This window comes from Stylophora pistillata, chromosome 11 (assembly GCF_964205215.1).
Source record: "Stylophora pistillata chromosome 11, jaStyPist1.2, whole genome shotgun sequence".
NCBI lineage: Eukaryota > Metazoa > Cnidaria > Anthozoa > Scleractinia > Pocilloporidae > Stylophora > Stylophora pistillata.
This window is the reverse complement of record NC_142529.1, coordinates 13,508,434-13,580,522: the sequence shown is the minus strand read 5'-3', so window position 1 is coordinate 13,580,522 and position 72,089 is coordinate 13,508,434.

Below are 72,089 nucleotides of genomic sequence, written 5' to 3'. Positions count from 1 at the left end.
ACAGGCATTAAGTACGGAAGCTGTTCCATTGTATGTGTAAGTATTAGGTGAATGGATAGAAACGCTTAAGATTTATGGCGTGTAAAAGAAGACGAAAAAGTGTGGAAAAATCAATCCTTTTTAAATTTAATCAAAAATACTTTTAATTGTAATGACATCGGTGTAAGTTTAATGAAAAACCGATAAAAAGTGAGTTTTTTATGAATTTTTAAAAGATAAAAACATAGGTCCGCACAGCGTACATATGAGACTCCGTGTTACAAGAAAATTCATAAAAAAATCTCAAATCAATCCTTTTCTAAACCAATTACAGCACACCCTTGTTAAGGAAATGGACAATCATTTGTATACCATTTTGTGTCAATTTCTTTTGATTTTTAAGCTCTCTTAGCCCTGCAAAAACAGACTCAAAAAACCCTTTTTTCGAGCTTTTTTGGTCTCCAGTGCACGCGCAGTAATTATTTCAATACTTTTGAATACATCAAGTTGTAGTCCTTAACACGAACACTCCAATAGGTTCGTTAACACCCGGTATTTAACACCCGGTGTTTCCTGCAAAACTTGGCCAGACAGTGAAATAAGACTTGCTCATCTCACGCCGAAAACACAGTTTTGCAAAAAGTATCTGCAAAGAAGCCAAAACAATTTTTTTGACTAGATTGCATCGAAATCTGAAAGAGAACGCTAACATTTGGATGATACTTGATCTCTCCAGCAACATTTAGACAGAGAGTAAAAATTTGTTTAGTCTTTCTCAACTCAAGCTGAAAAGACAGTTTTCCACAATGTATCCACGAACAAGCCAAATCCAATTGTTTTGACCAGATTGTAATGAAATCTATAAGAAAAAACTAGAATTTAGTTTAAACACGATATTTCCTGCGAAATCTGGCCACAGTGAGAAATGGGGCAAGTCTTGTTCAACTCAGGCTAAGAACTCGGATTTGCGAAAGGTATCTGCAAACTTGCCAAAACCAATTGTTTTCAATAGATCATTACAAAATATGTAAGATAACACTAACATTAGGGTTTAGAGTTAGGGTCAGGGTTAGGGTTAGGGTAAGGAATAAATAACGGTTAAGGGTAGGGTAAAGTAGAGGTCGAGAATAATTAGGGTTAGGAATATGGGTAGCATTCTCCTACATACTACCTTCAGAGTCTAAGAGGGTTCTGTGGGGGCAGCATTTTGCTAGTCAATCTTCAAACTCACGTAACTCCATTGTCTCTAGAAGAAATGTATTCATATTTGGTAAGTGACTAGTTCTATAACTCATGTAGTACTCTCTTAAATTGCAAGTCAAGAACATCACATGTTAAGGAATTACAGCAGTTCCCATGAGGGCATCCCATTTGATGTCCGCCATCTTGGATTTTTTGGCAAAGGGCCAAAAAATGGCCATTTTGGTCAAAATTTTGAATTTCTTTGAAACTCCTGCTATACGCTCAATGATCCCCAACAACAACTTGTAGCGCTTTCTGAGTGGTCTCCAGACCTTAAGCCTGAGTTTTTCTCACTTTTACCCCTTAGTCCATTTTCGATGTTTTGCTAGTCAATCTTCAAACTAACGTAACGCCATCCTCTTGAAGAAATATATTTATATTGGGTGTGTGACTAGTTCTATACCTCTTGTAGCACTCTCATAAATTGCAAGTGAAAAGCATCACAGGTTGAGGAGTTAGAGCAGTACCCATGAGGGCATCCCATTTGATGTCCGCCATCTTGGATTTTTTGGCCAAGGGTAGCATTCATTCATTCTACTGTAACTCAATAACCTTATTGTTGAACAACTTCAAACCTACATGCATAAGAGATGAGACATTTGATTTTCTTATGGTGCTCTTAATCTAGGCAAATTAGGTTGATTGCTACCTGTCAATTAAGGTTGACCTCTGTCAATCACAGCAAATATTTAATTTTAAAATTTTAAACAAAATTTAACATGGTAGATAACGTCGTTTTATGTTCTATCTTATGCTGGTCAAATAAGGTACAGTTAATGTTTTGTTAATTTTTTAGAATTTTTCAAACCTCAAAAGCCCTCATTGTTCCGGCCTTCAAACTTAGCAGGCATTAAGTACGGAAACTGTTCCATTGTATGTGTAAGTATTAGGTGAATGGATAGAAACGCTTAAGATTTATGGCGTGTAAAAGAAGACGAAAAAGTGTGGAAAAATCAATCCTTTTTTAATTTTAATCAAAAATAATTTTAATTGTAATGACAACGGTGTAAATTTAATGAAAAACAGATACAAAGTGAGTTTTTCACGAATTTTTAAAAGATAAAAACATAGGTCCGCACAGCGTACATATGGGATTCATGTTACAAGAAAATTCATAAAAAAATCTCAAATCAATCCTTTTCTAAACCAATTACAGAAAACCATTGTTAAGGAAATGGAAAATCATGTGTATATCATTTTGTGTCAATTTCGTTTAATTTTTAAGCTTTCTTAACCCTGCAAAAACAGACTCAAAAAACCCTTTTTTTCGAGCTTTTTTGGTCTCCAGCGCATGCGCAGTAATTATTTCAATACTTTTGAATACATCAAGTTGTAGTCCTTAACACGAACCCTCCAACGATGTATAACTTGTCTACATTCAATGAGATGGTGCTTAAAAAAAACGCGAAAAGTCCTTAAGCCCTAACACTCACTTTTCTCAAAATATGCAAATTTGACGAAAATGGGTTAAAAAATCCAAAATATTGATTGAAATGACTTGACACTTGGTGCACGTGATAGAAAGTATGCCATAAGCATCCTCTGACAATTTCAGCTCTCTACTCCCAAGAATAAAGGTTTTAGCAGTTTTGCGATCTAGCCCTAGTTTCAAGGTTGAGTTTTGTGTCAAGCCTTGTGTAGGGTATATACCTATACCAAGGTTTTTTTGCTTTCGGTCAGATTTTTAAAACTAGAGGGAATGGACGTTAGTTAAAATCACTGAATGGGGAATGGTGCAAACTATGTACACACCAAATTTGGGCTTCTTTGAGATATTTCTAGCCTGATTCTCCAGAGATGTTAAGGTGTTTACCCAAAATTTAGCCCTAACTGCGATAATTTCTACACTTTTTAATCAAATGATATGAAACCTTGTATAAATATAGTAAGTAAACATGTCTGCACATACGTGAAAGTGCGGCTTCTTTACTTAAAACCTAATTTTTTTATGAATTTGTTTTGGCATCATTTTTAACGTTGTTACCTTAAATTTAACTCTAACTGCGATAACTTCTAAAATTTTATATCAAATGATACGAAACCTTGTACAAATATAGTAAGTAATCAGGTCTATACATACGCGAAAGAGCGGCTTCTTTACTTAAAACCTAACTTTTTGAGTTTTTTTTTGGCATCAGGGCTAGTGGGTAACTACCTAAACCTTTCAATCTGTTAGCGTCTCCAGCTCATGTGGATTCGCACCTTTAGAGAATATAAATACACCAATGTATGGTATATAAGTTGTTGTAGTTTGATAAAATGTTGGCAAAATAATTGGACATTTGTCATGATCTTCACGTCTCATTTTCTGAAAGTTGAAAGATAAATATTAATAAAATAAAAAAGATTTAATAAAATCACAAGAAATTCAAGCGGCGTAAACCATATGAAATTGGCTATATTGTGTATAAATTTTATGTCTTAATCTTCTATTTTGGGGAAGTTATAAGCTTCAGAAAAAAAGGTAACCATTTTGTTAATGAGGATTTGGGGATGGAAGGAAGGTTGCATATGTAATGATGAAAGTGGGGGAAAACATATAAATCGTTGTATTGTAAAGCCTTGTATTGTTATTTCTTGTCACTACCTCCCTAAGTCAGGATTGGGTAATTTGCGCGCCTGCCGCCTTCCTTGGATGTGGTAGCCGTTTCTCAGGCTCCCTCTCCGGAGTCGAACCCTAATTCTTTGTCACCCGTTGCAACCATGGTAAGCCACTACCTTACCATCGACAGTTGATGGGGTAGATATTTCAATGAAACATCGCCAGCGCAAAGGCCGTGCGATTCCATTAGTTACTATGATTCACCACAACACCGGGCAAAATCTGCATTGGTTTTTACTCTAATAAATACATCCCTTCCGAAGACAGTCGGGACTTTTCGCAACTGTAACCTCTAGAATTACCACTGTTATCCAAGTAGTAAGGGTACAATCAAATAAACGATAAGTGATTAAATGAGCCATTCGAAGTTTCACAGTACTAGTGCTTATACTTAGACATGCATGACTTAATCTTTGAGACAAGCATATGACTACTGGCAGGATACACAAGGTAGCTATCCCATATCGGAGTCAGTCGCCACTAAAACAACTCAAACTCCGGCCACAAGCCTCTCTCACCAACGGACGATGCCGCACCCTCCGTTCTTTCGAACGCTCAGACAGCGAAAGGCCACCAAAAGATCCCGTCTTGGCTCGTTGCTGCCCCGTCAAGGCGTCCCCATCAAAGCTCGCTGAGCCATCGGGCCTTCTCTCTTATTTTGCCCAGCGCAGACAAAACTCTATGTAGCCACGTCTTTTCCGCGTACAACTACCCCGTGCCATTTCCTGGCATGCTGCCCCAACAGAACCCGGTTAGACTCTGAAGGTAGCATGTAGGAAAATGCCCATCCATATTCCTAACCCTAAACCCTGACCCTAACGCTAAACCCTAATGTTAGTGTTTTCTTAGTTTGCAGATACCTTTTGCAAATCCGAGTTCTTAGCCTGAGTTGAACAAGACTTAACCCATTTCTCACTGTGGCCACATTTCGCAGGAAACATCGTGTTTAAACTAAATTCTAGTTTTTTCTTATAGATTTCATTACAATGTGGTCAAAAAAATTGGATTTGGCTTGTTCGTAGATACATTGTGGAAAACTGTCTTTTCAGCTTGAGTTGAGCAAGACTTGGCAAATTTTTATTCTCTGTTCAAATGTTGCTGGAAAGATCGAGTATCATCCAAATTTTAGCGTTGTCTTTCAGATTTCGATGCAATCTAGTCAAAAAATTTGTTTTGGCTTTACAGATAATTCTTGCAAAACCGCGTTTTCGGCGTGAGATGAGCAAGTCTTGACTTATTTCACTGTCTGGCCAAGTTTTGCAGGAAACACCGGGTGTTAAGCAAATTTTTGTGTTTTGTTACAGATTTCAATGCAATCTAGTAAAAAAAAGTGCTTCTGGGTTGTTTGCAAATACTTTTTGCAAAAGCGTGTTTACAGAGTGAGTTGAGCAAGACTTCACCCATTTTACTCTCTGGCCAAGTTTTGCAGGAAACACCAGGTATGAAGGAAATTTTAGTGGTTTCTTACAGAGTTCAATGCAATCTAGTCAAAGAAATTACTTTTTGGTTGTTTGCAGATACTTTTTGCAAACGCCTGTTGTCAGAGTGAGTTCAGCAAGACTTGACCCATTTCACTCTCTGGCTAAATATCCCAGGAAACATAAAGTATCAACCACATTTTGTTTTTTTAGAAATTTGAACACAATCTCTCCAAAAAAAATTGGTTTTGACGTGTTTGCAGATACTTTTTTGCAAAAGCCAGTTCTCAGTGAGATTTGAAAAAGACGACCTTTTCCACTCTGTGGCCACATTTCGCAGGAAACATCGTGTTTCATCCAAATTTTAGTGTTTTCTTGTAGATTTTAATACAATCTGATGAAAACAGTTGGATTTAGCTTGTTCGTAGATACTTTATTATAAAATCGTGGTTTGAGCCACAGCTGAGCAAAATTTGGCACATATCACTCTCTGGCCAAATTTTGCAGGAAAGATCGGGTCCCACCAAATTTTGGCGTTTTCTCTTAGATTTCGCATCAATGCAGTCAAAAAGATTTCTTTTGGCTTCTTTGCAGATAAATTTTGCAAAACCGTGCTTTCAGCGTGAGTTGAGCAATAATTGACCCTTTTCACCCTCTAACCAAGTTTTGCAGGAAAACCGGGTATTAAGCAAAGTTTAGTATTTTCTTATAGATTTCAATGCAATCTAGTAAAATAAACTGCTTTTAGGTTGTTTGCGGATACCTTTTGCATAACCGTGTTTTCAGCGTGAACTGAGCAAGACTTGACCAATTTCACTCTCTGGCCAAATTTCCAAGGAAACATCAAGTATCAACAACATTTCATTGTTTCCTTAGAGACTGCCTGACCGGCTGGTTGACTGTTTTTTGCTAAGTTGTTTTCCGACAGGTAAATGGCTAGCAAACCAAAGGTGACTGACTGGCTGACTGACTGGTTGACATACTAGCTGGTATCACACTGGCTGACTACCTACCGGTTGCTGAGTGTCAAGTGACTTTGACTGATTGGTTGAATCAGTGTGTTGAAGCTGACTGGCTGTGAATCGTTACCTAAACTTCGTGACAGATTCGTGAATGAGTGTCTAATTGCCTTGTTGACTGCCTAGATGACTGAAACGTTGACTGCTCAATGGTACTCGACTGGCCATCTGACTGGGTAACTGACCGGGCTACCGACAGGTGCCTGAAGGTAATTGACTGGTGACTGGCTTGTTGACAGACCGGCTAAAGAAAAGGTTGACTGAGCTATTGGCACTTGACAGGCTAACTTAATTGCTGACCGACTGGTAACTGAGTGGCTAATTGACTAGTGACTGACTGGCTGGTTGACTGGGCGACTTACTAAGAAGTTGTCTGACCAAGTGGTACTTGGCTGGCTATCTGACTGGGTGTCTGACCTGCGAATCGACTGGTGAGGGAATGGCTCATTGAATGCTGACTAAATGGCTGACTGCCTGATTGACTGACTGGCCGACTGAAATCATGACTGATTTATTGGTATTGGACTGGATATTTGACTGGTTGACTGACTTGCTGAACAACTGGTGACTGATCGGCTAGTTAACTAATGGTTAACTGACTCATTGACTGAGTGGCTGATTAAAAGACTGATTTACTCAATGGTACTTGACTGGCTATCTGTCTGGTTAGTCGACTTCCCGCCCAATTGGTCGCGAATAATAGACTGCTGGCTGACTGGCCGACTGGCTGGTTGACTGACTCGGTTAATGAATGGTTGACTCGCTCAGTGGAACTTGACTTGCTATCTGACTTGTTAACTAACTTGGTGACCGACTTGTGACTAAATGCCTCGTTGAATGGTGATTGAGATGCTGACTGGCTGGTTGATTCAGTGAATAACTGAATGCTTGAATGACTCAATGGTATTTGCTTGGCTATCTAACCGGTTAACTAACTTGCTGACCAACTGCTGACTGAGTGACTAACCGACTAACCTAGTGACTAACTGGCTGTGTCTTGTGGACTGACTGCATGACTCAATGGTATTTAACTGGCTGTCTGACTAGTTACCTGAGTTGCTGATCGACTGGCGACCAAGTGCTTAGCTGAATGGTGATTGAGATGGTGACTGGCAGATTGACTGAGTGAGTGACTGAATGGTCGGCTGACTCAGTGGCACTTGACTGGCTATCGGACCAGTTACCTGACTTGCTGATCGACTGGTGACTAACTGGCTGAGTGCCTGGTGGACTGAGTGGATGACTGGCTGGTGGTACTTGACTGCCTTTCGTACAGGTTAACTGACTTGCTGCCAGAGTGCGATGTTAACCGAGTGGTAACTGACTGGTTATTGACTGATGGTTAACTGGCTGATTGTTAACTTGCTTACTTACTTGTACCCCAACGGCTGACTAACAGGTTAACTGATTGTTTATCTAACTGCTTGAGTGACTGGCTAAGCGAGTGGTTGTACGACTGATTGAGTTAATGGTTACTAACTGATTGACGGGTAAACTTACTAACTGATACCCAACCGGCTGATTGACTGGTTGAGTGACTCGCTTGTGCCTCACTACTCCTCCGATTGTAGATCGACATGGTGACCGACTACCGTCGAACTAAATTAACTGGTTACGGACATGTGAACTATCTGGTTGGTACCTGAGCGGGATACTGTATGTGTAACTGACTGACTGAGTTAAAGGTTCCCGAGCCTTTAACTGGTGACTGACTGATTGAATAAATCACTGGTAGCCGACTGGCGATCTGACTTGTTGACGGTCGCACTGACTGGGAAACGATTGGGTAATTAACTGGTAACTGACTGGTTAATTGGTTGGATGACCCACTACTAGCTGACCAGCCTATTAACTGTTTGCCTATGTGGTTGGCTGACTGGTTAACTAAACTTCTGACGAATTATTGACTCAACTGTGTATCTTAATGGTCGAGGGGGCTGCCGACCTATTTATGAATGCACGGCTAAATGACTATCCAACTTAATGACAAGTGACCAGCTAACTAATTGGTTTACCACCTCGCTAATTGACTGGTGACTGACTTAATAAACAAATAAAAAATATAAACAAAGTGGTGACTGGCTTACTGGCTGACTGACTGGTCGACTTCGTCGGTGTTACCTGACCAGCAGACTGACTAATTGACTGACACATTGGCTCCTGAGGCCTCTTTGATTGGTGGACTGATGGGGTGACTGCCCTTCATACCGACTGACGACTCAAAGGCTGGGTGAGTGGCTGGTGGACTGACGGGATGACTAAATGATTGAACGACTAAGTGGTACTTGACGGGTTACCGGACTGGTCAACGGCCTTGCCAAGCGACTGGCGACTTCGTCGTATTTTGAGTCGTGACTGACCAGCTCACTGGCTGGTCTACTGACACGCTGTCTGAATGTTTGAGTAACCCAGTCCTACTTAAATGGTTATCTGACTAGTTAACTGATTTGCTGGCCGACTTGTGATTGAATGGCTAATTGGCGGGTGACTGATGGCCTGACTGGCCGTTTGACTAATTGGCCTTCTGAATCGGTGACTGTTTGAGTGATAATTCTCTGGTTAACTGACCTGCTGAGCGTTTCGTTACTGTGTGGCTAATCGAATGGTGACTGACTGGCTCACTCCGTGGTTCTCTGAAAGGCTGAGTACCCCAATGGTATCTGACTGGCTATTTGACTGGTTAACTGACTTTGTTACCGACTAGTGACTACCAGGCTAATCGAGTACTGAGTGACTGGCACTAGACTGGCTATCTAGCCAGTTAACTGAGGTTCTCATCTTGTGGTGACTTGGAGGCTATTTTAGTGTTGACTGTCTCGCTTGTTGACTGACTAGGTGACTATTTGACTGACGTAAAAGTACTTCGTATGCTATTTACTTGGTTAACTGGTTTGCACAGCTAATGGTTCACTGATTCACCGCTACTTGACTGGGTATCTGATTGGTAAACTGACATGCTGACCGATCAGTGACTAACTCACCCACTGACTAGTGACTGACTGGCTGGTTTATCGACTGGATGACTAAATAGGTGACTGACTCACTGGTACTTCACTGGCTATCTGACCTGTTAGCTGAGTTGCTTACGGACTGGTGACTGATTGGCCTATCTACTGGTCACTTACTGCCTGGTTGACGTATTGTATGACTGAGTCAGTACTTATCGGAGTCTGTACTTATCGGAGTAGTCAAGTGACTTCCTCACCGATTGATGAATCGGTAATTAATGGGCTGGTGACTGACATGCTGACTGACAAACGACGGGCTAATTGATGGTCAGCAAGTCACTTAACTACTCCGATAGTTAGTGTGGTGCAACTGAGTCAGTCAAGCATTCAGTCATTCAGCCAGTGAGTGACTAGTAGGTAGGCCAACCAGTCACTAGTGAGTCAGCAACTCAGTTAAAAGGTCAGTTAGCCAGTCAAGTACCACTGAGTCAGTCAACCATTTAGTCATCCAGTCAGTCAACCAGCCAGTCAGTCACCAAACAATGGAAGAGGCAGTCACCGGTCGGTCAGCAAGTCAGTTAACCAATCACATACCCAGTTAGGTACCAGTGAATCAGTAAACCATTAGCTGAGCAAATAACTGATCCAAGTAAATAATCACTCAAGTACCACTAAGTCAGTGACCCAGTCAATCTCCCAGTCAGTCGACAAGCGAGACAGTCAATATTAAAATAGCCTCCATGTCACCACTCGGTGAGCAACTTAGTTAACTAGTTCAGCTTGTCAACCTCTCAGTCAGCCAGTTAATCAGCACTCAATTAGCCACGCAGTCACCAGTCGGTAACTTAGTCAGTTAACTAGTCACATAGCCAGTCAGATACGATTAGGGTAGTCAACCCTTTATTTAGCCAGTCAGACAACCAAGCAGTCAGCCAGTCAGTAACCATTCAATTAACCACTCAGTAACAAGTCGCTCAGCAGGTCAATTAACCAGACAAATATCACTTTAACAGTCACCCATTCAGAGAGTAAACTGGTCAATCGGCCAGTCAGGCCGTCAATCACCTGTCAATTGGCCACTCAATCACAAGTCGGCCAGCAAATCAGTTGACCAGTCAGTTAACCACTAAAGGTGGACTGGGTCACTCAAACATTCAGACAACGAGTGAGTAAACCAGCCAGTCATCTGGTAAGTTACGGCGCAAAAGGCGACGCAGTCGCGAGTCGTTCTGTAAGTTGGTTAACCAGTCCGATAACCAGTCAAGTACCACTTAGTCATTCAACCATTTAGTCATCCAGTCAGTCCACCAGCCATTCACCCAGCCACTCAGTCACAAGTCGGTAAGCAAGTCAGTCAACCCATAAGTCAACCAATGACATAAGCGTCAGGAACCAATGAGTCAGTCAACTAGTCAGTCATTTGGTAAGGTACTACTGACGAGGTCGACCAGTCAGTCAGCCAGTCAGCCAGTCACAACTTTGTTAGCTAGTCAGTCACAAGTCGCTTATTAAGTCAGTCACCAGTCAATTAGCAAGGTGGTAAACCAATCAGTAAGCTGGTCACTTGTCAGTAAGTCAGATAGTAACTAAGCCGTGCATGCATTAATGGGTCCGCAACCTAGTCAACCATTGAAATACACAGTTGGATACCAGTAATTCACTCAACCAATTGGTGAACTAGTCAATAAGCCAGGCAATCACCTATGGGTCAGCCAGGTAGCGTAACAGTAAGTCAGCCCATCAAGTACTAGCAAGTCTGTCACTCAGTCTGTCTCTCAGCCACTCAGTAAGCAGTTTGCTAACCACTCAGTTAGTCAAACCATTACTAGTCGTTCAGTAAGGTAGTCAACAAGTCAGTCGGTCAGGTACCAGTGATTAGTTCAAACCATGAGACGGTCAGGCAGTGAACACACACCAATAAGTCTGTAAGCAAGTCAACCACGCAGCCAATCACCAATCACTCAGTCATTTAATTAGTCAGTCAATCAGTCGCTCAACCAGGAAGTCAGTAGTGAACAGTCAACCAGTAAACCATCAGTCGCTAACCTGTCGCTTGCCACTCGGCTAAAATTGCACTTAGGGAGCAAGTCAATTAACCAGTCTGATAACCAGTCAAGTACCACTAAGAAAGTCAACCATTCAGTCATCCAGTCAGTCCGCCAGGCACTTAGCCAGCTATTCACCAGTCGGTCAGCAAGTCAGGTAACTGTCAAGTGCCACTGAGTAGGCCCACCATTCAGTCACTTACTCAGTCAACCTGCCAGTCAGCATCTCAATCACCATTCAGTTAGGCACTTAATTGCAAGTCGGTCAGCAACTCAGCTAACTAGTCAGACAGCCAGTCAAGTACCATTGATTCATCCGGTCAGTCCACAAGACACTCAGCCAGTTAGTCAGCAGGCACTTAGTCACTCAGTCAGCAGTCGGTCAGCAAGTTAGTTAACCGGTTAGATAGCCAAGCAAGGACCAGAGTCAGCCAACCGTTCAGTCAGTTACTCAGTTAACCAGCCAGTCAGCATCTCAAATACCATTCAACTAGGCACTTAATCAAAAGTCAGTCACGAACTTAGTTTACCAGTCAGATGGCAAGTCAAGTGCCTCTGAGCCAGTCAACCATTCATTAATCGGGTCAGTCAACCAACCAGTCGACCAGTCAGTCAGTAGTAATTTTTTAGTGACGTAGGGTTCATTTAATCAGCACGTCGACTAACCAAACACATAGCCAGTTAACTACTATTGACTTACTCAGTCTTTCAATCAGCCGCTTGGTCAGTGAGTCGCTTAGTCAACAGTGAATTAGCCGACCAGTCACCAGTTGTACACCAAGTAGGTTAGCCAGGCAGATATACAGTCCAGTACCATTAAGACAGTTTACCTTTTTTTCCGCCGGTAAGTCAATCAAGCAGTGAGCCAGTCAGTCAGTGCGATGTTAGCCGAGTGGCAACTGACTCGTTAGTGACTGATGGTTTAATGGCTGATTGTTAACTACTTCAACGGCTGACTAACTGGCTAACTAATTGGTTATTTAGGTACTTGAGTAACTGGTTGAGTGAGAGGTTGTCCGACCGACTGAGTTACTGACCAAATGACGTGTAAACTAACTCACTAATACCTGACTGGCTGACTGACTGGTTGAGTAACTCGCTCGTGCCTCACTAGCCCTCTGACTTGTTGACTGACATGGTGACCGACTACGCACAAACTAATTGGCTGGAGACGGAATTCTGATTTAACTAGTTGGTAACTCAGCGAGTTACTGAATGTTTAACTGACTGAATGAGTTAAAGGTTCCTGAGCCATTTAATGATTAATTGACTGACTCAATGGTAGCTGACTGGCCACTTGACCTGTTGACAGACGCACCGACTGAGAAGTGATTGGCTAGGGTCACTCAACCATTCAGACAGAGAGTCGGTAAACCAGCCAATCAGCTGGTCAGTCACGACTCAAAAAGCGACGCAGTCGCCAGTCAGTCGTCAAGTCGGTTAACCAGTCCGATAACCAGTCAAGTACCACTGAGTCAGTCAACCATTCAGTCATCCAGTCAGTCCACCAGCCACTTACCCAGCCAATCAGTCACCAGTCGGTAAGCAAGTCAGTCAACCCATCAGTCAACTAGTCAGATAGGCGTCAGGAACCAATGAGTCAGTCAACTAGTCCGTCAGCTTGTCAGGTACCACTGACGAGGTCGACCAGTCAGTCAGCCAGTCAGCCAGTCACCACTTTGTTAGCTAGTCTGTCACTAGTCGGTTATTCAGTCAGTCACCAGTCCGTTAGCAAGGTGGTAAACCAATCGGTAGACTGGTCACTTTCAGTAAGTCGGATAGTCACTTAGCCGTGCATTTATTAATGGTCCGCAACCCAGTCAACCATTGAGATACACAGAAGGATACCAGTATTTTACTCAACCACTCAGTAAACCATTACTCAATCGTGAGTTAGACAGTCCGTCAGTAGTCGGCCACGAGTGACTTAATTAACAAGTCAGACAGTCACTGAATCAGTCAGTCGCCAGTCAGTAATCTTTAGGTCTTTCAGTCAGTCAACCAGTTAGGGACCCAGTTGGTCAGCCGTTCATGAACCAGTGTGTCAGTCAACCAGTTAGCCAGCGGATCAGGTACCAGTGAATAGTAAACCAAGTAGAACCAGTAAATAGAGTGATCAGCTAGTAGTGAGTCAGTCAACCACTTAACCAGTCAGTTACCAGTCAATTAGCCAATCGTTTCTCAGTCAGTGCGTCAGTCCACAAGTCACATTGCCAGTCAGCTACCAGTGAGTCAGTCAATCAGTCAGCCACTCGGCTCAGGAACCTTTAACTCAGTCAGTCAGTTAAACATTCAGTAACCCGCTCAGGTACCAACCAGTTAGTTCACATGTCCGTCACCAGTCAAGTAGCCCGTCGGTAGTCGGTCAGCATGTCGGTCAACAAGTCGGAGGGCTAGTGAGGCACCAGCGAGTCACTCAACCAGTCAGTCAGCCGGTCAGATACCAGTGTGTTAGTTTACCCGTCAATCAGTCAGTAACCATTAACTCAAACAGTCGGAAAACCACTCACTCAACCAGTCACTCAAGCAGTTAGATAATCAATCATTTAGCCAGTTAGTAACCCATTGAGGTACAAGTCAGTCAGCAAGTTAACAATCAGCCAGTTAACCATCAGTCAGTAACCAGTCAGTTCCCACTCGGTTAACATCGCACTCAGGCAGCAAGTCAGTTAACCAGTCCGATAACCAGTCAAGTACCACTAAGAAAGTCAACCATTCAGTCATCCAGTCAGTCCACCAGGCACTCAGCCAGTTAGTCACCAGTGGATCAGCAAGTCAGGTAAATGGTCAGATAGCCAGTCAAGTGCCACTGAGTCAGCCGACCATTCAGTCACTCACTCAGTCAACCTGCCAGTCACCATCTCATTTAGTCGCCAGTCGGTCAGCAACTAAAGTAACTAGTCAGACAGCCAGTCAAGTACCATTGAGTCATGCGGTAAGTCCACAAGACACTCAGCCAGTTAGTCACCAGGCAGTTAGTCACTCAGTGAGCAGTCGGTCAGCAAGTTAGCTAACTGGTTAGATAGCCAAGCAAGTACCACTAAGTCAGCAAACCATTCAGTCAGTGATTCAATCAACCAGCCAGTCAGCATCTCAATCACCATTCAACTAGGCACAAGTCCACTAATCAGACAGACAGGCAGTCAAGTACCATTGAGTCACTCGCTCTTTCAATCAGCCCCTCAGTCAACGAGTGACTTAGTCACCAATCAATTAGCTCCCAGTCACCAGTTGTACACCAAGTCAGTTAACCAGTCAGATATCCACTCCAGTAATATTAAGTCAGTCAACCTTTCGGTCGACAAGTCAAACAATCGGGCAGTCAGCCAGTCCGTCAGCAATCAATGACCCACTCGCTTACCAGTCGGTTCGCAAGTCAGACAGCCAATCAGATAGCCACTGAAGTACCACTGGGTCAGACAACTTTTCAGTCAGTCGGTCAGTCAACAAGCCAGGCAGCCAGTCAGTCACCAGTCAATTAGCCACTCAGTCACCAGTCGGTAAGCAATTCAGTTAACCTCTCAAGTCCCAATAGTTCACTCAACCTTTCTGTTAGCCGGTCTGTCAACAAGACAGTTAGTCACCAGTCGATAAGCAAGTCAGGTAAATGGTCAGATAGTCAAGTGCCACTGAGTCAGCCAACCATTCAGTCACTTACTCAGTCAACCTGCCAGTCACCATCTCCATCACCATTCAGCTAAGCACTTGGTCGCCAGTCGATCAGCAACTCAGGTAACTAGTCAGACAGCCAATTAAGTACCACTGAGTCATCCAGTCAGTCCACAAGACACAGCCAGTTAGTCACCAGGTTAGTCGGTTAGATACTCAGTCAGCAGTTGGTCAGCAAGTTAGTTAACCGGTTAGATAGCCAAGCAAATACCATTGAGTCATTCAACCATTCAGTCATTCACTTAGTCAACCAGACAGTCAGAATCTCAATCAGCATTCAACTGGGCACTTAGTCACAAGTCAGTAACCAAGTTAGTTAACCAGTCAGATAGCAAGTCAAGTGCCACTCAGCGAGTCAACCATTCACAAACCGAGTCAGTCACCCAGCCAGTCGGACAGTCAGTCAGCAGTCTATTATTCGCGACCAATTGGGCAGCAAGTCGACCAACCAGACAGATAGCTAGTGAAGTACCATTGAGGAACTCAGTCTTTCAATCAGCCACTCAGTCAATGATTCACTTACTCATTAGTCAACTAAGCCGATCAGTCACCAGTTGTTCAGCAAGTCAGTTAACCAGTTAAATATCCAGTCCAACACCATTAAGTTCGTCAACCTTTCAGTCGGCCAGTCAGTCAATCAGGCAGTCAGCTAGTTATCCAGCATTCAATGGGCCATTCGCTCACCATTCGATTCGCAGGTCAGACAACCAGTCAGATAGCCAGTCAAGTACCACTGGGTCAGACAACTTTTTATTCAGTCGGCTAGTCAACCAGCCAGTCAGCCAGTCAGTCACCAGTCAATTAGCCACTCAGTCACCAGTCGTTCAGCAATTAAGTTAGCCTGTGAAGTGCCAATGGTTCAGTCAAGCTTTTCGTTAGCCGGTCACTCAACAAGCCAGTGACCAGTCAATTATCCTCAGGCACCAGTCGATAAACCGGTCACTTACCCAGTCAGATGGCCAGTCAATTACCATTGAGCAGTCAACGTTTCAGTCATCTAGGCAGCCAACAAGGCAATTAGACACCCATTCACGAATCTGTCACGAAGTTAGGTAACGAGTCACAGCCAGTCAGCTTCAACACACTGATTCAACAAATCAGGCAGAGTCACTCGTCACTCAGCAACCGGTAGGTGGTCAGCCAGTCTAATACCAGCTACTATGTCAACCAGTCAGTCAGCCACTCAGTCACCTTTGTTTTGCCAGTCACTCACCTGTCGGCCAACAACTTAGTAAAAAACAGTCAACCAGTCGGTCAGGCAGTCTCTAAGGAAACAATAAAATGTGGTTGATACTTGATGTTTCCTTGGGAATTTGGGCAGAGAGTGAAATGGGTCAAGTCTTGCTCAGTTCACGTTGAAAACACGGTTATGCAAAAGGTATCCGCAGACAACCCAAAAGCAGTTTATTTTACTAGATTGCATTGAAATCTATAAGAAAATACTAAACTTTGCTTAACACCCGGTTTTCCTGCAAAACTTGGTCAGAGAGTGAAAAGGGTCAAGTCTTGTTCAACTCACCCTAAAAGCACGGTTTTGCAAAATTTCTTTCCAAAGAAGCCAAAAGCAATCTTCTTGACTACATTGCATCGAAATCTGAGAGAAAACGCCAAAATTTGGTTGAGACCCGGTCTTTCCTGCAAAATTTGGCCAGAGAGTGATATGTGCCAAATTTTGCTCAGCTGTGGCTCAAACCACGGTTTTACAATAAAGTATCTACGAAAAAGCTAAATCCAACTGTTTTCATCAGATTGTATTAAAATCTATAAGAAAACACTAAAATTTGGATGAAACACGATGTTTCCTGCGAAATGTGGCCACAGAGTGGAAAAGGTCGTCTTTTTCAAATCTCACTGAGAACTCGCTTTTGCACAAAAGTATCTGGAAACACGTCAAAACCAATTTTTTTGGAGAGATTGTGTTCAAATTTCTAAAAAAACAAAATGTGGTTGATAATTTAGGTTTTCTGGGATATTTAGCCAGAGAGTGAAATGGGTCAAGTCTTGCTGAACTCACTCTGACAACAGGCGTTTGCAAAAAGTATCTGCAAACAACCAAAAAGTAATTTCTTTGACTAGATTGCATTGAACTCTGTAAGAAACCACTAAAATTTCCTTCATACCTGGTGTTTCCTGCAAAACTTGGCCAGAGAGTAAAATGGGTGAAGTCTCGCTCAACTCACTCTGAAAACACGCTTTTGCAAAAAGTATTTGCAAACAACCCAGAAGCACTTTTTTTACTAGATTGCATTGAAACCTGTAACAAAACACAAAAATTTGCTTAACACCCGGTGTTTCCTGCAAAACTTGGCCAGACAGTGAAATAAGTCAAGACTTGCTCATCTCACGCCGAAAACGCGGTTTTGCAAGAATTATCTGTAAAGCCAAAACAAATTTTTTGACTAGATTGCATCGAAATCTGAAAGACAACGCTAAAATTTGGATGATACTCGATCTTTCCAGCAACATTTGAACAGAGAGTAAAATTTGCCAAGTCTTGCTCAACTCAAGCTGAAAAGACAGTTTTCCACAATGTATCTACGAACAAGCCAAATCCAATTTTTTTGACCACATTGTAATGAAATCTATAAGAAAAAACTAGAATTTAGTTTAAACACGATGTTTCCTGCGAAATGTGGCCACAGTGAGAAATGGGTTAAGTCTTGTTCAACTCAGGCTAAGAACTCGGATTTGCAAAAGGTATCTGCAAACTTGCCAAAACCAATTGTTTTCAATAGATCATTACAAAACATGTAAGAAAACACTAACCTTAGGGTTTAGCGTTAGGGTCAGGGTTTAGGGTTAGGAATATGGATGGCATTTTCCTACATGCTACCTTCAGAGTCTAACCGGGTTCTGTTGGGGCAGCATGCCAGGAAATGGCACGGGGTAGTTGTACGCGGAAAAGACGTGGCTACATAGAGTTTTGTCTGCGTTGGGTAAAACAAGAGAGAAGGCCCGATGGCTCAGCGAGCTTTGATGGGGACGCCTTGACGGGGCAGCAACGAGCCAAGACGGGATCTTTTGGTGGCCTTTCGCTGTCTGAGCGTTCGAAAGAACGGAGGGTGCGGCATCGTCCGTTGGTGAGAGAGGCTTGTGGCCGGAGTTTGAGTTGTTTTAGTGGCGACTGACTCCGATATGGGATAGCTACCTTGTGTATCCTGCCAGTAGTCATATGCTTGTCTCAAAGATTAAGCCATGCATGTCTAAGTATAAGCACTAGTACTGTGAAACTTCGAATGGCTCATTTAATCACTTATCGTTTATTTGATTGTACCCTTACTACTTGGATAACAGTGGTAATTCTAGAGGTTACAGTTGCGAAAAGTCCCGACTGTCTTCGGAAGGGATGTATTTATTAGAGTAAAAACCAATGCAGATTTTGCCCGGTGTTGTGGTGAATCATAGTAACTAATGGAATCGCACGGCCTTTGCGCTGGCGATGTTTCATTGAAATATCTACCCCATCAACTGTCGATGGTAAGGTAGTGGCTCACCATGGTTGCAACGGGTGACAAAGAATTAGGGTTCGACTCCGGAGAGGGAGCCTGAGAAACGGCTACCACATCCAAGGAAGGCAGCAGGCGCGCAAATTACCCAATCCTGACTTAGGGAGGTAGTGACAAGAAATAACAATACAAGGCTTTACAATACAACGATTTATATGTTTTCCCCCACTTTCATCATTACATATGCAACCTTCCTTCCATCCCCAAATCCTCATTAACAAAATGGTTACCTTTTTTTCTGAAGCTTATAACTTCCCCAAAATAGAAGATTAAGACATAAACTTTATACACAATATAGCCAATTTCATATGGTTTACGCCGCTTGAATTTCTTGTGATTTTATTAAATCTTTTTTATTTTATTAATATTTATCTTTCAACTTTCAGAAAATGAGACGTGAAGATCATGACAAATGTCCAATTATTTTGCCAACATTTTATCAAACTACAACAAGTTATATGCGATAATAAATATCTAAGTAAGGGGAATACATTGGTATTCCCCTTACTTAGTTGGATTTACTTTAGAATTTTTCAAACGTCAGGAGTTAGGCGAAAATAGCGTAATCGTGAAATGGACAGGCACTCATTAAATCTACTGTTACTCAAAAGCCCTCATTGTTCCGGCCTTCAAACTTAACAGGCATTAAGTACGGAAGCTGTTCCATTGTATGTGTAAGTATTAGGTGAATGGATAGAAACGCTTAAGATTTATGGCGTGTAAAAGAAGACGAAAAAGTGTGGAAAAATCAATCCTTTTTAAATTTAATCAAAAATACTTTTAATTGTAATGACATCGGTGTAAGTTTAATGAAAAACCGATAAAAAGTGAGTTTTTTATGAATTTTTAAAAGATAAAAACATAGGTCCGCACAGCGTACATATGAGACTCCGTGTTACAAGAAAATTCATAAAAAAATCTCAAATCAATCCTTTTCTAAACCAATTACAGCACACCCTTGTTAAGGAAATGGACAATCATTTGTATACCATTTTGTGTCAATTTCTTTTGATTTTTAAGCTCTCTTAGCCCTGCAAAAACAGACTCAAAAAACCCTTTTTTCGAGCTTTTTTGGTCTCCAGTGCACGCGCAGTAATTATTTCAATACTTTTGAATACATCAAGTTGTAGTCCTTAACACGAACACTCCAATAGGTTCGTTAACACCCGGTATTTAACACCCGGTGTTTCCTGCAAAACTTGGCCAGACAGTGAAATAAGACTTGCTCATCTCACGCCGAAAACACAGTTTTGCAAAAAGTATCTGCAAAGAAGCCAAAACAATTTTTTTGACTAGATTGCATCGAAATCTGAAAGAGAACGCTAACATTTGGATGATACTTGATCTCTCCAGCAACATTTAGACAGAGAGTAAAAATTTGTTTAGTCTTTCTCAACTCAAGCTGAAAAGACAGTTTTCCACAATGTATCCACGAACAAGCCAAATCCAATTGTTTTGACCAGATTGTAATGAAATCTATAAGAAAAAACTAGAATTTAGTTTAAACACGATATTTCCTGCGAAATCTGGCCACAGTGAGAAATGGGGCAAGTCTTGTTCAACTCAGGCTAAGAACTCGGATTTGCGAAAGGTATCTGCAAACTTGCCAAAACCAATTGTTTTCAATAGATCATTACAAAATATGTAAGATAACACTAACATTAGGGTTTAGAGTTAGGGTCAGGGTTAGGGTTAGGGTAAGGAATAAATAACGGTTAAGGGTAGGGTAAAGTAGAGGTCGAGAATAATTAGGGTTAGGAATATGGGTAGCATTCTCCTACATACTACCTTCAGAGTCTAAGAGGGTTCTGTGGGGGCAGCATTTTGCTAGTCAATCTTCAAACTCACGTAACTCCATTGTCTCTAGAAGAAATGTATTCATATTTAGTAAGTGACTAGTTCTATAACTCATGTAGTACTCTCTTAAATTGCAAGTCAAGAACATCACATGTTAAGGAATTACAGCAGTTCCCATGAGGGCATCCCATTTGATGTCCGCCATCTTGGATTTTTTGGCAAAGGGCCAAAAAATGGCCATTTTGGTCAAAATTTTGAATTTCTTTGAAACTCCTGCTATACGCTCAATGATCCCCAACAACAACTTGTAGCGCTTTCTGAGTGGTCTCCAGACCTTAAGCCTGAGTTTTTCTCACTTTTACCCCTTAGTCCATTTTCGATGTTTTGCTAGTCAATCTTCAAACTAACGTAACGCCATCCTCTTGAAGAAATATATTTATATTGGGTGTGTGACTAGTTCTATACCTCTTGTAGCACTCTCATAAATTGCAAGTGAAAAGCATCACAGGTTGAGGAGTTAGAGCAGTACCCATGAGGGCATCCCATTTGATGTCCGCCATCTTGGATTTTTTGGCCAAGGGTAGCATTCATTCATTCTACTGTAACTCAATAACCTTATTGTTGAACAACTTCAAACCTACATGCATAAGAGATGAGACATTTGATTTTCTTATGGTGCTCTTAATCTAGGCAAATTAGGTTGATTGCTACCTGTCAATTAAGGTTGACCTCTGTCAATCACAGCAAATATTTAATTTTAAAATTTTAAACAAAATTTAACATGGTAGATAACGTCGTTTTATGTTCTATCTTATGCTGGTCAAATAAGGTACAGTTAATGTTTTGTTAATTTTTTAGAATTTTTCAAACCTCAAAAGCCCTCATTGTTCCGGCCTTCAAACTTAGCAGGCATTAAGTACGGAAACTGTTCCATTGTATGTGTAAGTATTAGGTGAATGGATAGAAACGCTTAAGATTTATGGCGTGTAAAAGAAGACGAAAAAGTGTGGAAAAATCAATCCTTTTTTAATTTTAATCAAAAATAATTTTAATTGTAATGACAACGGTGTAAATTTAATGAAAAACAGATACAAAGTGAGTTTTTCACGAATTTTTAAAAGATAAAAACATAGGTCCGCACAGCGTACATATGGGATTCATGTTACAAGAAAATTCATAAAAAAATCTCAAATCAATCCTTTTCTAAACCAATTACAGAAAACCATTGTTAAGGAAATGGAAAATCATGTGTATATCATTTTGTGTCAATTTCGTTTAATTTTTAAGCTTTCTTAACCCTGCAAAAACAGACTCAAAAAACCCTTTTTTTCGAGCTTTTTTGGTCTCCAGCGCATGCGCAGTAATTATTTCAATACTTTTGAATACATCAAGTTGTAGTCCTTAACACGAACCCTCCAACGATGTATAACTTGTCTACATTCAATGAGATGGTGCTTAAAAAAAACGCGAAAAGTCCTTAAGCCCTAACACTCACTTTTCTCAAAATATGCAAATTTGACGAAAATGGGTTAAAAAATCCAAAATATTGATTGAAATGACTTGACACTTGGTGCACGTGATAGAAAGTATGCCATAAGCATCCTCTGACAATTTCAGCTCTCTACTCCCAAGAATAAAGGTTTTAGCAGTTTTGCGATCTAGCCCTAGTTTCAAGGTTGAGTTTTGTGTCAAGCCTTGTGTAGGGTATATACCTATACCAAGGTTTTTTTGCTTTCGGTCAGATTTTTAAAACTAGAGGGAATGGACGTTAGTTAAAATCACTGAATGGGGAATGGTGCAAACTATGTACACACCAAATTTGGGCTTCTTTGAGATATTTCTAGCCTGATTCTCCAGAGATGTTAAGGTGTTTACCCAAAATTTAGCCCTAACTGCGATAATTTCTACACTTTTTAATCAAATGATATGAAACCTTGTATAAATATAGTAAGTAAACATGTCTGCACATACGTGAAAGTGCGGCTTCTTTACTTAAAACCTAATTTTTTTATGAATTTGTTTTGGCATCATTTTTAACGTTGTTACCTTAAATTTAACTCTAACTGCGATAACTTCTAAAATTTTATATCAAATGATACGAAACCTTGTACAAATATAGTAAGTAATCAGGTCTATACATACGCGAAAGAGCGGCTTCTTTACTTAAAACCTAACTTTTTGAGTTTTTTTTTGGCATCAGGGCTAGTGGGTAACTACCTAAACCTTTCAATCTGTTAGCGTCTCCAGCTCATGTGGATTCGCACCTTTAGAGAATATAAATACACCAATGTATGGTATATAAGTTGTTGTAGTTTGATAAAATGTTGGCAAAATAATTGGACATTTGTCATGATCTTCACGTCTCATTTTCTGAAAGTTGAAAGATAAATATTAATAAAATAAAAAAGATTTAATAAAATCACAAGAAATTCAAGCGGCGTAAACCATATGAAATTGGCTATATTGTGTATAAATTTTATGTCTTAATCTTCTATTTTGGGGAAGTTATAAGCTTCAGAAAAAAAGGTAACCATTTTGTTAATGAGGATTTGGGGATGGAAGGAAGGTTGCATATGTAATGATGAAAGTGGGGGAAAACATATAAATCGTTGTATTGTAAAGCCTTGTATTGTTATTTCTTGTCACTACCTCCCTAAGTCAGGATTGGGTAATTTGCGCGCCTGCCGCCTTCCTTGGATGTGGTAGCCGTTTCTCAGGCTCCCTCTCCGGAGTCGAACCCTAATTCTTTGTCACCCGTTGCAACCATGGTAAGCCACTACCTTACCATCGACAGTTGATGGGGTAGATATTTCAATGAAACATCGCCAGCGCAAAGGCCGTGCGATTCCATTAGTTACTATGATTCACCACAACACCGGGCAAAATCTGCATTGGTTTTTACTCTAATAAATACATCCCTTCCGAAGACAGTCGGGACTTTTCGCAACTGTAACCTCTAGAATTACCACTGTTATCCAAGTAGTAAGGGTACAATCAAATAAACGATAAGTGATTAAATGAGCCATTCGAAGTTTCACAGTACTAGTGCTTATACTTAGACATGCATGACTTAATCTTTGAGACAAGCATATGACTACTGGCAGGATACACAAGGTAGCTATCCCATATCGGAGTCAGTCGCCACTAAAACAACTCAAACTCCGGCCACAAGCCTCTCTCACCAACGGACGATGCCGCACCCTCCGTTCTTTCGAACGCTCAGACAGCGAAAGGCCACCAAAAGATCCCGTCTTGGCTCGTTGCTGCCCCGTCAAGGCGTCCCCATCAAAGCTCGCTGAGCCATCGGGCCTTCTCTCTTATTTTGCCCAGCGCAGACAAAACTCTATGTAGCCACGTCTTTTCCGCGTACAACTACCCCGTGCCATTTCCTGGCATGCTGCCCCAACAGAACCCGGTTAGACTCTGAAGGTAGCATGTAGGAAAATGCCCATCCATATTCCTAACCCTAAACCCTGACCCTAACGCTAAACCCTAATGTTAGTGTTTTCTTAGTTTGCAGATACCTTTTGCAAATCCGAGTTCTTAGCCTGAGTTGAACAAGACTTAACCCATTTCTCACTGTGGCCACATTTCGCAGGAAACATCGTGTTTAAACTAAATTCTAGTTTTTTCTTATAGATTTCATTACAATGTGGTCAAAAAAATTGGATTTGGCTTGTTCGTAGATACATTGTGGAAAACTGTCTTTTCAGCTTGAGTTGAGCAAGACTTGGCAAATTTTTATTCTCTGTTCAAATGTTGCTGGAAAGATCGAGTATCATCCAAATTTTAGCGTTGTCTTTCAGATTTCGATGCAATCTAGTCAAAAAATTTGTTTTGGCTTTACAGATAATTCTTGCAAAACCGCGTTTTCGGCGTGAGATGAGCAAGTCTTGACTTATTTCACTGTCTGGCCAAGTTTTGCAGGAAACACCGGGTGTTAAGCAAATTTTTGTGTTTTGTTACAGATTTCAATGCAATCTAGTAAAAAAAAGTGCTTCTGGGTTGTTTGCAAATACTTTTTGCAAAAGCGTGTTTACAGAGTGAGTTGAGCAAGACTTCACCCATTTTACTCTCTGGCCAAGTTTTGCAGGAAACACCAGGTATGAAGGAAATTTTAGTGGTTTCTTACAGAGTTCAATGCAATCTAGTCAAAGAAATTACTTTTTGGTTGTTTGCAGATACTTTTTGCAAACGCCTGTTGTCAGAGTGAGTTCAGCAAGACTTGACCCATTTCACTCTCTGGCTAAATATCCCAGGAAACATAAAGTATCAACCACATTTTGTTTTTTTAGAAATTTGAACACAATCTCTCCAAAAAAAATTGGTTTTGACGTGTTTGCAGATACTTTTTTGCAAAAGCCAGTTCTCAGTGAGATTTGAAAAAGACGACCTTTTCCACTCTGTGGCCACATTTCGCAGGAAACATCGTGTTTCATCCAAATTTTAGTGTTTTCTTGTAGATTTTAATACAATCTGATGAAAACAGTTGGATTTAGCTTGTTCGTAGATACTTTATTATAAAATCGTGGTTTGAGCCACAGCTGAGCAAAATTTGGCACATATCACTCTCTGGCCAAATTTTGCAGGAAAGATCGGGTCCCACCAAATTTTGGCGTTTTCTCTTAGATTTCGCATCAATGCAGTCAAAAAGATTTCTTTTGGCTTCTTTGCAGATAAATTTTGCAAAACCGTGCTTTCAGCGTGAGTTGAGCAATAATTGACCCTTTTCACCCTCTAACCAAGTTTTGCAGGAAAACCGGGTATTAAGCAAAGTTTAGTATTTTCTTATAGATTTCAATGCAATCTAGTAAAATAAACTGCTTTTAGGTTGTTTGCGGATACCTTTTGCATAACCGTGTTTTCAGCGTGAACTGAGCAAGACTTGACCAATTTCACTCTCTGGCCAAATTTCCAAGGAAACATCAAGTATCAACAACATTTCATTGTTTCCTTAGAGACTGCCTGACCGGCTGGTTGACTGTTTTTTGCTAAGTTGTTTTCCGACAGGTAAATGGCTAGCAAACCAAAGGTGACTGACTGGCTGACTGACTGGTTGACATACTAGCTGGTATCACACTGGCTGACTACCTACCGGTTGCTGAGTGTCAAGTGACTCTGACTGATTGGTTGAATCAGTGTGTTGAAGCTGACTGGCTGTGAATCGTTACCTAAACTTCGTGACAGATTCGTGAATGAGTGTCTAATTGCCTTGTTGACTGCCTAGATGACTGAAACGTTGACTGCTCAATGGTACTCGACTGGCCATCTGACTGGGTAACTGACCGGGCTACCGACAGGTGCCTGAAGGTAATTGACTGGTGACTGGCTTGTTGACAGACCGGCTAAAGAAAAGGTTGACTGAGCTATTGGCACTTGACAGGCTAACTTAATTGCTGACCGACTGGTAACTGAGTGGCTAATTGACTAGTGACTGACTGGCTGGTTGACTGGGCGACTTACTAAGAAGTTGTCTGACCAAGTGGTACTTGGCTGGCTATCTGACTGGGTGTCTGACCTGCGAATCGACTGGTGAGGGAATGGCTCATTGAATGCTGACTAAATGGCTGACTGCCTGATTGACTGACTGGCCGACTGAAATCATGACTGATTTATTGGTATTGGACTGGATATTTGACTGGTTGACTGACTTGCTGAACAACTGGTGACTGATCGGCTAGTTAACTAATGGTTAACTGACTCATTGACTGAGTGGCTGATTAAAAGACTGATTTACTCAATGGTACTTGACTGGCTATCTGTCTGGTTAGTCGACTTCCCGCCCAATTGGTCGCGAATAATAGACTGCTGGCTGACTGGCCGACTGGCTGGTTGACTGACTCGGTTAATGAATGGTTGACTCGCTCAGTGGAACTTGACTTGCTATCTGACTTGTTAACTAACTTGGTGACCGACTTGTGACTAAATGCCTCGTTGAATGGTGATTGAGATGCTGACTGGCTGGTTGATTCAGTGAATAACTGAATGCTTGAATGACTCAATGGTATTTGCTTGGCTATCTAACCGGTTAACTAACTTGCTGACCAACTGCTGACTGAGTGACTAACCGACTAACCTAGTGACTAACTGGCTGTGTCTTGTGGACTGACTGCATGACTCAATGGTATTTAACTGGCTGTCTGACTAGTTACCTGAGTTGCTGATCGACTGGCGACCAAGTGCTTAGCTGAATGGTGATTGAGATGGTGACTGGCAGATTGACTGAGTGAGTGACTGAATGGTCGGCTGACTCAGTGGCACTTGACTGGCTATCGGACCAGTTACCTGACTTGCTGATCGACTGGTGACTAACTGGCTGAGTGCCTGGTGGACTGAGTGGATGACTGGCTGGTGGTACTTGACTGCCTTTCGTACAGGTTAACTGACTTGCTGCCAGAGTGCGATGTTAACCGAGTGGTAACTGACTGGTTATTGACTGATGGTTAACTGGCTGATTGTTAACTTGCTTACTTACTTGTACCCCAACGGCTGACTAACAGGTTAACTGATTGTTTATCTAACTGCTTGAGTGACTGGTTAAGCGAGTGGTTGTACGACTGATTGAGTTAATGGTTACTAACTGATTGACGGGTAAACTTACTAACTGATACCCAACCGGCTGATTGACTGGTTGAGTGACTCGCTTGTGCCTCACTACTCCTCCGATTGTAGATCGACATGGTGACCGACTACCGTCGAACTAAATTAACTGGTTACGGACATGTGAACTATCTGGTTGGTACCTGAGCGGGATACTGTATGTGTAACTGACTGACTGAGTTAAAGGTTCCCGAGCCTTTAACTGGTGACTGACTGATTGAATAAATCACTGGTAGCCGACTGGCGATCTGACTTGTTGACGGTCGCACTGACTGGGAAACGATTGGGTAATTAACTGGTAACTGACTGGTTAATTGGTTGGATGACCCACTACTAGCTGACCAGCCTATTAACTGTTTGCCTATGTGGTTGGCTGACTGGTTAACTAAACTTCTGACGAATTATTGACTCAACTGTGTATCTTAATGGTCGAGGGGGCTGCCGACCTATTTATGAATGCACGGCTAAATGACTATCCAACTTAATGACAAGTGACCAGCTAACTAATTGGTTTACCACCTCGCTAATTGACTGGTGACTGACTTAATAAACAAATAAAAAATATAAACAAAGTGGTGACTGGCTTACTGGCTGACTGACTGGTCGACTTCGTCGGTGTTACCTGACCAGCAGACTGACTAATTGACTGACACATTGGCTCCTGAGGCCTCTTTGATTGGTGGACTGATGGGGTGACTGCCCTTCATACCGACTGACGACTCAAAGGCTGGGTGAGTGGCTGGTGGACTGACGGGATGACTAAATGATTGAACGACTAAGTGGTACTTGACGGGTTACCGGACTGGTCAACGGCCTTGCCAAGCGACTGGCGACTTCGTCGTATTTTGAGTCGTGACTGACCAGCTCACTGGCTGGTCTACTGACACGCTGTCTGAATGTTTGAGTAACCCAGTCCTACTTAAATGGTTATCTGACTAGTTAACTGATTTGCTGGCCGACTTGTGATTGAATGGCTAATTGGCGGGTGACTGATGGCCTGACTGGCCGTTTGACTAATTGGCCTTCTGAATCGGTGACTGTTTGAGTGATAATTCTCTGGTTAACTGACCTGCTGAGCGTTTCGTTACTGTGTGGCTAATCGAATGGTGACTGACTGGCTCACTCCGTGGTTCTCTGAAAGGCTGAGTACCCCAATGGTATCTGACTGGCTATTTGACTGGTTAACTGACTTTGTTACCGACTAGTGACTACCAGGCTAATCGAGTACTGAGTGACTGGCACTAGACTGGCTATCTAGCCAGTTAACTGAGGTTCTCATCTTGTGGTGACTTGGAGGCTATTTTAGTGTTGACTGTCTCGCTTGTTGACTGACTAGGTGACTATTTGACTGACGTAAAAGTACTTCGTATGCTATTTACTTGGTTAACTGGTTTGCACAGCTAATGGTTCACTGATTCACCGCTACTTGACTGGGTATCTGATTGGTAAACTGACATGCTGACCGATCAGTGACTAACTCACCCACTGACTAGTGACTGACTGGCTGGTTTATCGACTGGATGACTAAATAGGTGACTGACTCACTGGTACTTCACTGGCTATCTGACCTGTTAGCTGAGTTGCTTACGGACTGGTGACTGATTGGCCTATCTACTGGTCACTTACTGCCTGGTTGACGTATTGTATGACTGAGTCAGTACTTATCGGAGTCTGTACTTATCGGAGTAGTCAAGTGACTTCCTCACCGATTGATGAATCGGTAATTAATGGGCTGGTGACTGACATGCTGACTGACAAACGACGGGCTAATTGATGGTCAGCAAGTCACTTAACTACTCCGATAGTTAGTGTGGTGCAACTGAGTCAGTCAAGCATTCAGTCATTCAGCCAGTGAGTGACTAGTAGGTAGGCCAACCAGTCACTAGTGAGTCAGCAACTCAGTTAAAAGGTCAGTTAGCCAGTCAAGTACCACTGAGTCAGTCAACCATTTAGTCATCCAGTCAGTCAACCAGCCAGTCAGTCACCAAACAATGGAAGAGGCAGTCACCGGTCGGTCAGCAAGTCAGTTAACCAATCACATACCCAGTTAGGTACCAGTGAATCAGTAAACCATTAGCTGAGCAAATAACTGATCCAAGTAAATAATCACTCAAGTACCACTAAGTCAGTGACCCAGTCAATCTCCCAGTCAGTCGACAAGCGAGACAGTCAATATTAAAATAGCCTCCATGTCACCACTCGGTGAGCAACTTAGTTAACTAGTTCAGCTTGTCAACCTCTCAGTCAGCCAGTTAATCAGCACTCAATTAGCCACGCAGTCACCAGTCGGTAACTTAGTCAGTTAACTAGTCACATAGCCAGTCAGATACGATTAGGGTAGTCAACCCTTTATTTAGCCAGTCAGACAACCAAGCAGTCAGCCAGTCAGTAACCATTCAATTAACCACTCAGTAACAAGTCGCTCAGCAGGTCAATTAACCAGACAAATATCACTTTAACAGTCACCCATTCAGAGAGTAAACTGGTCAATCGGCCAGTCAGGCCGTCAATCACCTGTCAATTGGCCACTCAATCACAAGTCGGCCAGCAAATCAGTTGACCAGTCAGTTAACCACTAAAGGTGGACTGGGTCACTCAAACATTCAGACAACGAGTGAGTAAACCAGCCAGTCATCTGGTAAGTTACGGCGCAAAAGGCGACGCAGTCGCGAGTCGTTCTGTAAGTTGGTTAACCAGTCCGATAACCAGTCAAGTACCACTTAGTCATTCAACCATTTAGTCATCCAGTCAGTCCACCAGCCATTCACCCAGCCACTCAGTCACAAGTCGGTAAGCAAGTCAGTCAACCCATAAGTCAACCAATGACATAAGCGTCAGGAACCAATGAGTCAGTCAACTAGTCAGTCATTTGGTAAGGTACTACTGACGAGGTCGACCAGTCAGTCAGCCAGTCAGCCAGTCACAACTTTGTTAGCTAGTCAGTCACAAGTCGCTTATTAAGTCAGTCACCAGTCAATTAGCAAGGTGGTAAACCAATCAGTAAGCTGGTCACTTGTCAGTAAGTCAGATAGTAACTAAGCCGTGCATGCATTAATGGGTCCGCAACCTAGTCAACCATTGAAATACACAGTTGGATACCAGTAATTCACTCAACCAATTGGTGAACTAGTCAATAAGCCAGGCAATCACCTATGGGTCAGCCAGGTAGCGTAACAGTAAGTCAGCCCATCAAGTACTAGCAAGTCTGTCACTCAGTCTGTCTCTCAGCCACTCAGTAAGCAGTTTGCTAACCACTCAGTTAGTCAAACCATTACTAGTCGTTCAGTAAGGTAGTCAACAAGTCAGTCGGTCAGGTACCAGTGATTAGTTCAAACCATGAGACGGTCAGGCAGTGAACACACACCAATAAGTCTGTAAGCAAGTCAACCACGCAGCCAATCACCAATCACTCAGTCATTTAATTAGTCAGTCAATCAGTCGCTCAACCAGGAAGTCAGTAGTGAACAGTCAACCAGTAAACCATCAGTCGCTAACCTGTCGCTTGCCACTCGGCTAAAATTGCACTTAGGGAGCAAGTCAATTAACCAGTCTGATAACCAGTCAAGTACCACTAAGAAAGTCAACCATTCAGTCATCCAGTCAGTCCGCCAGGCACTTAGCCAGCTATTCACCAGTCGGTCAGCAAGTCAGGTAACTGTCAAGTGCCACTGAGTAGGCCCACCATTCAGTCACTTACTCAGTCAACCTGCCAGTCAGCATCTCAATCACCATTCAGTTAGGCACTTAATTGCAAGTCGGTCAGCAACTCAGCTAACTAGTCAGACAGCCAGTCAAGTACCATTGATTCATCCGGTCAGTCCACAAGACACTCAGCCAGTTAGTCAGCAGGCACTTAGTCACTCAGTCAGCAGTCGGTCAGCAAGTTAGTTAACCGGTTAGATAGCCAAGCAAGGACCAGAGTCAGCCAACCGTTCAGTCAGTTACTCAGTTAACCAGCCAGTCAGCATCTCAAATACCATTCAACTAGGCACTTAATCAAAAGTCAGTCACGAACTTAGTTTACCAGTCAGATGGCAAGTCAAGTGCCTCTGAGCCAGTCAACCATTCATTAATCGGGTCAGTCAACCAACCAGTCGACCAGTCAGTCAGTAGTAATTTTTTAGTGACGTAGGGTTCATTTAATCAGCACGTCGACTAACCAAACACATAGCCAGTTAACTACTATTGACTTACTCAGTCTTTCAATCAGCCGCTTGGTCAGTGAGTCGCTTAGTCAACAGTGAATTAGCCGACCAGTCACCAGTTGTACACCAAGTAGGTTAGCCAGGCAGATATACAGTCCAGTACCATTAAGACAGTTTACCTTTTTTTCCGCCGGTAAGTCAATCAAGCAGTGAGCCAGTCAGTCAGTGCGATGTTAGCCGAGTGGCAACTGACTAGTTAGTGACTGATGGTTTAATGGCTGATTGTTAACTACTTCAACGGCTGACTAACTGGCTAACTAATTGGTTATTTAGGTACTTGAGTAACTGGTTGAGTGAGAGGTTGTCCGACCGACTGAGTTACTGACCAAATGACGTGTAAACTAACTCACTAATACCTGACTGGCTGACTGACTGGTTGAGTAACTCGCTCGTGCCTCACTAGCCCTCTGACTTGTTGACTGACATGGTGACCGACTACGCACAAACTAATTGGCTGGAGACGGAATTCTGATTTAACTAGTTGGTAACTCAGCGAGTTACTGAATGTTTAACTGACTGAATGAGTTAAAGGTTCCTGAGCCATTTAATGATTAATTGACTGACTCAATGGTAGCTGACTGGCCACTTGACCTGTTGACAGACGCACCGACTGAGAAGTGATTGGCTAGGGTCACTCAACCATTCAGACAGAGAGTCGGTAAACCAGCCAATCAGCTGGTCAGTCACGACTCAAAAAGCGACGCAGTCGCCAGTCAGTCGTCAAGTCGGTTAACCAGTCCGATAACCAGTCAAGTACCACTGAGTCAGTCAACCATTCAGTCATCCAGTCAGTCCACCAGCCACTTACCCAGCCAATCAGTCACCAGTCGGTAAGCAAGTCAGTCAACCCATCAGTCAACTAGTCAGATAGGCGTCAGGAACCAATGAGTCAGTCAACTAGTCCGTCAGCTTGTCAGGTACCACTGACGAGGTCGACCAGTCAGTCAGCCAGTCAGCCAGTCACCACTTTGTTAGCTAGTCTGTCACTAGTCGGTTATTCAGTCAGTCACCAGTCCGTTAGCAAGGTGGTAAACCAATCGGTAGACTGGTCACTTTCAGTAAGTCGGATAGTCACTTAGCCGTGCATTTATTAATGGTCCGCAACCCAGTCAACCATTGAGATACACAGAAGGATACCAGTATTTTACTCAACCACTCAGTAAACCATTACTCAATCGTGAGTTAGACAGTCCGTCAGTAGTCGGCCACGAGTGACTTAATTAACAAGTCAGACAGTCACTGAATCAGTCAGTCGCCAGTCAGTAATCTTTAGGTCTTTCAGTCAGTCAACCAGTTAGGGACCCAGTTGGTCAGCCGTTCATGAACCAGTGTGTCAGTCAACCAGTTAGCCAGCGGATCAGGTACCAGTGAATAGTAAACCAAGTAGAACCAGTAAATAGAGTGATCAGCTAGTAGTGAGTCAGTCAACCACTTAACCAGTCAGTTACCAGTCAATTAGCCAATCGTTTCTCAGTCAGTGCGTCAGTCCACAAGTCACATTGCCAGTCAGCTACCAGTGAGTCAGTCAATCAGTCAGCCACTCGGCTCAGGAACCTTTAACTCAGTCAGTCAGTTAAACATTCAGTAACCCGCTCAGGTACCAACCAGTTAGTTCACATGTCCGTCACCAGTCAAGTAGCCCGTCGGTAGTCGGTCAGCATGTCGGTCAACAAGTCGGAGGGCTAGTGAGGCACCAGCGAGTCACTCAACCAGTCAGTCAGCCGGTCAGATACCAGTGTGTTAGTTTACCCGTCAATCAGTCAGTAACCATTAACTCAAACAGTCGGAAAACCACTCACTCAACCAGTCACTCAAGCAGTTAGATAATCAATCATTTAGCCAGTTAGTAACCCATTGAGGTACAAGTCAGTCAGCAAGTTAACAATCAGCCAGTTAACCATCAGTCAGTAACCAGTCAGTTCCCACTCGGTTAACATCGCACTCAGGCAGCAAGTCAGTTAACCAGTCCGATAACCAGTCAAGTACCACTAAGAAAGTCAACCATTCAGTCATCCAGTCAGTCCACCAGGCACTCAGCCAGTTAGTCACCAGTGGATCAGCAAGTCAGGTAAATGGTCAGATAGCCAGTCAAGTGCCACTGAGTCAGCCGACCATTCAGTCACTCACTCAGTCAACCTGCCAGTCACCATCTCATTTAGTCGCCAGTCGGTCAGCAACTAAAGTAACTAGTCAGACAGCCAGTCAAGTACCATTGAGTCATGCGGTAAGTCCACAAGACACTCAGCCAGTTAGTCACCAGGCAGTTAGTCACTCAGTGAGCAGTCGGTCAGCAAGTTAGCTAACTGGTTAGATAGCCAAGCAAGTACCACTAAGTCAGCAAACCATTCAGTCAGTGATTCAATCAACCAGCCAGTCAGCATCTCAATCACCATTCAACTAGGCACAAGTCCACTAATCAGACAGACAGGCAGTCAAGTACCATTGAGTCACTCGCTCTTTCAATCAGCCCCTCAGTCAACGAGTGACTTAGTCACCAATCAATTAGCTCCCAGTCACCAGTTGTACACCAAGTCAGTTAACCAGTCAGATATCCACTCCAGTAATATTAAGTCAGTCAACCTTTCGGTCGACAAGTCAAACAATCGGGCAGTCAGCCAGTCCGTCAGCAATCAATGACCCACTCGCTTACCAGTCGGTTCGCAAGTCAGACAGCCAATCAGATAGCCACTGAAGTACCACTGGGTCAGACAACTTTTCAGTCAGTCGGTCAGTCAACAAGCCAGGCAGCCAGTCAGTCACCAGTCAATTAGCCACTCAGTCACCAGTCGGTAAGCAATTCAGTTAACCTCTCAAGTCCCAATAGTTCACTCAACCTTTCTGTTAGCCGGTCTGTCAACAAGACAGTTAGTCACCAGTCGATAAGCAAGTCAGGTAAATGGTCAGATAGTCAAGTGCCACTGAGTCAGCCAACCATTCAGTCACTTACTCAGTCAACCTGCCAGTCACCATCTCCATCACCATTCAGCTAAGCACTTGGTCGCCAGTCGATCAGCAACTCAGGTAACTAGTCAGACAGCCAATTAAGTACCACTGAGTCATCCAGTCAGTCCACAAGACACAGCCAGTTAGTCACCAGGTTAGTCGGTTAGATACTCAGTCAGCAGTTGGTCAGCAAGTTAGTTAACCGGTTAGATAGCCAAGCAAATACCATTGAGTCATTCAACCATTCAGTCATTCACTTAGTCAACCAGACAGTCAGAATCTCAATCAGCATTCAACTGGGCACTTAGTCACAAGTCAGTAACCAAGTTAGTTAACCAGTCAGATAGCAAGTCAAGTGCCACTCAGCGAGTCAACCATTCACAAACCGAGTCAGTCACCCAGCCAGTCGGACAGTCAGTCAGCAGTCTATTATTCGCGACCAATTGGGCAGCAAGTCGACCAACCAGACAGATAGCTAGTGAAGTACCATTGAGGAACTCAGTCTTTCAATCAGCCACTCAGTCAATGATTCACTTACTCATTAGTCAACTAAGCCGATCAGTCACCAGTTGTTCAGCAAGTCAGTTAACCAGTTAAATATCCAGTCCAACACCATTAAGTTCGTCAACCTTTCAGTCGGCCAGTCAGTCAATCAGGCAGTCAGCTAGTTATCCAGCATTCAATGGGCCATTCGCTCACCATTCGATTCGCAGGTCAGACAACCAGTCAGATAGCCAGTCAAGTACCACTGGGTCAGACAACTTTTTATTCAGTCGGCTAGTCAACCAGCCAGTCAGCCAGTCAGTCACCAGTCAATTAGCCACTCAGTCACCAGTCGTTCAGCAATTAAGTTAGCCTGTGAAGTGCCAATGGTTCAGTCAAGCTTTTCGTTAGCCGGTCACTCAACAAGCCAGTGACCAGTCAATTATCCTCAGGCACCAGTCGATAAACCGGTCACTTACCCAGTCAGATGGCCAGTCAATTACCATTGAGCAGTCAACGTTTCAGTCATCTAGGCAGCCAACAAGGCAATTAGACACCCATTCACGAATCTGTCACGAAGTTAGGTAACGAGTCACAGCCAGTCAGCTTCAACACACTGATTCAACAAATCAGGCAGAGTCACTCGTCACTCAGCAACCGGTAGGTGGTCAGCCAGTCTAATACCAGCTACTATGTCAACCAGTCAGTCAGCCACTCAGTCACCTTTGTTTTGCCAGTCACTCACCTGTCGGCCAACAACTTAGTAAAAAACAGTCAACCAGTCGGTCAGGCAGTCTCTAAGGAAACAATAAAATGTGGTTGATACTTGATGTTTCCTTGGGAATTTGGGCAGAGAGTGAAATGGGTCAAGTCTTGCTCAGTTCACGTTGAAAACACGGTTATGCAAAAGGTATCCGCAGACAACCCAAAAGCAGTTTATTTTACTAGATTGCATTGAAATCTATAAGAAAATACTAAACTTTGCTTAACACCCGGTTTTCCTGCAAAACTTGGTCAGAGAGTGAAAAGGGTCAAGTCTTGTTCAACTCACCCTAAAAGCACGGTTTTGCAAAATTTCTTTCCAAAGAAGCCAAAAGCAATCTTCTTGACTACATTGCATCGAAATCTGAGAGAAAACGCCAAAATTTGGTTGAGACCCGGTCTTTCCTGCAAAATTTGGCCAGAGAGTGATATGTGCCAAATTTTGCTCAGCTGTGGCTCAAACCACGGTTTTACAATAAAGTATCTACGAAAAAGCTAAATCCAACTGTTTTCATCAGATTGTATTAAAATCTATAAGAAAACACTAAAATTTGGATGAAACACGATGTTTCCTGCGAAATGTGGCCACAGAGTGGAAAAGGTCGTCTTTTTCAAATCTCACTGAGAACTCGCTTTTGCACAAAAGTATCTGGAAACACGTCAAAACCAATTTTTTTGGAGAGATTGTGTTCAAATTTCTAAAAAAACAAAATGTGGTTGATAATTTAGGTTTTCTGGGATATTTAGCCAGAGAGTGAAATGGGTCAAGTCTTGCTGAACTCACTCTGACAACAGGCGTTTGCAAAAAGTATCTGCAAACAACCAAAAAGTAATTTCTTTGACTAGATTGCATTGAACTCTGTAAGAAACCACTAAAATTTCCTTCATACCTGGTGTTTCCTGCAAAACTTGGCCAGAGAGTAAAATGGGTGAAGTCTCGCTCAACTCACTCTGAAAACACGCTTTTGCAAAAAGTATTTGCAAACAACCCAGAAGCACTTTTTTTACTAGATTGCATTGAAACCTGTAACAAAACACAAAAATTTGCTTAACACCCGGTGTTTCCTGCAAAACTTGGCCAGACAGTGAAATAAGTCAAGACTTGCTCATCTCACGCCGAAAACGCGGTTTTGCAAGAATTATCTGTAAAGCCAAAACAAATTTTTTGACTAGATTGCATCGAAATCTGAAAGACAACGCTAAAATTTGGATGATACTCGATCTTTCCAGCAACATTTGAACAGAGAGTAAAATTTGCCAAGTCTTGCTCAACTCAAGCTGAAAAGACAGTTTTCCACAATGTATCTACGAACAAGCCAAATCCAATTTTTTTGACCACATTGTAATGAAATCTATAAGAAAAAACTAGAATTTAGTTTAAACACGATGTTTCCTGCGAAATGTGGCCACAGTGAGAAATGGGTTAAGTCTTGTTCAACTCAGGCTAAGAACTCGGATTTGCAAAAGGTATCTGCAAACTTGCCAAAACCAATTGTTTTCAATAGATCATTACAAAACATGTAAGAAAACACTAACCTTAGGGTTTAGCGTTAGGGTCAGGGTTTAGGGTTAGGAATATGGATGGCATTTTCCTACATGCTACCTTCAGAGTCTAACCGGGTTCTGTTGGGGCAGCATGCCAGGAAATGGCACGGGGTAGTTGTACGCGGAAAAGACGTGGCTACATAGAGTTTTGTCTGCGTTGGGTAAAACAAGAGAGAAGGCCCGATGGCTCAGCGAGCTTTGATGGGGACGCCTTGACGGGGCAGCAACGAGCCAAGACGGGATCTTTTGGTGGCCTTTCGCTGTCTGAGCGTTCGAAAGAACGGAGGGTGCGGCATCGTCCGTTGGTGAGAGAGGCTTGTGGCCGGAGTTTGAGTTGTTTTAGTGGCGACTGACTCCGATATGGGATAGCTACCTTGTGTATCCTGCCAGTAGTCATATGCTTGTCTCAAAGATTAAGCCATGCATGTCTAAGTATAAGCACTAGTACTGTGAAACTTCGAATGGCTCATTTAATCACTTATCGTTTATTTGATTGTACCCTTACTACTTGGATAACAGTGGTAATTCTAGAGGTTACAGTTGCGAAAAGTCCCGACTGTCTTCGGAAGGGATGTATTTATTAGAGTAAAAACCAATGCAGATTTTGCCCGGTGTTGTGGTGAATCATAGTAACTAATGGAATCGCACGGCCTTTGCGCTGGCGATGTTTCATTGAAATATCTACCCCATCAACTGTCGATGGTAAGGTAGTGGCTCACCATGGTTGCAACGGGTGACAAAGAATTAGGGTTCGACTCCGGAGAGGGAGCCTGAGAAACGGCTACCACATCCAAGGAAGGCAGCAGGCGCGCAAATTACCCAATCCTGACTTAGGGAGGTAGTGACAAGAAATAACAATACAAGGCTTTACAATACAACGATTTATATGTTTTCCCCCACTTTCATCATTACATATGCAACCTTCCTTCCATCCCCAAATCCTCATTAACAAAATGGTTACCTTTTTTTCTGAAGCTTATAACTTCCCCAAAATAGAAGATTAAGACATAAACTTTATACACAATATAGCCAATTTCATATGGTTTACGCCGCTTGAATTTCTTGTGATTTTATTAAATCTTTTTTATTTTATTAATATTTATCTTTCAACTTTCAGAAAATGAGACGTGAAGATCATGACAAATGTCCAATTATTTTGCCAACATTTTATCAAACTACAACAAGTTATATGCGATAATAAATATCTAAGTAAGGGGAATACATTGGTATTCCCCTTACTTAGTTGGATTTACTTTAGAATTTTTCAAACGTCAGGAGTTAGGCGAAAATAGCGTAATCGTGAAATGGACAGGCACTCATTAAATCTACTGTTACTCAAAAGCCCTCATTGTTCCGGCCTTCAAACTTAACAGGCATTAAGTACGGAAGCTGTTCCATTGTATGTGTAAGTATTAGGTGAATGGATAGAAACGCTTAAGATTTATGGCGTGTAAAAGAAGACGAAAAAGTGTGGAAAAATCAATCCTTTTTAAATTTAATCAAAAATACTTTTAATTGTAATGACATCGGTGTAAGTTTAATGAAAAACCGATAAAAAGTGAGTTTTTTATGAATTTTTAAAAGATAAAAACATAGGTCCGCACAGCGTACATATGAGACTCCGTGTTACAAGAAAATTCATAAAAAAATCTCAAATCAATCCTTTTCTAAACCAATTACAGCACACCCTTGTTAAGGAAATGGACAATCATTTGTATACCATTTTGTGTCAATTTCTTTTGATTTTTAAGCTCTCTTAGCCCTGCAAAAACAGACTCAAAAAACCCTTTTTTCGAGCTTTTTTGGTCTCCAGTGCACGCGCAGTAATTATTTCAATACTTTTGAATACATCAAGTTGTAGTCCTTAACACGAACACTCCAATAGGTTCGTTAACACCCGGTATTTAACACCCGGTGTTTCCTGCAAAACTTGGCCAGACAGTGAAATAAGACTTGCTCATCTCACGCCGAAAACACAGTTTTGCAAAAAGTATCTGCAAAGAAGCCAAAACAATTTTTTTGACTAGATTGCATCGAAATCTGAAAGAGAACGCTAACATTTGGATGATACTTGATCTCTCCAGCAACATTTAGACAGAGAGTAAAAATTTGTTTAGTCTTTCTCAACTCAAGCTGAAAAGACAGTTTTCCACAATGTATCCACGAACAAGCCAAATCCAATTGTTTTGACCAGATTGTAATGAAATCTATAAGAAAAAACTAGAATTTAGTTTAAACACGATATTTCCTGCGAAATCTGGCCACAGTGAGAAATGGGGCAAGTCTTGTTCAACTCAGGCTAAGAACTCGGATTTGCGAAAGGTATCTGCAAACTTGCCAAAACCAATTGTTTTCAATAGATCATTACAAAATATGTAAGATAACACTAACATTAGGGTTTAGAGTTAGGGTCAGGGTTAGGGTTAGGGTAAGGAATAAATAACGGTTAAGGGTAGGGTAAAGTAGAGGTCGAGAATAATTAGGGTTAGGAATATGGGTAGCATTCTCCTACATACTACCTTCAGAGTCTAAGAGGGTTCTGTGGGGGCAGCATTTTGCTAGTCAATCTTCAAACTCACGTAACTCCATTGTCTCTAGAAGAAATGTATTCATATTTAGTAAGTGACTAGTTCTATAACTCATGTAGTACTCTCTTAAATTGCAAGTCAAGAACATCACATGTTAAGGAATTACAGCAGTTCCCATGAGGGCATCCCATTTGATGTCCGCCATCTTGGATTTTTTGGCAAAGGGCCAAAAAATGGCCATTTTGGTCAAAATTTTGAATTTCTTTGAAACTCCTGCTATACGCTCAATGATCCCCAACAACAACTTGTAGCGCTTTCTGAGTGGTCTCCAGACCTTAAGCCTGAGTTTTTCTCACTTTTACCCCTTAGTCCATTTTCGATGTTTTGCTAGTCAATCTTCAAACTAACGTAACGCCATCCTCTTGAAGAAATATATTTATATTGGGTGTGTGACTAGTTCTATACCTCTTGTAGCACTCTCATAAATTGCAAGTGAAAAGCATCACAGGTTGAGGAGTTAGAGCAGTACCCATGAGGGCATCCCATTTGATGTCCGCCATCTTGGATTTTTTGGCCAAGGGTAGCATTCATTCATTCTACTGTAACTCAATAACCTTATTGTTGAACAACTTCAAACCTACATGCATAAGAGATGAGACATTTGATTTTCTTATGGTGCTCTTAATCTAGGCAAATTAGGTTGATTGCTACCTGTCAATTAAGGTTGACCTCTGTCAATCACAGCAAATATTTAATTTTAAAATTTTAAACAAAATTTAACATGGTAGATAACGTCGTTTTATGTTCTATCTTATGCTGGTCAAATAAGGTACAGTTAATGTTTTGTTAATTTTTTAGAATTTTTCAAACCTCAAAAGCCCTCATTGTTCCGGCCTTCAAACTTAGCAGGCATTAAGTACGGAAACTGTTCCATTGTATGTGTAAGTATTAGGTGAATGGATAGAAACGCTTAAGATTTATGGCGTGTAAAAGAAGACGAAAAAGTGTGGAAAAATCAATCCTTTTTTAATTTTAATCAAAAATAATTTTAATTGTAATGACAACGGTGTAAATTTAATGAAAAACAGATACAAAGTGAGTTTTTCACGAATTTTTAAAAGATAAAAACATAGGTCCGCACAGCGTACATATGGGATTCATGTTACAAGAAAATTCATAAAAAAATCTCAAATCAATCCTTTTCTAAACCAATTACAGAAAACCATTGTTAAGGAAATGGAAAATCATGTGTATATCATTTTGTGTCAATTTCGTTTAATTTTTAAGCTTTCTTAACCCTGCAAAAACAGACTCAAAAAACCCTTTTTTTCGAGCTTTTTTGGTCTCCAGCGCATGCGCAGTAATTATTTCAATACTTTTGAATACATCAAGTTGTAGTCCTTAACACGAACCCTCCAACGATGTATAACTTGTCTACATTCAATGAGATGGTGCTTAAAAAAAACGCGAAAAGTCCTTAAGCCCTAACACTCACTTTTCTCAAAATATGCAAATTTGACGAAAATGGGTTAAAAAATCCAAAATATTGATTGAAATGACTTGACACTTGGTGCACGTGATAGAAAGTATGCCATAAGCATCCTCTGACAATTTCAGCTCTCTACTCCCAAGAATAAAGGTTTTAGCAGTTTTGCGATCTAGCCCTAGTTTCAAGGTTGAGTTTTGTGTCAAGCCTTGTGTAGGGTATATACCTATACCAAGGTTTTTTTGCTTTCGGTCAGATTTTTAAAACTAGAGGGAATGGACGTTAGTTAAAATCACTGAATGGGGAATGGTGCAAACTATGTACACACCAAATTTGGGCTTCTTTGAGATATTTCTAGCCTGATTCTCCAGAGATGTTAAGGTGTTTACCCAAAATTTAGCCCTAACTGCGATAATTTCTACACTTTTTAATCAAATGATATGAAACCTTGTATAAATATAGTAAGTAAACATGTCTGCACATACGTGAAAGTGCGGCTTCTTTACTTAAAACCTAATTTTTTTATGAATTTGTTTTGGCATCATTTTTAACGTTGTTACCTTAAATTTAACTCTAACTGCGATAACTTCTAAAATTTTATATCAAATGATACGAAACCTTGTACAAATATAGTAAGTAATCAGGTCTATACATACGCGAAAGAGCGGCTTCTTTACTTAAAACCTAACTTTTTGAGTTTTTTTTTGGCATCAGGGCTAGTGGGTAACTACCTAAACCTTTCAATCTGTTAGCGTCTCCAGCTCATGTGGATTCGCACCTTTAGAGAATATAAATACACCAATGTATGGTATATAAGTTGTTGTAGTTTGATAAAATGTTGGCAAAATAATTGGACATTTGTCATGATCTTCACGTCTCATTTTCTGAAAGTTGAAAGATAAATATTAATAAAATAAAAAAGATTTAATAAAATCACAAGAAATTCAAGCGGCGTAAACCATATGAAATTGGCTATATTGTGTATAAATTTTATGTCTTAATCTTCTATTTTGGGGAAGTTATAAGCTTCAGAAAAAAAGGTAACCATTTTGTTAATGAGGATTTGGGGATGGAAGGAAGGTTGCATATGTAATGATGAAAGTGGGGGAAAACATATAAATCGTTGTATTGTAAAGCCTTGTATTGTTATTTCTTGTCACTACCTCCCTAAGTCAGGATTGGGTAATTTGCGCGCCTGCCGCCTTCCTTGGATGTGGTAGCCGTTTCTCAGGCTCCCTCTCCGGAGTCGAACCCTAATTCTTTGTCACCCGTTGCAACCATGGTAAGCCACTACCTTACCATCGACAGTTGATGGGGTAGATATTTCAATGAAACATCGCCAGCGCAAAGGCCGTGCGATTCCATTAGTTACTATGATTCACCACAACACCGGGCAAAATCTGCATTGGTTTTTACTCTAATAAATACATCCCTTCCGAAGACAGTCGGGACTTTTCGCAACTGTAACCTCTAGAATTACCACTGTTATCCAAGTAGTAAGGGTACAATCAAATAAACGATAAGTGATTAAATGAGCCATTCGAAGTTTCACAGTACTAGTGCTTATACTTAGACATGCATGACTTAATCTTTGAGACAAGCATATGACTACTGGCAGGATACACAAGGTAGCTATCCCATATCGGAGTCAGTCGCCACTAAAACAACTCAAACTCCGGCCACAAGCCTCTCTCACCAACGGACGATGCCGCACCCTCCGTTCTTTCGAACGCTCAGACAGCGAAAGGCCACCAAAAGATCCCGTCTTGGCTCGTTGCTGCCCCGTCAAGGCGTCCCCATCAAAGCTCGCTGAGCCATCGGGCCTTCTCTCTTATTTTGCCCAGCGCAGACAAAACTCTATGTAGCCACGTCTTTTCCGCGTACAACTACCCCGTGCCATTTCCTGGCATGCTGCCCCAACAGAACCCGGTTAGACTCTGAAGGTAGCATGTAGGAAAATGCCCATCCATATTCCTAACCCTAAACCCTGACCCTAACGCTAAACCCTAATGTTAGTGTTTTCTTAGTTTGCAGATACCTTTTGCAAATCCGAGTTCTTAGCCTGAGTTGAACAAGACTTAACCCATTTCTCACTGTGGCCACATTTCGCAGGAAACATCGTGTTTAAACTAAATTCTAGTTTTTTCTTATAGATTTCATTACAATGTGGTCAAAAAAATTGGATTTGGCTTGTTCGTAGATACATTGTGGAAAACTGTCTTTTCAGCTTGAGTTGAGCAAGACTTGGCAAATTTTTATTCTCTGTTCAAATGTTGCTGGAAAGATCGAGTATCATCCAAATTTTAGCGTTGTCTTTCAGATTTCGATGCAATCTAGTCAAAAAATTTGTTTTGGCTTTACAGATAATTCTTGCAAAACCGCGTTTTCGGCGTGAGATGAGCAAGTCTTGACTTATTTCACTGTCTGGCCAAGTTTTGCAGGAAACACCGGGTGTTAAGCAAATTTTTGTGTTTTGTTACAGATTTCAATGCAATCTAGTAAAAAAAAGTGCTTCTGGGTTGTTTGCAAATACTTTTTGCAAAAGCGTGTTTACAGAGTGAGTTGAGCAAGACTTCACCCATTTTACTCTCTGGCCAAGTTTTGCAGGAAACACCAGGTATGAAGGAAATTTTAGTGGTTTCTTACAGAGTTCAATGCAATCTAGTCAAAGAAATTACTTTTTGGTTGTTTGCAGATACTTTTTGCAAACGCCTGTTGTCAGAGTGAGTTCAGCAAGACTTGACCCATTTCACTCTCTGGCTAAATATCCCAGGAAACATAAAGTATCAACCACATTTTGTTTTTTTAGAAATTTGAACACAATCTCTCCAAAAAAAATTGGTTTTGACGTGTTTGCAGATACTTTTTTGCAAAAGCCAGTTCTCAGTGAGATTTGAAAAAGACGACCTTTTCCACTCTGTGGCCACATTTCGCAGGAAACATCGTGTTTCATCCAAATTTTAGTGTTTTCTTGTAGATTTTAATACAATCTGATGAAAACAGTTGGATTTAGCTTGTTCGTAGATACTTTATTATAAAATCGTGGTTTGAGCCACAGCTGAGCAAAATTTGGCACATATCACTCTCTGGCCAAATTTTGCAGGAAAGATCGGGTCCCACCAAATTTTGGCGTTTTCTCTTAGATTTCGCATCAATGCAGTCAAAAAGATTTCTTTTGGCTTCTTTGCAGATAAATTTTGCAAAACCGTGCTTTCAGCGTGAGTTGAGCAATAATTGACCCTTTTCACCCTCTAACCAAGTTTTGCAGGAAAACCGGGTATTAAGCAAAGTTTAGTATTTTCTTATAGATTTCAATGCAATCTAGTAAAATAAACTGCTTTTAGGTTGTTTGCGGATACCTTTTGCATAACCGTGTTTTCAGCGTGAACTGAGCAAGACTTGACCAATTTCACTCTCTGGCCAAATTTCCAAGGAAACATCAAGTATCAACAACATTTCATTGTTTCCTTAGAGACTGCCTGACCGGCTGGTTGACTGTTTTTTGCTAAGTTGTTTTCCGACAGGTAAATGGCTAGCAAACCAAAGGTGACTGACTGGCTGACTGACTGGTTGACATACTAGCTGGTATCACACTGGCTGACTACCTACCGGTTGCTGAGTGTCAAGTGACTCTGACTGATTGGTTGAATCAGTGTGTTGAAGCTGACTGGCTGTGAATCGTTACCTAAACTTCGTGACAGATTCGTGAATGAGTGTCTAATTGCCTTGTTGACTGCCTAGATGACTGAAACGTTGACTGCTCAATGGTACTCGACTGGCCATCTGACTGGGTAACTGACCGGGCTACCGACAGGTGCCTGAAGGTAATTGACTGGTGACTGGCTTGTTGACAGACCGGCTAAAGAAAAGGTTGACTGAGCTATTGGCACTTGACAGGCTAACTTAATTGCTGACCGACTGGTAACTGAGTGGCTAATTGACTAGTGACTGACTGGCTGGTTGACTGGGCGACTTACTAAGAAGTTGTCTGACCAAGTGGTACTTGGCTGGCTATCTGACTGGGTGTCTGACCTGCGAATCGACTGGTGAGGGAATGGCTCATTGAATGCTGACTAAATGGCTGACTGCCTGATTGACTGACTGGCCGACTGAAATCATGACTGATTTATTGGTATTGGACTGGATATTTGACTGGTTGACTGACTTGCTGAACAACTGGTGACTGATCGGCTAGTTAACTAATGGTTAACTGACTCATTGACTGAGTGGCTGATTAAAAGACTGATTTACTCAATGGTACTTGACTGGCTATCTGTCTGGTTAGTCGACTTCCCGCCCAATTGGTCGCGAATAATAGACTGCTGGCTGACTGGCCGACTGGCTGGTTGACTGACTCGGTTAATGAATGGTTGACTCGCTCAGTGGAACTTGACTTGCTATCTGACTTGTTAACTAACTTGGTGACCGACTTGTGACTAAATGCCTCGTTGAATGGTGATTGAGATGCTGACTGGCTGGTTGATTCAGTGAATAACTGAATGCTTGAATGACTCAATGGTATTTGCTTGGCTATCTAACCGGTTAACTAACTTGCTGACCAACTGCTGACTGAGTGACTAACCGACTAACCTAGTGACTAACTGGCTGTGTCTTGTGGACTGACTGCATGACTCAATGGTATTTAACTGGCTGTCTGACTAGTTACCTGAGTTGCTGATCGACTGGCGACCAAGTGCTTAGCTGAATGGTGATTGAGATGGTGACTGGCAGATTGACTGAGTGAGTGACTGAATGGTCGGCTGACTCAGTGGCACTTGACTGGCTATCGGACCAGTTACCTGACTTGCTGATCGACTGGTGACTAACTGGCTGAGTGCCTGGTGGACTGAGTGGATGACTGGCTGGTGGTACTTGACTGCCTTTCGTACAGGTTAACTGACTTGCTGCCAGAGTGCGATGTTAACCGAGTGGTAACTGACTGGTTATTGACTGATGGTTAACTGGCTGATTGTTAACTTGCTTACTTACTTGTACCCCAACGGCTGACTAACAGGTTAACTGATTGTTTATCTAACTGCTTGAGTGACTGGTTAAGCGAGTGGTTGTACGACTGATTGAGTTAATGGTTACTAACTGATTGACGGGTAAACTTACTAACTGATACCCAACCGGCTGATTGACTGGTTGAGTGACTCGCTTGTGCCTCACTACTCCTCCGATTGTAGATCGACATGGTGACCGACTACCGTCGAACTAAATTAACTGGTTACGGACATGTGAACTATCTGGTTGGTACCTGAGCGGGATACTGTATGTGTAACTGACTGACTGAGTTAAAGGTTCCCGAGCCTTTAACTGGTGACTGACTGATTGAATAAATCACTGGTAGCCGACTGGCGATCTGACTTGTTGACGGTCGCACTGACTGGGAAACGATTGGGTAATTAACTGGTAACTGACTGGTTAATTGGTTGGATGACCCACTACTAGCTGACCAGCCTATTAACTGTTTGCCTATGTGGTTGGCTGACTGGTTAACTAAACTTCTGACGAATTATTGACTCAACTGTGTATCTTAATGGTCGAGGGGGCTGCCGACCTATTTATGAATGCACGGCTAAATGACTATCCAACTTAATGACAAGTGACCAGCTAACTAATTGGTTTACCACCTCGCTAATTGACTGGTGACTGACTTAATAAACAAATAAAAAATATAAACAAAGTGGTGACTGGCTTACTGGCTGACTGACTGGTCGACTTCGTCGGTGTTACCTGACCAGCAGACTGACTAATTGACTGACACATTGGCTCCTGAGGCCTCTTTGATTGGTGGACTGATGGGGTGACTGCCCTTCATACCGACTGACGACTCAAAGGCTGGGTGAGTGGCTGGTGGACTGACGGGATGACTAAATGATTGAATGACTAAGTGGTACTTGACGGGTTACCGGACTGGTCAACGGCCTTGCCAAGCGACTGGCGACTTCGTCGTATTTTGAGTCGTGACTGACCAGCTCACTGGCTGGTCTACTGACACGCTGTCTGAATGTTTGAGTAACCCAGTCCTACTTAAATGGTTATCTGACTAGTTAACTGATTTGCTGGCCGACTTGTGATTGAATGGCTAATTGGCGGGTGACTGATGGCCTGACTGGCCGTTTGACTAATTGGCCTTCTGAATCGGTGACTGTTTGAGTGATAATTCTCTGGTTAACTGACCTGCTGAGCGTTTCGTTACTGTGTGGCTAATCGAATGGTGACTGACTGGCTCACTCCGTGGTTCTCTGAAAGGCTGAGTACCCCAATGGTATCTGACTGGCTATTTGACTGGTTAACTGACTTTGTTACCGACTAGTGACTACCAGGCTAATCGAGTACTGAGTGACTGGCACTAGACTGGCTATCTAGCCAGTTAACTGAGGTTCTCATCTTGTGGTGACTTGGAGGCTATTTTAGTGTTGACTGTCTCGCTTGTTGACTGACTAGGTGACTATTTGACTGACGTAAAAGTACTTCGTATGCTATTTACTTGGTTAACTGGTTTGCACAGCTAATGGTTCACTGATTCACCGCTACTTGACTGGGTATCTGATTGGTAAACTGACATGCTGACCGATCAGTGACTAACTCACCCACTGACTAGTGACTGACTGGCTGGTTTATCGACTGGATGACTAAATAGGTGACTGACTCACTGGTACTTCACTGGCTATCTGACCTGTTAGCTGAGTTGCTTACGGACTGGTGACTGATTGGCCTATCTACTGGTCACTTACTGCCTGGTTGACGTATTGTATGACTGAGTCAGTACTTATCGGAGTCTGTACTTATCGGAGTAGTCAAGTGACTTCCTCACCGATTGATGAATCGGTAATTAATGGGCTGGTGACTGACATGCTGACTGACAAACGACGGGCTAATTGATGGTCAGCAAGTCACTTAACTACTCCGATAGTTAGTGTGGTGCAACTGAGTCAGTCAAGCATTCAGTCATTCAGCCAGTGAGTGACTAGTAGGTAGGCCAACCAGTCACTAGTGAGTCAGCAACTCAGTTAAAAGGTCAGTTAGCCAGTCAAGTACCACTGAGTCAGTCAACCATTTAGTCATCCAGTCAGTCAACCAGCCAGTCAGTCACCAAACAATGGAAGAGGCAGTCACCGGTCGGTCAGCAAGTCAGTTAACCAATCACATACCCAGTTAGGTACCAGTGAATCAGTAAACCATTAGCTGAGCAAATAACTGATCCAAGTAAATAATCACTCAAGTACCACTAAGTCAGTGACCCAGTCAATCTCCCAGTCAGTCGACAAGCGAGACAGTCAATATTAAAATAGCCTCCATGTCACCACTCGGTGAGCAACTTAGTTAACTAGTTCAGCTTGTCAACCTCTCAGTCAGCCAGTTAATCAGCACTCAATTAGCCACGCAGTCACCAGTCGGTAACTTAGTCAGTTAACTAGTCACATAGCCAGTCAGATACGATTAGGGTAGTCAACCCTTTATTTAGCCAGTCAGACAACCAAGCAGTCAGCCAGTCAGTAACCATTCAATTAACCACTCAGTAACAAGTCGCTCAGCAGGTCAATTAACCAGACAAATATCACTTTAACAGTCACCCATTCAGAGAGTAAACTGGTCAATCGGCCAGTCAGGCCGTCAATCACCTGTCAATTGGCCACTCAATCACAAGTCGGCCAGCAAATCAGTTGACCAGTCAGTTAACCACTAAAGGTGGACTGGGTCACTCAAACATTCAGACAACGAGTGAGTAAACCAGCCAGTCATCTGGTAAGTTACGGCGCAAAAGGCGACGCAGTCGCGAGTCGTTCTGTAAGTTGGTTAACCAGTCCGATAACCAGTCAAGTACCACTTAGTCATTCAACCATTTAGTCATCCAGTCAGTCCACCAGCCATTCACCCAGCCACTCAGTCACAAGTCGGTAAGCAAGTCAGTCAACCCATAAGTCAACCAATGACATAAGCGTCAGGAACCAATGAGTCAGTCAACTAGTCAGTCATTTGGTAAGGTACTACTGACGAGGTCGACCAGTCAGTCAGCCAGTCAGCCAGTCACAACTTTGTTAGCTAGTCAGTCACAAGTCGCTTATTAAGTCAGTCACCAGTCAATTAGCAAGGTGGTAAACCAATCAGTAAGCTGGTCACTTGTCAGTAAGTCAGATAGTAACTAAGCCGTGCATGCATTAATGGGTCCGCAACCTAGTCAACCATTGAAATACACAGTTGGATACCAGTAATTCACTCAACCAATTGGTGAACTAGTCAATAAGCCAGGCAATCACCTATGGGTCAGCCAGGTAGCGTAACAGTAAGTCAGCCCATCAAGTACTAGCAAGTCTGTCACTCAGTCTGTCTCTCAGCCACTCAGTAAGCAGTTTGCTAACCACTCAGTTAGTCAAACCATTACTAGTCGTTCAGTAAGGTAGTCAACAAGTCAGTCGGTCAGGTACCAGTGATTAGTTCAAACCATGAGACGGTCAGGCAGTGAACACACACCAATAAGTCTGTAAGCAAGTCAACCACGCAGCCAATCACCAATCACTCAGTCATTTAATTAGTCAGTCAATCAGTCGCTCAACCAGGAAGTCAGTAGTGAACAGTCAACCAGTAAACCATCAGTCGCTAACCTGTCGCTTGCCACTCGGCTAAAATTGCACTTAGGGAGCAAGTCAATTAACCAGTCTGATAACCAGTCAAGTACCACTAAGAAAGTCAACCATTCAGTCATCCAGTCAGTCCGCCAGGCACTTAGCCAGCTATTCACCAGTCGGTCAGCAAGTCAGGTAACTGTCAAGTGCCACTGAGTAGGCCCACCATTCAGTCACTTACTCAGTCAACCTGCCAGTCAGCATCTCAATCACCATTCAGTTAGGCACTTAATTGCAAGTCGGTCAGCAACTCAGCTAACTAGTCAGACAGCCAGTCAAGTACCATTGATTCATCCGGTCAGTCCACAAGACACTCAGCCAGTTAGTCAGCAGGCACTTAGTCACTCAGTCAGCAGTCGGTCAGCAAGTTAGTTAACCGGTTAGATAGCCAAGCAAGGACCAGAGTCAGCCAACCGTTCAGTCAGTTACTCAGTTAACCAGCCAGTCAGCATCTCAAATACCATTCAACTAGGCACTTAATCAAAAGTCAGTCACGAACTTAGTTTACCAGTCAGATGGCAAGTCAAGTGCCTCTGAGCCAGTCAACCATTCATTAATCGGGTCAGTCAACCAACCAGTCGACCAGTCAGTCAGTAGTAATTTTTTAGTGACGTAGGGTTCATTTAATCAGCACGTCGACTAACCAAACACATAGCCAGTTAACTACTATTGACTTACTCAGTCTTTCAATCAGCCGCTTGGTCAGTGAGTCGCTTAGTCAACAGTGAATTAGCCGACCAGTCACCAGTTGTACACCAAGTAGGTTAGCCAGGCAGATATACAGTCCAGTACCATTAAGACAGTTTACCTTTTTTTCCGCCGGTAAGTCAATCAAGCAGTGAGCCAGTCAGTCAGTGCGATGTTAGCCGAGTGGCAACTGACTAGTTAGTGACTGATGGTTTAATGGCTGATTGTTAACTACTTCAACGGCTGACTAACTGGCTAACTAATTGGTTATTTAGGTACTTGAGTAACTGGTTGAGTGAGAGGTTGTCCGACCGACTGAGTTACTGACCAAATGACGTGTAAACTAACTCACTAATACCTGACTGGCTGACTGACTGGTTGAGTAACTCGCTCGTGCCTCACTAGCCCTCTGACTTGTTGACTGACATGGTGACCGACTACGCACAAACTAATTGGCTGGAGACGGAATTCTGATTTAACTAGTTGGTAACTCAGCGAGTTACTGAATGTTTAACTGACTGAATGAGTTAAAGGTTCCTGAGCCATTTAATGATTAATTGACTGACTCAATGGTAGCTGACTGGCCACTTGACCTGTTGACAGACGCACCGACTGAGAAGTGATTGGCTAGGGTCACTCAACCATTCAGACAGAGAGTCGGTAAACCAGCCAATCAGCTGGTCAGTCACGACTCAAAAAGCGACGCAGTCGCCAGTCAGTCGTCAAGTCGGTTAACCAGTCCGATAACCAGTCAAGTACCACTGAGTCAGTCAACCATTCAGTCATCCAGTCAGTCCACCAGCCACTTACCCAGCCAATCAGTCACCAGTCGGTAAGCAAGTCAGTCAACCCATCAGTCAACTAGTCAGATAGGCGTCAGGAACCAATGAGTCAGTCAACTAGTCCGTCAGCTTGTCAGGTACCACTGACGAGGTCGACCAGTCAGTCAGCCAGTCAGCCAGTCACCACTTTGTTAGCTAGTCTGTCACTAGTCGGTTATTCAGTCAGTCACCAGTCCGTTAGCAAGGTGGTAAACCAATCGGTAGACTGGTCACTTTCAGTAAGTCGGATAGTCACTTAGCCGTGCATTTATTAATGGTCCGCAACCCAGTCAACCATTGAGATACACAGAAGGATACCAGTATTTTACTCAACCACTCAGTAAACCATTACTCAATCGTGAGTTAGACAGTCCGTCAGTAGTCGGCCACGAGTGACTTAATTAACAAGTCAGACAGTCACTGAATCAGTCAGTCGCCAGTCAGTAATCTTTAGGTCTTTCAGTCAGTCAACCAGTTAGGGACCCAGTTGGTCAGCCGTTCATGAACCAGTGTGTCAGTCAACCAGTTAGCCAGCGGATCAGGTACCACTGAATAGTAAACCAAGTAGAACCAGTAAATAGAGTGATCAGCTAGTAGTGAGTCAGTCAACCACTTAACCAGTCAGTTACCAGTCAATTAGCCAATCGTTTCTCAGTCAGTGCGTCAGTCCACAAGTCACATTGCCAGTCAGCTACCAGTGAGTCAGTCAATCAGTCAGCCACTCGGCTCAGGAACCTTTAACTCAGTCAGTCAGTTAAACATTCAGTAACCCGCTCAGGTACCAACCAGTTAGTTCACATGTCCGTCACCAGTCAAGTAGCCCGTCGGTAGTCGGTCAGCATGTCGGTCAACAAGTCGGAGGGCTAGTGAGGCACCAGCGAGTCACTCAACCAGTCAGTCAGCCGGTCAGATACCAGTGTGTTAGTTTACCCGTCAATCAGTCAGTAACCATTAACTCAAACAGTCGGAAAACCACTCACTCAACCAGTCACTCAAGCAGTTAGATAATCAATCATTTAGCCAGTTAGTAACCCATTGAGGTACAAGTCAGTCAGCAAGTTAACAATCAGCCAGTTAACCATCAGTCAGTAACCAGTCAGTTCCCACTCGGTTAACATCGCACTCAGGCAGCAAGTCAGTTAACCAGTCCGATAACCAGTCAAGTACCACTAAGAAAGTCAACCATTCAGTCATCCAGTCAGTCCACCAGGCACTCAGCCAGTTAGTCACCAGTGGATCAGCAAGTCAGGTAAATGGTCAGATAGCCAGTCAAGTGCCACTGAGTCAGCCGACCATTCAGTCACTCACTCAGTCAACCTGCCAGTCACCATCTCATTTAGTCGCCAGTCGGTCAGCAACTAAAGTAACTAGTCAGACAGCCAGTCAAGTACCATTGAGTCATGCGGTAAGTCCACAAGACACTCAGCCAGTTAGTCACCAGGCAGTTAGTCACTCAGTGAGCAGTCGGTCAGCAAGTTAGCTAACTGGTTAGATAGCCAAGCAAGTACCACTAAGTCAGCAAACCATTCAGTCAGTGATTCAATCAACCAGCCAGTCAGCATCTCAATCACCATTCAACTAGGCACAAGTCCACTAATCAGACAGACAGGCAGTCAAGTACCATTGAGTCACTCGCTCTTTCAATCAGCCCCTCAGTCAACGAGTGACTTAGTCACCAATCAATTAGCTCCCAGTCACCAGTTGTACACCAAGTCAGTTAACCAGTCAGATATCCACTCCAGTAATATTAAGTCAGTCAACCTTTCGGTCGACAAGTCAAACAATCGGGCAGTCAGCCAGTCCGTCAGCAATCAATGACCCACTCGCTTACCAGTCGGTTCGCAAGTCAGACAGCCAATCAGATAGCCACTGAAGTACCACTGGGTCAGACAACTTTTCAGTCAGTCGGTCAGTCAACAAGCCAGGCAGCCAGTCAGTCACCAGTCAATTAGCCACTCAGTCACCAGTCGGTAAGCAATTCAGTTAACCTCTCAAGTCCCAATAGTTCACTCAACCTTTCTGTTAGCCGGTCTGTCAACAAGACAGTTAGTCACCAGTCGATAAGCAAGTCAGGTAAATGGTCAGATAGTCAAGTGCCACTGAGTCAGCCAACCATTCAGTCACTTACTCAGTCAACCTGCCAGTCACCATCTCCATCACCATTCAGCTAAGCACTTGGTCGCCAGTCGATCAGCAACTCAGGTAACTAGTCAGACAGCCAATTAAGTACCACTGAGTCATCCAGTCAGTCCACAAGACACAGCCAGTTAGGCACCAGGTTAGTCGGTTAGATACTCAGTCAGCAGTTGGTCAGCAAGTTAGTTAACCGGTTAGATAGCCAAGCAAATACCATTGAGTCATTCAACCATTCAGTCATTCACTTAGTCAACCAGACAGTCAGAATCTCAATCAGCATTCAACTGGGCACTTAGTCACAAGTCAGTAACCAAGTTAGTTAACCAGTCAGATAGCAAGTCAAGTGCCACTCAGCGAGTCAACCATTCACAAACCGAGTCAGTCACCCAGCCAGTCGGACAGTCAGTCAGCAGTCTATTATTCGCGACCAATTGGGCAGCAAGTCGACCAACCAGACAGATAGCTAGTGAAGTACCATTGAGGAACTCAGTCTTTCAATCAGCCACTCAGTCAATGATTCACTTACTCATTAGTCAACTAAGCCGATCAGTCACCAGTTGTTCAGCAAGTCAGTTAACCAGTTAAATATCCAGTCCAACACCATTAAGTTCGTCAACCTTTCAGTCGGCCAGTCAGTCAATCAGGCAGTCAGCTAGTTATCCAGCATTCAATGGGCCATTCGCTCACCATTCGATTCGCAGGTCAGACAACCAGTCAGATAGCCAGTCAAGTACCACTGGGTCAGACAACTTTTTATTCAGTCGGCTAGTCAACCAGCCAGTCAGCCAGTCAGTCACCAGTCAATTAGCCACTCAGTCACCAGTCGTTCAGCAATTAAGTTAGCCTGTGAAGTGCCAATGGTTCAGTCAAGCTTTTCGTTAGCCGGTCACTCAACAAGCCAGTGACCAGTCAATTATCCTCAGGCACCAGTCGATAAACCGGTCACTTACCCAGTCAGATGGCCAGTCAATTACCATTGAGCAGTCAACGTTTCAGTCATCTAGGCAGCCAACAAGGCAATTAGACACCCATTCACGAATCTGTCACGAAGTTAGGTAACGAGTCACAGCCAGTCAGCTTCAACACACTGATTCAACAAATCAGGCAGAGTCACTCGTCACTCAGCAACCGGTAGGTGGTCAGCCAGTCTAATACCAGCTACTATGTCAACCAGTCAGTCAGCCACTCAGTCACCTTTGTTTTGCCAGTCACTCACCTGTCGGCCAACAACTTAGTAAAAAACAGTCAACCAGTCGGTCAGGCAGTCTCTAAGGAAACAATAAAATGTGGTTGATACTTGATGTTTCCTTGGGAATTTGGGCAGAGAGTGAAATGGGTCAAGTCTTGCTCAGTTCACGTTGAAAACACGGTTATGCAAAAGGTATCCGCAGACAACCCAAAAGCAGTTTATTTTACTAGATTGCATTGAAATCTATAAGAAAATACTAAACTTTGCTTAACACCCGGTTTTCCTGCAAAACTTGGTCAGAGAGTGAAAAGGGTCAAGTCTTGTTCAACTCACCCTAAAAGCACGGTTTTGCAAAATTTCTTTCCAAAGAAGCCAAAAGCAATCTTCTTGACTACATTGCATCGAAATCTGAGAGAAAACGCCAAAATTTGGTTGAGACCCGGTCTTTCCTGCAAAATTTGGCCAGAGAGTGATATGTGCCAAATTTTGCTCAGCTGTGGCTCAAACCACGGTTTTACAATAAAGTATCTACGAAAAAGCTAAATCCAACTGTTTTCATCAGATTGTATTAAAATCTATAAGAAAACACTAAAATTTGGATGAAACACGATGTTTCCTGCGAAATGTGGCCACAGAGTGGAAAAGGTCGTCTTTTTCAAATCTCACTGAGAACTCGCTTTTGCACAAAAGTATCTGGAAACACGTCAAAACCAATTTTTTTGGAGAGATTGTGTTCAAATTTCTAAAAAAACAAAATGTGGTTGATAATTTAGGTTTTCTGGGATATTTAGCCAGAGAGTGAAATGGGTCAAGTCTTGCTGAACTCACTCTGACAACAGGCGTTTGCAAAAAGTATCTGCAAACAACCAAAAAGTAATTTCTTTGACTAGATTGCATTGAACTCTGTAAGAAACCACTAAAATTTCCTTCATACCTGGTGTTTCCTGCAAAACTTGGCCAGAGAGTAAAATGGGTGAAGTCTCGCTCAACTCACTCTGAAAACACGCTTTTGCAAAAAGTATTTGCAAACAACCCAGAAGCACTTTTTTTACTAGATTGCATTGAAACCTGTAACAAAACACAAAAATTTGCTTAACACCCGGTGTTTCCTGCAAAACTTGGCCAGACAGTGAAATAAGTCAAGACTTGCTCATCTCACGCCGAAAACGCGGTTTTGCAAGAATTATCTGTAAAGCCAAAACAAATTTTTTGACTAGATTGCATCGAAATCTGAAAGACAACGCTAAAATTTGGATGATACTCGATCTTTCCAGCAACATTTGAACAGAGAGTAAAATTTGCCAAGTCTTGCTCAACTCAAGCTGAAAAGACAGTTTTCCACAATGTATCTACGAACAAGCCAAATCCAATTTTTTTGACCACATTGTAATGAAATCTATAAGAAAAAACTAGAATTTAGTTTAAACACGATGTTTCCTGCGAAATGTGGCCACAGTGAGAAATGGGTTAAGTCTTGTTCAACTCAGGCTAAGAACTCGGATTTGCAAAAGGTATCTGCAAACTTGCCAAAACCAATTGTTTTCAATAGATCATTACAAAACATGTAAGAAAACACTAACCTTAGGGTTTAGCGTTAGGGTCAGGGTTTAGGGTTAGGAATATGGATGGCATTTTCCTACATGCTACCTTCAGAGTCTAACCGGGTTCTGTTGGGGCAGCATGCCAGGAAATGGCACGGGGTAGTTGTACGCGGAAAAGACGTGGCTACATAGAGTTTTGTCTGCGTTGGGTAAAACAAGAGAGAAGGCCCGATGGCTCAGCGAGCTTTGATGGGGACGCCTTGACGGGGCAGCAACGAGCCAAGACGGGATCTTTTGGTGGCCTTTCGCTGTCTGAGCGTTCGAAAGAACGGAGGGTGCGGCATCGTCCGTTGGTGAGAGAGGCTTGTGGCCGGAGTTTGAGTTGTTTTAGTGGCGACTGACTCCGATATGGGATAGCTACCTTGTGTATCCTGCCAGTAGTCATATGCTTGTCTCAAAGATTAAGCCATGCATGTCTAAGTATAAGCACTAGTACTGTGAAACTTCGAATGGCTCATTTAATCACTTATCGTTTATTTGATTGTACCCTTACTACTTGGATAACAGTGGTAATTCTAGAGGTTACAGTTGCGAAAAGTCCCGACTGTCTTCGGAAGGGATGTATTTATTAGAGTAAAAACCAATGCAGATTTTGCCCGGTGTTGTGGTGAATCATAGTAACTAATGGAATCGCACGGCCTTTGCGCTGGCGATGTTTCATTGAAATATCTACCCCATCAACTGTCGATGGTAAGGTAGTGGCTCACCATGGTTGCAACGGGTGACAAAGAATTAGGGTTCGACTCCGGAGAGGGAGCCTGAGAAACGGCTACCACATCCAAGGAAGGCAGCAGGCGCGCAAATTACCCAATCCTGACTTAGGGAGGTAGTGACAAGAAATAACAATACAAGGCTTTACAATACAACGATTTATATGTTTTCCCCCACTTTCATCATTACATATGCAACCTTCCTTCCATCCCCAAATCCTCATTAACAAAATGGTTACCTTTTTTTCTGAACCTTATAACTTCCCCAAAATAGAAGATTAAGACATAAACTTTATACACAATATAGCCAATTTCATATGGTTTACGCCGCTTGAATTTCTTGTGATTTTATTAAATCTTTTTTATTTTATTAATATTTATCTTTCAACTTTCAGAAAATGAGACGTGAAGATCATGACAAATGTCCAATTATTTTGCCAACATTTTATCAAACTACAACAAGTTATATGCGATAATAAATATCTAAGTAAGGGGAATACATTGGTATTCCCCTTACTTAGTTGGATTTACTTTAGAATTTTTCAAACGTCAGGAGTTAGGCGAAAATAGCGTAATCGTGAAATGGACAGGCACTCATTAAATCTACTGTTACTCAAAAGCCCTCATTGTTCCGGCCTTCAAACTTAACAGGCATTAAGTACGGAAGCTGTTCCATTGTATGTGTAAGTATTAGGTGAATGGATAGAAACGCTTAAGATTTATGGCGTGTAAAAGAAGACGAAAAAGTGTGGAAAAATCAATCCTTTTTAAATTTAATCAAAAATACTTTTAATTGTAATGACATCGGTGTAAGTTTAATGAAAAACCGATAAAAAGTGAGTTTTTTATGAATTTTTAAAAGATAAAAACATAGGTCCGCACAGCGTACATATGAGACTCCGTGTTACAAGAAAATTCATAAAAAAATCTCAAATCAATCCTTTTCTAAACCAATTACAGCACACCCTTGTTAAGGAAATGGACAATCATTTGTATACCATTTTGTGTCAATTTCTTTTGATTTTTAAGCTCTCTTAGCCCTGCAAAAACAGACTCAAAAAACCCTTTTTTCGAGCTTTTTTGGTCTCCAGTGCACGCGCAGTAATTATTTCAATACTTTTGAATACATCAAGTTGTAGTCCTTAACACGAACACTCCAATAGGTTCGTTAACACCCGGTATTTAACACCCGGTGTTTCCTGCAAAACTTGGCCAGACAGTGAAATAAGACTTGCTCATCTCACGCCGAAAACACAGTTTTGCAAAAAGTATCTGCAAAGAAGCCAAAACAATTTTTTTGACTAGATTGCATCGAAATCTGAAAGAGAACGCTAACATTTGGATGATACTTGATCTCTCCAGCAACATTTAGACAGAGAGTAAAAATTTGTTTAGTCTTTCTCAACTCAAGCTGAAAAGACAGTTTTCCACAATGTATCCACGAACAAGCCAAATCCAATTGTTTTGACCAGATTGTAATGAAATCTATAAGAAAAAACTAGAATTTAGTTTAAACACGATATTTCCTGCGAAATCTGGCCACAGTGAGAAATGGGGCAAGTCTTGTTCAACTCAGGCTAAGAACTCGGATTTGCGAAAGGTATCTGCAAACTTGCCAAAACCAATTGTTTTCAATAGATCATTACAAAATATGTAAGATAACACTAACATTAGGGTTTAGAGTTAGGGTCAGGGTTAGGGTTAGGGTAAGGAATAAATAACGGTTAAGGGTAGGGTAAAGTAGAGGTCGAGAATAATTAGGGTTAGGAATATGGGTAGCATTCTCCTACATACTACCTTCAGAGTCTAAGAGGGTTCTGTGGGGGCAGCATTTTGCTAGTCAATCTTCAAACTCACGTAACTCCATTGTCTCTAGAAGAAATGTATTCATATTTAGTAAGTGACTAGTTCTATAACTCATGTAGTACTCTCTTAAATTGCAAGTCAAGAACATCACATGTTAAGGAATTACAGCAGTTCCCATGAGGGCATCCCATTTGATGTCCGCCATCTTGGATTTTTTGGCAAAGGGCCAAAAAATGGCCATTTTGGTCAAAATTTTGAATTTCTTTGAAACTCCTGCTATACGCTCAATGATCCCCAACAACAACTTGTAGCGCTTTCTGAGTGGTCTCCAGACCTTAAGCCTGAGTTTTTCTCACTTTTACCCCTTAGTCCATTTTCGATGTTTTGCTAGTCAATCTTCAAACTAACGTAACGCCATCCTCTTGAAGAAATATATTTATATTGGGTGTGTGACTAGTTCTATACCTCTTGTAGCACTCTCATAAATTGCAAGTGAAAAGCATCACAGGTTGAGGAGTTAGAGCAGTACCCATGAGGGCATCCCATTTGATGTCCGCCATCTTGGATTTTTTGGCCAAGGGTAGCATTCATTCATTCTACTGTAACTCAATAACCTTATTGTTGAACAACTTCAAACCTACATGCATAAGAGATGAGACATTTGATTTTCTTATGGTGCTCTTAATCTAGGCAAATTAGGTTGATTGCTACCTGTCAATTAAGGTTGACCTCTGTCAATCACAGCAAATATTTAATTTTAAAATTTTAAACAAAATTTAACATGGTAGATAACGTCGTTTTATGTTCTATCTTATGCTGGTCAAATAAGGTACAGTTAATGTTTTGTTAATTTTTTAGAATTTTTCAAACCTCAAAAGCCCTCATTGTTCCGGCCTTCAAACTTAGCAGGCATTAAGTACGGAAACTGTTCCATTGTATGTGTAAGTATTAGGTGAATGGATAGAAACGCTTAAGATTTATGGCGTGTAAAAGAAGACGAAAAAGTGTGGAAAAATCAATCCTTTTTTAATTTTAATCAAAAATAATTTTAATTGTAATGACAACGGTGTAAATTTAATGAAAAACAGATACAAAGTGAGTTTTTCACGAATTTTTAAAAGATAAAAACATAGGTCCGCACAGCGTACATATGGGATTCATGTTACAAGAAAATTCATAAAAAAATCTCAAATCAATCCTTTTCTAAACCAATTACAGAAAACCATTGTTAAGGAAATGGAAAATCATGTGTATATCATTTTGTGTCAATTTCGTTTAATTTTTAAGCTTTCTTAACCCTGCAAAAACAGACTCAAAAAACCCTTTTTTTCGAGCTTTTTTGGTCTCCAGCGCATGCGCAGTAATTATTTCAATACTTTTGAATACATCAAGTTGTAGTCCTTAACACGAACCCTCCAACGATGTATAACTTGTCTACATTCAATGAGATGGTGCTTAAAAAAAACGCGAAAAGTCCTTAAGCCCTAACACTCACTTTTCTCAAAATATGCAAATTTGACGAAAATGGGTTAAAAAATCCAAAATATTGATTGAAATGACTTGACACTTGGTGCACGTGATAGAAAGTATGCCATAAGCATCCTCTGACAATTTCAGCTCTCTACTCCCAAGAATAAAGGTTTTAGCAGTTTTGCGATCTAGCCCTAGTTTCAAGGTTGAGTTTTGTGTCAAGCCTTGTGTAGGGTATATACCTATACCAAGGTTTTTTTGCTTTCGGTCAGATTTTTAAAACTAGAGGGAATGGACGTTAGTTAAAATCACTGAATGGGGAATGGTGCAAACTATGTACACACCAAATTTGGGCTTCTTTGAGATATTTCTAGCCTGATTCTCCAGAGATGTTAAGGTGTTTACCCAAAATTTAGCCCTAACTGCGATAATTTCTACACTTTTTAATCAAATGATATGAAACCTTGTATAAATATAGTAAGTAAACATGTCTGCACATACGTGAAAGTGCGGCTTCTTTACTTAAAACCTAATTTTTTTATGAATTTGTTTTGGCATCATTTTTAACGTTGTTACCTTAAATTTAACTCTAACTGCGATAACTTCTAAAATTTTATATCAAATGATACGAAACCTTGTACAAATATAGTAAGTAATCAGGTCTATACATACGCGAAAGAGCGGCTTCTTTACTTAAAACCTAACTTTTTGAGTTTTTTTTTGGCATCAGGGCTAGTGGGTAACTACCTAAACCTTTCAATCTGTTAGCGTCTCCAGCTCATGTGGATTCGCACCTTTAGAGAATATAAATACACCAATGTATGGTATATAAGTTGTTGTAGTTTGATAAAATGTTGGCAAAATAATTGGACATTTGTCATGATCTTCACGTCTCATTTTCTGAAAGTTGAAAGATAAATATTAATAAAATAAAAAAGATTTAATAAAATCACAAGAAATTCAAGCGGCGTAAACCATATGAAATTGGCTATATTGTGTATAAATTTTATGTCTTAATCTTCTATTTTGGGGAAGTTATAAGCTTCAGAAAAAAAGGTAACCATTTTGTTAATGAGGATTTGGGGATGGAAGGAAGGTTGCATATGTAATGATGAAAGTGGGGGAAAACATATAAATCGTTGTATTGTAAAGCCTTGTATTGTTATTTCTTGTCACTACCTCCCTAAGTCAGGATTGGGTAATTTGCGCGCCTGCCGCCTTCCTTGGATGTGGTAGCCGTTTCTCAGGCTCCCTCTCCGGAGTCGAACCCTAATTCTTTGTCACCCGTTGCAACCATGGTAAGCCACTACCTTACCATCGACAGTTGATGGGGTAGATATTTCAATGAAACATCGCCAGCGCAAAGGCCGTGCGATTCCATTAGTTACTATGATTCACCACAACACCGGGCAAAATCTGCATTGGTTTTTACTCTAATAAATACATCCCTTCCGAAGACAGTCGGGACTTTTCGCAACTGTAACCTCTAGAATTACCACTGTTATCCAAGTAGTAAGGGTACAATCAAATAAACGATAAGTGATTAAATGAGCCATTCGAAGTTTCACAGTACTAGTGCTTATACTTAGACATGCATGACTTAATCTTTGAGACAAGCATATGACTACTGGCAGGATACACAAGGTAGCTATCCCATATCGGAGTCAGTCGCCACTAAAACAACTCAAACTCCGGCCACAAGCCTCTCTCACCAACGGACGATGCCGCACCCTCCGTTCTTTCGAACGCTCAGACAGCGAAAGGCCACCAAAAGATCCCGTCTTGGCTCGTTGCTGCCCCGTCAAGGCGTCCCCATCAAAGCTCGCTGAGCCATCGGGCCTTCTCTCTTATTTTGCCCAGCGCAGACAAAACTCTATGTAGCCACGTCTTTTCCGCGTACAACTACCCCGTGCCATTTCCTGGCATGCTGCCCCAACAGAACCCGGTTAGACTCTGAAGGTAGCATGTAGGAAAATGCCCATCCATATTCCTAACCCTAAACCCTGACCCTAACGCTAAACCCTAATGTTAGTGTTTTCTTAGTTTGCAGATACCTTTTGCAAATCCGAGTTCTTAGCCTGAGTTGAACAAGACTTAACCCATTTCTCACTGTGGCCACATTTCGCAGGAAACATCGTGTTTAAACTAAATTCTAGTTTTTTCTTATAGATTTCATTACAATGTGGTCAAAAAAATTGGATTTGGCTTGTTCGTAGATACATTGTGGAAAACTGTCTTTTCAGCTTGAGTTGAGCAAGACTTGGCAAATTTTTATTCTCTGTTCAAATGTTGCTGGAAAGATCGAGTATCATCCAAATTTTAGCGTTGTCTTTCAGATTTCGATGCAATCTAGTCAAAAAATTTGTTTTGGCTTTACAGATAATTCTTGCAAAACCGCGTTTTCGGCGTGAGATGAGCAAGTCTTGACTTATTTCACTGTCTGGCCAAGTTTTGCAGGAAACACCGGGTGTTAAGCAAATTTTTGTGTTTTGTTACAGATTTCAATGCAATCTAGTAAAAAAAAGTGCTTCTGGGTTGTTTGCAAATACTTTTTGCAAAAGCGTGTTTACAGAGTGAGTTGAGCAAGACTTCACCCATTTTACTCTCTGGCCAAGTTTTGCAGGAAACACCAGGTATGAAGGAAATTTTAGTGGTTTCTTACAGAGTTCAATGCAATCTAGTCAAAGAAATTACTTTTTGGTTGTTTGCAGATACTTTTTGCAAACGCCTGTTGTCAGAGTGAGTTCAGCAAGACTTGACCCATTTCACTCTCTGGCTAAATATCCCAGGAAACATAAAGTATCAACCACATTTTGTTTTTTTAGAAATTTGAACACAATCTCTCCAAAAAAAATTGGTTTTGACGTGTTTGCAGATACTTTTTTGCAAAAGCCAGTTCTCAGTGAGATTTGAAAAAGACGACCTTTTCCACTCTGTGGCCACATTTCGCAGGAAACATCGTGTTTCATCCAAATTTTAGTGTTTTCTTGTAGATTTTAATACAATCTGATGAAAACAGTTGGATTTAGCTTGTTCGTAGATACTTTATTATAAAATCGTGGTTTGAGCCACAGCTGAGCAAAATTTGGCACATATCACTCTCTGGCCAAATTTTGCAGGAAAGATCGGGTCCCACCAAATTTTGGCGTTTTCTCTTAGATTTCGCATCAATGCAGTCAAAAAGATTTCTTTTGGCTTCTTTGCAGATAAATTTTGCAAAACCGTGCTTTCAGCGTGAGTTGAGCAATAATTGACCCTTTTCACCCTCTAACCAAGTTTTGCAGGAAAACCGGGTATTAAGCAAAGTTTAGTATTTTCTTATAGATTTCAATGCAATCTAGTAAAATAAACTGCTTTTAGGTTGTTTGCGGATACCTTTTGCATAACCGTGTTTTCAGCGTGAACTGAGCAAGACTTGACCAATTTCACTCTCTGGCCAAATTTCCAAGGAAACATCAAGTATCAACAACATTTCATTGTTTCCTTAGAGACTGCCTGACCGGCTGGTTGACTGTTTTTTGCTAAGTTGTTTTCCGACAGGTAAATGGCTAGCAAACCAAAGGTGACTGACTGGCTGACTGACTGGTTGACATACTAGCTGGTATCACACTGGCTGACTACCTACCGGTTGCTGAGTGTCAAGTGACTCTGACTGATTGGTTGAATCAGTGTGTTGAAGCTGACTGGCTGTGAATCGTTACCTAAACTTCGTGACAGATTCGTGAATGAGTGTCTAATTGCCTTGTTGACTGCCTAGATGACTGAAACGTTGACTGCTCAATGGTACTCGACTGGCCATCTGACTGGGTAACTGACCGGGCTACCGACAGGTGCCTGAAGGTAATTGACTGGTGACTGGCTTGTTGACAGACCGGCTAAAGAAAAGGTTGACTGAGCTATTGGCACTTGACAGGCTAACTTAATTGCTGACCGACTGGTAACTGAGTGGCTAATTGACTAGTGACTGACTGGCTGGTTGACTGGGCGACTTACTAAGAAGTTGTCTGACCAAGTGGTACTTGGCTGGCTATCTGACTGGGTGTCTGACCTGCGAATCGACTGGTGAGGGAATGGCTCATTGAATGCTGACTAAATGGCTGACTGCCTGATTGACTGACTGGCCGACTGAAATCATGACTGATTTATTGGTATTGGACTGGATATTTGACTGGTTGACTGACTTGCTGAACAACTGGTGACTGATCGGCTAGTTAACTAATGGTTAACTGACTCATTGACTGAGTGGCTGATTAAAAGACTGATTTACTCAATGGTACTTGACTGGCTATCTGTCTGGTTAGTCGACTTCCCGCCCAATTGGTCGCGAATAATAGACTGCTGGCTGACTGGCCGACTGGCTGGTTGACTGACTCGGTTAATGAATGGTTGACTCGCTCAGTGGAACTTGACTTGCTATCTGACTTGTTAACTAACTTGGTGACCGACTTGTGACTAAATGCCTCGTTGAATGGTGATTGAGATGCTGACTGGCTGGTTGATTCAGTGAATAACTGAATGCTTGAATGACTCAATGGTATTTGCTTGGCTATCTAACCGGTTAACTAACTTGCTGACCAACTGCTGACTGAGTGACTAACCGACTAACCTAGTGACTAACTGGCTGTGTCTTGTGGACTGACTGCATGACTCAATGGTATTTAACTGGCTGTCTGACTAGTTACCTGAGTTGCTGATCGACTGGCGACCAAGTGCTTAGCTGAATGGTGATTGAGATGGTGACTGGCAGATTGACTGAGTGAGTGACTGAATGGTCGGCTGACTCAGTGGCACTTGACTGGCTATCGGACCAGTTACCTGACTTGCTGATCGACTGGTGACTAACTGGCTGAGTGCCTGGTGGACTGAGTGGATGACTGGCTGGTGGTACTTGACTGCCTTTCGTACAGGTTAACTGACTTGCTGCCAGAGTGCGATGTTAACCGAGTGGTAACTGACTGGTTATTGACTGATGGTTAACTGGCTGATTGTTAACTTGCTTACTTACTTGTACCCCAACGGCTGACTAACAGGTTAACTGATTGTTTATCTAACTGCTTGAGTGACTGGTTAAGCGAGTGGTTGTACGACTGATTGAGTTAATGGTTACTAACTGATTGACGGGTAAACTTACTAACTGATACCCAACCGGCTGATTGACTGGTTGAGTGACTCGCTTGTGCCTCACTACTCCTCCGATTGTAGATCGACATGGTGACCGACTACCGTCGAACTAAATTAACTGGTTACGGACATGTGAACTATCTGGTTGGTACCTGAGCGGGATACTGTATGTGTAACTGACTGACTGAGTTAAAGGTTCCCGAGCCTTTAACTGGTGACTGACTGATTGAATAAATCACTGGTAGCCGACTGGCGATCTGACTTGTTGACGGTCGCACTGACTGGGAAACGATTGGGTAATTAACTGGTAACTGACTGGTTAATTGGTTGGATGACCCACTACTAGCTGACCAGCCTATTAACTGTTTGCCTATGTGGTTGGCTGACTGGTTAACTAAACTTCTGACGAATTATTGACTCAACTGTGTATCTTAATGGTCGAGGGGGCTGCCGACCTATTTATGAATGCACGGCTAAATGACTATCCAACTTAATGACAAGTGACCAGCTAACTAATTGGTTTACCACCTCGCTAATTGACTGGTGACTGACTTAATAAACAAATAAAAAATATAAACAAAGTGGTGACTGGCTTACTGGCTGACTGACTGGTCGACTTCGTCGGTGTTACCTGACCAGCAGACTGACTAATTGACTGACACATTGGCTCCTGAGGCCTCTTTGATTGGTGGACTGATGGGGTGACTGCCCTTCATACCGACTGACGACTCAAAGGCTGGGTGAGTGGCTGGTGGACTGACGGGATGACTAAATGATTGAATGACTAAGTGGTACTTGACGGGTTACCGGACTGGTCAACGGCCTTGCCAAGCGACTGGCGACTTCGTCGTATTTTGAGTCGTGACTGACCAGCTCACTGGCTGGTCTACTGACACGCTGTCTGAATGTTTGAGTAACCCAGTCCTACTTAAATGGTTATCTGACTAGTTAACTGATTTGCTGGCCGACTTGTGATTGAATGGCTAATTGGCGGGTGACTGATGGCCTGACTGGCCGTTTGACTAATTGGCCTTCTGAATCGGTGACTGTTTGAGTGATAATTCTCTGGTTAACTGACCTGCTGAGCGTTTCGTTACTGTGTGGCTAATCGAATGGTGACTGACTGGCTCACTCCGTGGTTCTCTGAAAGGCTGAGTACCCCAATGGTATCTGACTGGCTATTTGACTGGTTAACTGACTTTGTTACCGACTAGTGACTACCAGGCTAATCGAGTACTGAGTGACTGGCACTAGACTGGCTATCTAGCCAGTTAACTGAGGTTCTCATCTTGTGGTGACTTGGAGGCTATTTTAGTGTTGACTGTCTCGCTTGTTGACTGACTAGGTGACTATTTGACTGACGTAAAAGTACTTCGTATGCTATTTACTTGGTTAACTGGTTTGCACAGCTAATGGTTCACTGATTCACCGCTACTTGACTGGGTATCTGATTGGTAAACTGACATGCTGACCGATCAGTGACTAACTCACCCACTGACTAGTGACTGACTGGCTGGTTTATCGACTGGATGACTAAATAGGTGACTGACTCACTGGTACTTCACTGGCTATCTGACCTGTTAGCTGAGTTGCTTACGGACTGGTGACTGATTGGCCTATCTACTGGTCACTTACTGCCTGGTTGACGTATTGTATGACTGAGTCAGTACTTATCGGAGTCTGTACTTATCGGAGTAGTCAAGTGACTTCCTCACCGATTGATGAATCGGTAATTAATGGGCTGGTGACTGACATGCTGACTGACAAACGACGGGCTAATTGATGGTCAGCAAGTCACTTAACTACTCCGATAGTTAGTGTGGTGCAACTGAGTCAGTCAAGCATTCAGTCATTCAGCCAGTGAGTGACTAGTAGGTAGGCCAACCAGTCACTAGTGAGTCAGCAACTCAGTTAAAAGGTCAGTTAGCCAGTCAAGTACCACTGAGTCAGTCAACCATTTAGTCATCCAGTCAGTCAACCAGCCAGTCAGTCACCAAACAATGGAAGAGGCAGTCACCGGTCGGTCAGCAAGTCAGTTAACCAATCACATACCCAGTTAGGTACCAGTGAATCAGTAAACCATTAGCTGAGCAAATAACTGATCCAAGTAAATAATCACTCAAGTACCACTAAGTCAGTGACCCAGTCAATCTCCCAGTCAGTCGACAAGCGAGACAGTCAATATTAAAATAGCCTCCATGTCACCACTCGGTGAGCAACTTAGTTAACTAGTTCAGCTTGTCAACCTCTCAGTCAGCCAGTTAATCAGCACTCAATTAGCCACGCAGTCACCAGTCGGTAACTTAGTCAGTTAACTAGTCACATAGCCAGTCAGATACGATTAGGGTAGTCAACCCTTTATTTAGCCAGTCAGACAACCAAGCAGTCAGCCAGTCAGTAACCATTCAATTAACCACTCAGTAACAAGTCGCTCAGCAGGTCAATTAACCAGACAAATATCACTTTAACAGTCACCCATTCAGAGAGTAAACTGGTCAATCGGCCAGTCAGGCCGTCAATCACCTGTCAATTGGCCACTCAATCACAAGTCGGCCAGCAAATCAGTTGACCAGTCAGTTAACCACTAAAGGTGGACTGGGTCACTCAAACATTCAGACAACGAGTGAGTAAACCAGCCAGTCATCTGGTAAGTTACGGCGCAAAAGGCGACGCAGTCGCGAGTCGTTCTGTAAGTTGGTTAACCAGTCCGATAACCAGTCAAGTACCACTTAGTCATTCAACCATTTAGTCATCCAGTCAGTCCACCAGCCATTCACCCAGCCACTCAGTCACAAGTCGGTAAGCAAGTCAGTCAACCCATAAGTCAACCAATGACATAAGCGTCAGGAACCAATGAGTCAGTCAACTAGTCAGTCATTTGGTAAGGTACTACTGACGAGGTCGACCAGTCAGTCAGCCAGTCAGCCAGTCACAACTTTGTTAGCTAGTCAGTCACAAGTCGCTTATTAAGTCAGTCACCAGTCAATTAGCAAGGTGGTAAACCAATCAGTAAGCTGGTCACTTGTCAGTAAGTCAGATAGTAACTAAGCCGTGCATGCATTAATGGGTCCGCAACCTAGTCAACCATTGAAATACACAGTTGGATACCAGTAATTCACTCAACCAATTGGTGAACTAGTCAATAAGCCAGGCAATCACCTATGGGTCAGCCAGGTAGCGTAACAGTAAGTCAGCCCATCAAGTACTAGCAAGTCTGTCACTCAGTCTGTCTCTCAGCCACTCAGTAAGCAGTTTGCTAACCACTCAGTTAGTCAAACCATTACTAGTCGTTCAGTAAGGTAGTCAACAAGTCAGTCGGTCAGGTACCAGTGATTAGTTCAAACCATGAGACGGTCAGGCAGTGAACACACACCAATAAGTCTGTAAGCAAGTCAACCACGCAGCCAATCACCAATCACTCAGTCATTTAATTAGTCAGTCAATCAGTCGCTCAACCAGGAAGTCAGTAGTGAACAGTCAACCAGTAAACCATCAGTCGCTAACCTGTCGCTTGCCACTCGGCTAAAATTGCACTTAGGGAGCAAGTCAATTAACCAGTCTGATAACCAGTCAAGTACCACTAAGAAAGTCAACCATTCAGTCATCCAGTCAGTCCGCCAGGCACTTAGCCAGCTATTCACCAGTCGGTCAGCAAGTCAGGTAACTGTCAAGTGCCACTGAGTAGGCCCACCATTCAGTCACTTACTCAGTCAACCTGCCAGTCAGCATCTCAATCACCATTCAGTTAGGCACTTAATTGCAAGTCGGTCAGCAACTCAGCTAACTAGTCAGACAGCCAGTCAAGTACCATTGATTCATCCGGTCAGTCCACAAGACACTCAGCCAGTTAGTCAGCAGGCACTTAGTCACTCAGTCAGCAGTCGGTCAGCAAGTTAGTTAACCGGTTAGATAGCCAAGCAAGGACCAGAGTCAGCCAACCGTTCAGTCAGTTACTCAGTTAACCAGCCAGTCAGCATCTCAAATACCATTCAACTAGGCACTTAATCAAAAGTCAGTCACGAACTTAGTTTACCAGTCAGATGGCAAGTCAAGTGCCTCTGAGCCAGTCAACCATTCATTAATCGGGTCAGTCAACCAACCAGTCGACCAGTCAGTCAGTAGTAATTTTTTAGTGACGTAGGGTTCATTTAATCAGCACGTCGACTAACCAAACACATAGCCAGTTAACTACTATTGACTTACTCAGTCTTTCAATCAGCCGCTTGGTCAGTGAGTCGCTTAGTCAACAGTGAATTAGCCGACCAGTCACCAGTTGTACACCAAGTAGGTTAGCCAGGCAGATATACAGTCCAGTACCATTAAGACAGTTTACCTTTTTTTCCGCCGGTAAGTCAATCAAGCAGTGAGCCAGTCAGTCAGTGCGATGTTAGCCGAGTGGCAACTGACTAGTTAGTGACTGATGGTTTAATGGCTGATTGTTAACTACTTCAACGGCTGACTAACTGGCTAACTAATTGGTTATTTAGGTACTTGAGTAACTGGTTGAGTGAGAGGTTGTCCGACCGACTGAGTTACTGACCAAATGACGTGTAAACTAACTCACTAATACCTGACTGGCTGACTGACTGGTTGAGTAACTCGCTCGTGCCTCACTAGCCCTCTGACTTGTTGACTGACATGGTGACCGACTACGCACAAACTAATTGGCTGGAGACGGAATTCTGATTTAACTAGTTGGTAACTCAGCGAGTTACTGAATGTTTAACTGACTGAATGAGTTAAAGGTTCCTGAGCCATTTAATGATTAATTGACTGACTCAATGGTAGCTGACTGGCCACTTGACCTGTTGACAGACGCACCGACTGAGAAGTGATTGGCTAGGGTCACTCAACCATTCAGACAGAGAGTCGGTAAACCAGCCAATCAGCTGGTCAGTCACGACTCAAAAAGCGACGCAGTCGCCAGTCAGTCGTCAAGTCGGTTAACCAGTCCGATAACCAGTCAAGTACCACTGAGTCAGTCAACCATTCAGTCATCCAGTCAGTCCACCAGCCACTTACCCAGCCAATCAGTCACCAGTCGGTAAGCAAGTCAGTCAACCCATCAGTCAACTAGTCAGATAGGCGTCAGGAACCAATGAGTCAGTCAACTAGTCCGTCAGCTTGTCAGGTACCACTGACGAGGTCGACCAGTCAGTCAGCCAGTCAGCCAGTCACCACTTTGTTAGCTAGTCTGTCACTAGTCGGTTATTCAGTCAGTCACCAGTCCGTTAGCAAGGTGGTAAACCAATCGGTAGACTGGTCACTTTCAGTAAGTCGGATAGTCACTTAGCCGTGCATTTATTAATGGTCCGCAACCCAGTCAACCATTGAGATACACAGAAGGATACCAGTATTTTACTCAACCACTCAGTAAACCATTACTCAATCGTGAGTTAGACAGTCCGTCAGTAGTCGGCCACGAGTGACTTAATTAACAAGTCAGACAGTCACTGAATCAGTCAGTCGCCAGTCAGTAATCTTTAGGTCTTTCAGTCAGTCAACCAGTTAGGGACCCAGTTGGTCAGCCGTTCATGAACCAGTGTGTCAGTCAACCAGTTAGCCAGCGGATCAGGTACCAGTGAATAGTAAACCAAGTAGAACCAGTAAATAGAGTGATCAGCTAGTAGTGAGTCAGTCAACCACTTAACCAGTCAGTTACCAGTCAATTAGCCAATCGTTTCTCAGTCAGTGCGTCAGTCCACAAGTCACATTGCCAGTCAGCTACCAGTGAGTCAGTCAATCAGTCAGCCACTCGGCTCAGGAACCTTTAACTCAGTCAGTCAGTTAAACATTCAGTAACCCGCTCAGGTACCAACCAGTTAGTTCACATGTCCGTCACCAGTCAAGTAGCCCGTCGGTAGTCGGTCAGCATGTCGGTCAACAAGTCGGAGGGCTAGTGAGGCACCAGCGAGTCACTCAACCAGTCAGTCAGCCGGTCAGATACCAGTGTGTTAGTTTACCCGTCAATCAGTCAGTAACCATTAACTCAAACAGTCGGAAAACCACTCACTCAACCAGTCACTCAAGCAGTTAGATAATCAATCATTTAGCCAGTTAGTAACCCATTGAGGTACAAGTCAGTCAGCAAGTTAACAATCAGCCAGTTAACCATCAGTCAGTAACCAGTCAGTTCCCACTCGGTTAACATCGCACTCAGGCAGCAAGTCAGTTAACCAGTCCGATAACCAGTCAAGTACCACTAAGAAAGTCAACCATTCAGTCATCCAGTCAGTCCACCAGGCACTCAGCCAGTTAGTCACCAGTGGATCAGCAAGTCAGGTAAATGGTCAGATAGCCAGTCAAGTGCCACTGAGTCAGCCGACCATTCAGTCACTCACTCAGTCAACCTGCCAGTCACCATCTCATTTAGTCGCCAGTCGGTCAGCAACTAAAGTAACTAGTCAGACAGCCAGTCAAGTACCATTGAGTCATGCGGTAAGTCCACAAGACACTCAGCCAGTTAGTCACCAGGCAGTTAGTCACTCAGTGAGCAGTCGGTCAGCAAGTTAGCTAACTGGTTAGATAGCCAAGCAAGTACCACTAAGTCAGCAAACCATTCAGTCAGTGATTCAATCAACCAGCCAGTCAGCATCTCAATCACCATTCAACTAGGCACAAGTCCACTAATCAGACAGACAGGCAGTCAAGTACCATTGAGTCACTCGCTCTTTCAATCAGCCCCTCAGTCAACGAGTGACTTAGTCACCAATCAATTAGCTCCCAGTCACCAGTTGTACACCAAGTCAGTTAACCAGTCAGATATCCACTCCAGTAATATTAAGTCAGTCAACCTTTCGGTCGACAAGTCAAACAATCGGGCAGTCAGCCAGTCCGTCAGCAATCAATGACCCACTCGCTTACCAGTCGGTTCGCAAGTCAGACAGCCAATCAGATAGCCACTGAAGTACCACTGGGTCAGACAACTTTTCAGTCAGTCGGTCAGTCAACAAGCCAGGCAGCCAGTCAGTCACCAGTCAATTAGCCACTCAGTCACCAGTCGGTAAGCAATTCAGTTAACCTCTCAAGTCCCAATAGTTCACTCAACCTTTCTGTTAGCCGGTCTGTCAACAAGACAGTTAGTCACCAGTCGATAAGCAAGTCAGGTAAATGGTCAGATAGTCAAGTGCCACTGAGTCAG